General features: G+C 37.9%; 3 protein-coding genes and 1 pseudogene across 3 annotated transcripts; 2 read left to right on the plus strand and 2 right to left on the minus strand.

Annotated features, from left to right (window-relative positions):
* Positions 1–2,733: 2,733 nt before the first annotated feature.
* On the minus strand, positions 2,734–3,679 carry LOC124967989 (olfactory receptor 7E24-like; annotated as a pseudogene).
* A 25,952-nt stretch (positions 3,680–29,631) lies between these two features.
* Positions 29,632–49,696, plus strand: LOC124967990 (olfactory receptor 1D5-like). Its single transcript, XM_047530404.1, has 3 exons — positions 29,632–30,072; positions 45,960–46,370; positions 49,592–49,696. Exons 1-3 carry the CDS (start codon positions 29,632–29,634, stop codon positions 49,694–49,696), a joined length of 957 nt encoding a protein of 318 aa, XP_047386360.1.
* A 3,489-nt stretch (positions 49,697–53,185) lies between these two features.
* Positions 53,186–58,130, plus strand: LOC124968867 (olfactory receptor 7E24-like). Its single transcript, XM_047531708.1, has 2 exons — positions 53,186–53,214; positions 57,188–58,130. The coding sequence occupies exons 1-2, from the start codon at positions 53,186–53,188 to the stop codon at positions 58,128–58,130; spliced, it is 972 nt and encodes a 323-aa protein (XP_047387664.1).
* Positions 58,131–64,999: 6,869 nt separating this feature from the next.
* LOC124968868 (olfactory receptor 7D4-like) lies at positions 65,000–65,935 on the minus strand. Its single transcript, XM_047531709.1, has one exon. It carries the CDS (start codon positions 65,933–65,935, stop codon positions 65,000–65,002), a length of 936 nt encoding a protein of 311 aa, XP_047387665.1.
* Between the last annotated feature and the right edge of the window lie 285 nt (positions 65,936–66,220).

Here is a 66,220-nt window from a genome sequence, read left to right on the forward strand (position 1 = left end):
TTGTATCATACTAAAAAATTACTATATTTACATAAGATCACTTTTAAATTCCTGGAATGCTGAGTTTTCAAAATGGACTTATTTAAAGTGAGAAGAGGAATATCTTTCAACAGGAAACCCTTTGCCTGGTCTCCAACAAAATTAACTACGATAATGACAAAGCCTCAGTAATAAGCACTGTGGCATTTAACCTGCTCCTGTAGGATCTGATCCTTAGAGAGGAACCTGCAGCAAAGTCGGGAAGACAGAGCAACATGGCAGCCCGAGGTCCTCCAGGAACCAACTCCCCAGAGATACACCAATTTGAGCAGTTATTTGCACATGAGTTGCCCTCACTGGAGATGAGGCTGTCAGGTGAGAACATAGGACCATTTTGACCATAGTATGACTCTTAACTACCAAAGGTCTCAAATACTGAGCTGATTTTTTATAGTTAGAGATATTTAAATCCCACACTTTTCTACTCTCTATATTAGCTCGTTCAATCATGGATTGCCACAGCACTCCTAATTTAACTTCCTGAGATATTTCCTATAGTCTTTTCACATATTTAGATTTCTTTGTGTTTTCAGCTCTTGGACATTTTAATGTAGATGTTTCCTGGTTGAAATTTTTCTCATGTATAAAGTAAGATTTATGTGAATAGTGCTCAGTTTCAATCGTGTGTATTCTGTCCATGGAGCTGTGCTATGGAGGTGAGATTTATTTATCCTGTACTTAGATGAAGAATATCATGGTATATCATAATTGGTTGCATATAGAGGAAAGAATATGGTTAGCAGTACTTGCTAACCTGTGAGTGGATAAATTATGTGGGTGTGTGAGGGAGACCAAATAGCAAGTATGGAGAATGAACAGGGATGGAAGAATCAGTGCTGAGTCATTTGGAGTGATTAGGTCATAGCAAAAGTATTTTTATTTGAAAAAATGGCATTGTGGGTGGCAGGGATAACATACAGAGGCTATTGCCAAAGAAGAAAACATTTACAGGGTATGGCATAAAACAAAACAAAAACAAAAACAAAAACAAAGGTAACTATGTTGGCATAATAAAATGTTATATATATTTTGTTTTGATTTTATTCTGCTTCCTTTAATGACTGTCCTGAAGAAAAATTGATCTCAGAAATTCTGGCATTCTTTGAATATTTGATTAAAAAATTGTGTCTTCATTATTTTTAACTTCATTTTTATAGAAAAGATCAAAATCTATTTTCTAATCTGTAACTCTTAAATTTGGGGAAAATAATTCCCTCAAGTTATTTGATAATAAAAATAAAAACTTACACATGTCTTTTCTCAGGAGTTTATGGAGTAGAAGTCAAGTAGTCTGGTGAAGTATGGAAATATTGGATATATACCCATAAACATATCTTCAATATTTCTTGTGAGGTAGTGTGGAATTTAGAGGAATCTTGATGAGTCATGACTACCCAGATATTTGGGTATGTGTGTTTGAAAGCGTTTAATATTTATAAGTTGAGATTAACATTTGAATAGATGGATTGATTAATGCAGATTGCCCTTTTGTATTTGTATGTTTTCTGTTGCTATAACAAAATACCTGAGGTTATGAAACTAGTGAAGAAAAATGTTTATTTAGCTTGTAATTTTGGAGTCAGACATTCAAAAAAACATGGTGCCAAATCCAATGAAGGACTCATGGCAAATGGGTATATTATGATGTTAACACATGTGAGAGGAAGAGAACACAGGGCAAGGCAGGAAGCCACAGAGAAGGGAAGGACCAATTTTAATCTTTCAAGGAAAATATGTAATACAACACCATCCCTGAAATCTCACTCACTTGGACACCATGAACAAGAATTTCATTTATTTCTTTATCACATTTTAAAATATTGCAATTTCAGACAATCCACAACATAACTTTTCCCCATGTTACAATTTATCATTCAGGCTACTATAAAAATAAAAACAAATTTAAATATTTTACTTGAGAGGGAGGGAAAAGGGACTAGTGAAATATACTGGGTTTTCTAGTGAGTGAGAGTAGTGACCATGGTGAAACTTGTGTAGCAACCAAACAATATGGAAAATGCAGAAGTGATTCCAAGAGCCCCCAGTCAGCATGAGGTTATAACTACAGAAGGGTGAGACTGCAGGAGGAAGACATTCACTTTAAACCAGTGCATAAGAAGCTATATGGGGTTGATGGGCAGTGTGTTGAAAGAGGAGATTTGCCTGGTACTCTGATAGGTTTAGCTCTAAGTTACCAATTTGAGTCTGATCCCTTTAAGAACCAACAAATGAACCTTCTTAGAAGGTTCTAAACATTATTACTCAGATCCATATAAAAGGGCATCCATAGGCATGAGACCTAGACAAAAATGTTTTTAACTTCTCAGGTGCTTACAATGAAATCTAAACTGGAGACCCAGTGATCTGGCCCTGAGATGTAGCATGCCTCAATACATATCATAGGTGCAATTCTTAAAGAAAATTCACAAGAACTTTAAAGGACACTGATTTTTAACTACATAAAAATAGAGTTTAGCATTTCACCTGGAGTCCAGTGTACTGCTGAAGTGAGAGGTTGCCAGTCATGATGTTTACAATGAAAAGGGATCTCAGAAAAATCATGAGATTGAATTAAAGACACTGCCATAAAACAGTGTTCAATCATGAAACATGACGTGGAATAAAAACGAAGGCAAAACAAAAATAATGATTCTAAAATGAAGCATCAGAAGTTCTAAATGATTGATTTTCTAATCAACAGTAAGAGAAGGATGGAGAACAATGAGATTAGACCATCCTGCTGTGCAGCCTCCACAGGGCACTTTTAATGTCCCTGTTCCTCATGCTGTAGATGAAGGGGTTCATCATGGGGGTGACCACATTGTACATCACTGAGGCCACCATACCTTTTTTGGGAGAGGATGACACAGCTGAACCAAGGTATACTGCAAGGCCTGTTCCATAAAATAAGCAAACAACTGAGAGGTGAGACCCACAGGTGGAGAAGGCTTTGTACATCCCACCTGAAGATGGAATGTTCAGAATGGAGAAAACAATTTTATAGTAAGAGAAAAGGATCCCTGAGACAGGAAAAAATCCAAAGATGGCACCAGTAAAATACATAACTATCTTATTGGTTAATGTATTAGTACAGGAAAGATCAAGTAACTGAGATGGATCACAGAAGAAATTAGCTATTTCCACATTCCTGAAGTAGATGAATTGTAAAGCAATCAAATTGTGCAGCTGCGAGTCCAAAAGGCTGACCAGAAAACACACATAAACTAAGAAGCCACAGAGGCGAGGGTTCATGATGACCGCATATTGCAAGGGATGACAGATGGCCACATACCTGTCATAGGCCATCGCAGTCAGAAGCATGTCATCCATACATCCAAAAATGCTAAATAGAGACATCTGTGTCAGGTAGCCCACATAAGAGATGACTCTGCTGTGAGTTTGGATGTTTATAAGCATCTTTGGGACTGTGGTAGAAATAAAGCCAGTGTCAGCCAAAGACAGGTTGGAGAGAAAGAAGTACATGGGGGTGAGGAGGTGGGAGTCAGAGTTGACAGCCAGTATGATGAGCAGGTTCCCAAGCACCACAACCAGGTACATGGACAGGAACAGTCCAAAGAGGACAGGCTGCATTTCTGAGTCCTCTAAAGAGTCCCATGAGATGAAACTCTAAGACACCTGTTAGATTTCATTCTTCCATATTCCTTGTACACCTTTGGAACAAGAAAAATGATTGTAGAGAAAACAAAGTTACTCAGAACTCTACCTATTTTCAATTCACCTTTGAAATTTATAAACTCTTAGTAATATTTCTCAGTTGTAATGAACCCAGTCTTTTTAGAACTCTTTCATTATTGGTTTCTGTTTTCTTCACCTCCTTCTGTACAGAACTACTTTAGACATGTTCAACTGAACAGTTTTCAAAGACAAACAATATTAGAGATAACAAATACACATCTCGGTAAAATAAAACCTACTCATTTAAGAAAAAGATAACAATATCTATTTTTTCAGGGGTGGGCTCTGAGGGCCCCAGAACCGCACCGTGGCCTGATCTCTAAGATGGCGCCTGGCAGCTTGCCAGACATAGCTGCACAAATAAACAAGTTTTAGGAAGTAATTCTGGTTGACTGTTGTACATGAGGCAATCCTGGTATCTGCCTGGAGACTGTTCCTTGATAAGCTGACTTTCCTGGTAATCTACTCTCTGATAGGCTGATGTTCTCAATATAAGTCTGAGACTTGTGGAATAAACTCCTTTTTGGTTCCTGTGATCAAGAAGAGCATGCATGTTGTGATTGTCCTCGCGGGTTGTGGGCTGTCATAAGTAGTGCCGAAACCTGGGAACTCGAGTTACAAAGAAGGAAGTGATCAGGTAAATAGAGGGTAAGTAAAGTACAGTCTGGCCAGGTTAAAGTTTGCGGGATAAGCGATGGAGTTAAAGTTCGTGGAATAAGCCACGGAGACTATGTTTGTGTGTGCTTTCACTTTTGTTTTATTAGTTAAAGTGGTCTGCCTTTTGGTTTGTTTAGCAGTAGCTAATGGGCACTGAAATGTCACGAATGCGCATGGAAGGTCCCTTAAAGTGTTTGCCCTACAGACCTAAAAGGTCCCTTACCTCCTGATACTGTTGGAATTTTATTAGGTAGGAGCTCCAGTGCACTCAGGGGATTTAGTTATCCCTGGAGTTATTGACTCTAATTTTACAGGAGAAATTAAGGTTCTTACACATTCTCCTCAAGGAATTATCTCCATATCACCTGGGGACCGCATAGCTCAACTTTTGATTATTCCCAGCCTTCATAATAATTTTCCATCAACCACAGCAACCAGGGGAACTGCAGGTTTGGGATCTTCTCAGGTTGATTTTGCCTGTCTTACCATGGACTTAAAAAATAGGCCAATGCTTAAAATAAAGATTAAAAATAGAGAATTTTTGGGACTCCTCGATACAGGAGCTGATACTAGCATTATTACCCTAAAAGATTGGGCAAAAGAATGGCCTCTACAAGTAGTGGAACAAACCCTGAGGGGAATGGGTGTAGCTACTAGCCCACAAAGGAGTAGTTCTGTATTGATATGGAAAAACGATGAGGGCCAACAGGAAACATTTCAACCTTATGTCTTAGACCATTTACCTGTTAATTTATGGGGCAGAGATATTCCCATGCAAATGGATTTAGTACTCACTACAGAAGGCCATTATAGCCAAAAGGCTCAAAATCTAATGGTAAAACAAGGTCATAAATGGGACAAGGGGATAGGCCACTATGGCCAGGGAAATACTCAGTCAATTAGTGTTAAGGGCAATCCAGGTCGCCAAGGCTTGGGTTTTTCCTTGGGGCCACTGAACAAAAGTATGTAAAAATAACTTGAAATCCAATGCACCAGTGTGGGTCTCTCAGTGGCCCCTGACATTAGAAAAATTTAAAGCGACCCAAGAACTGGTACAACAATTAGAAGCAAATCATATTAGACCTTCAACTTCTCCTTGGAATACCCCTATTTTTAATACTCCAAATATATTATTATGCCACTCTGAGGAAGATATTTTAAAGGATATTTACTCTGAATTAATAGAACAATTCAAATTATGGGGACTCATTATAGTCCCTGAAAAGGTTCAAGTTGGTACTACACAAGAATTCTTAGGAGCCCAATTAATATCTTACAAGGGGATCCCCATCCCACATCTCCCAGAGAGCTCACTCCTGAAGCATGTCTGGTTTTGAATATAATACAAAAAAGAATAGATGAGGCCCAAGTAGATCATATTGATCTCTCTCAGCCTTTACAATTCATTGTTATTCCTAACAAGAAACTACCCACTGGAGTCTTTTAGCAAGAGGGTCCCTTGTTTTGGGTCCATCTAGCCTGTTCACCCAATAAAACTCTCTTACCCTACCCTGAAGCAGTAGCTCAAGTAATCTTAAAGGCACTTAAATCATCTATCACAGTGTTTGGAATTCATCCAGCTACTATCATTATTCCCTATGATAAGCATCAACTTTCTTGGTTATGTAATTTCATGGATTCTTGGACTGTTGTTAGATGCTCCACTCAAGCTAACTTTGATATTCACTATCCTAAACATCCTTATATACAATTTTGTAGTAATAATTCTGTAATATTCCCAAGAGTTACCTGACAACAACCTATTCCTAAGGCTCCTGTGATTTTCACTGATGAATCCAAAACATGGACTGGAGCTATTTGTTATCTAGATAAAGTCCAAACATTCCTTTTCCCTACTTAGATAGTTTATATGTAGTTCAAGTTCTCAGTAACTTAGAATGTGCCGGGCTTATTGCCTCAAACTCTACTATTTTTTTATCCTTTTCGGACTTTACAACAAATGATTTGGGATTGCTATAATTCTTTCTTTATTGGACATATCAGAGCTCATACCAATTTACCTGGACCTTTAGCTCTAGGGAATAATGTAGCAGACATAGCAACTAAGGATTCCCACATTTTTTCTGCGTTTGAGGCAGCAAAAAATTATCATCAACAATTCCATGTTAATTCTACAACATTAAAACTGAAGTTTCCCATTACTAAAGAAACTGCACGTGCTATTGTTAAATCTTTTGGCCAGTGTACAGTCCTCCATCATCCAACTTCTATAGGAGTTAATCCTAAAGGACTGTTACCTAATAATCTATGGCAAATGGATGTTACTAGTCTGCATGGTGGGGAAACGGAGGAAACTTGCAGGAATAGGGCAAGGGAAAATTCAAGATTCACCTCTGGGAATAGGTACGGCAGGAAAAGTAGGAACCTCGCAGGAGTCTCCGGCCAGAGCAGTTTAAGGGCGAGGGATAGTAAAAAGAAATAGGGTCAATCAAAAACTAAAGGTCACAAAAGACACTACAGTTGAAGTGTAAAAATGCGTGTATTTTGTGTTTGTGTGTTTGTCAAATTCAAGAGTCTTGCTCTAAGTAGCGAGGTAAGCTGAGGACCCTGTCTCTTTCTCTGAGGCAGTTAGGTACTCAGGTAAACTGAGGACCCTGCCTCTAGGGCAGTTAACCCCTGTCCTAGGGCAGTTAGGTACTCAGGAAAGCTGAGGGCCCTGTCTTCTAAGGCAGTTAGACACTCAGGATAGCTGGCCAGGTGATGAAATATAAAGAGGATCATAAAGGAGCTCCAGAGTATGTGTATTGAGTGTTATTTGTGTGTTTGTACTGCTGTTAGTGTGGCCTTTGTACAGTGAAGTATGGATTCAGAAATATCATGAAATCGGTCTGAAAGGATAATTCAAAAAGGAGGCATGAAAAATATATTACAAGGAGAAGAAGTGCTGGGAGAGATTAAAGAGGAAGTTAGCTGGGGTAACTAAAAAAAGGAAAGTTTTGGGGAGAAAAGAAACACTGGGGATGAATTAGAAAATAAGGAAACCACTGTATGATCATATGTTCAAACTCTAGTAGAAATAAGCCAAGGTTTATAGAAGAAAAGCTGCTCAGTGTGCCACAGAGGGATCTTCATAAACAGGATCTAATAGCAACAGAAAAGAACTCTTAAAGCGACCAAAGTGAGGAAGGATTGAGTGGTAGTAACCTAGAAAACAATTACTCAGAAAATTTAAGAACAAGGGAAAAAGGAGAGCTAAATCTAATACAAAGAACCCCCAAAAGAAATAACCAAGTGGTAGTGAAAACTTAAGAACAAGGGGAAAAGGTAGTAGAAAGCTAAACCTAATATAAAGAGCTTCAAAATTTGTAGAACCTGCCCGTATTTGAGGACCAAAATAGAGATACCATCAACCATTAGAAAAACTTTAAAGAGGCAGTTAAGACTGATTGGAAACAGGTATGCAGAGCAGTGTTATCTGGAGGACAATGTCTAATTGGAGAGCTCAGTGACAAGAAATAGCTGTTGAAACTGCTTGCAGAAACGTAGTAGCAAGGTTTCCTGGTAGAAATGTTGATATGCTAATAGAAGGCTAATATGATACTCAAAATCAGTATGATCCTGGAGTGTATGCACAGATATACAGCAGCAAAGAGACAATGCCCTAACAAAAGATAAGAGATAACTATAGTAAAATCTGTTACACCTTATGCCCCAGGTCTTTGTCCAAAGTGTAGAAAGGAAAACATTGGGTTAGTGAGTGCAAATTACTGATGTTGAGGGCAAGATGTTACCAAATCATTTAAGAAACAAGGCACAGAGCTCTTCAACTCAAGGTTCACAAAATGGAAGCAGCTGTCATAGCCCTTGTAGAGTTTAAGGAGTAACAGATCTTTTTGCTGATAGTGATTGCATCACTCAGGCTATTCCCAAATTGGAATTGGTTGGCCCCATAGCCCCTCATAAGCTGATTTAGCCACATCGATGATTTTCATCTTTTTCTCAGTAAAGCAAGCTGCTTATTTTCATCCTGTGTAACTTTTTAATTCTTCATGTTGGCACCTCACCTTTAAGGAGGGTTTATAAGTAAAGGGAAGTGCACTGATTAGAAAGTTAATGGAGTTAATATTGAAAAATGTAGAGAGGGTGAAATAGTTTTTTCAGCATAATTTGGCACCAAATTTTGGGGATTTTTTAGGTTTTACACTAATAGGCTTGGGTGTGCTTGTATTAATTCTATTCTGCATCTACAAACGCCTCAAAGCCAGTCAACAGGCTTATAATGTGATCATAAAACAGGCCATGGCCACCCTTGAAGCAGAACAATCTCCCAGTATATGGCTTAGTATGGCTTAGTATGCTGGATCAGTAGTCAAAGATGGGTAAGATTCATGGGGAGCTCATACCAACCTAAGACAGGAAATGAGGGCTACAGCCTCATTATCCAATGATGGGTAAGGATGTTGCTCTGCTGTGGACAACCTAAGACAGACATGATCCCTGCCAGCTTTCTTTTCATTTTATATAAAGAAGGGGGAATTGTTGGGGGCTATGCCATGCGAACTCGCCGAAGATGGCGCCTGGCAGCCAGCCAGAAGCTGTTTTGATCACATTGAAGGTACACGTGCACAGGTGTTCTCAAGTGCTCCTGCTTGCATCTGCTCCTGATTGGGCAGCTGACTCCTCACCTGATCTCAACTGGCGTGGCTCCGCCCTCCTCCTCTTGGAGGGAATATAAGTGGACAGTAGGTAAAAGAGTAAAGAGCAGCAGCAGGCAGAGAAAAGTGACAAGGAGTAAGGAGCGACAGTATGAGGAGCAGCTAGCAGAAAGAAACAGAGAAGCCATTAGCAGAAAGGAAGAAGAAGAAGCGGCAAGCAGATAGAAACAGCGAGTAGGAGCAGTGGTGGAAGGCAGATCGCAGAGCGGAGAACTGAGAACACATCTTTAGGTTGTAGATCACAGATTGCAGTATGTGGGACACATCCCTAAAGTACCTTAGATAGACGGACCCTTAGTTCACAGGATGCAGGATGCACCTTTAAGAAGCAGCAGCAAAACTAAGAAGATAAGATTTCTGAAAGTGTAGTCTCTCTCTCTTAAGCAAAGTCTTTCTCTCTTACGCTAAGCCTCTCTCTCTCTCTTCTCTTAAAGCAAGCAAACCTCAGTTCCTCTATCCTCTATACCCGCGCAAAGTGTTGCTGCAGGTGGTGACAAATTGCCATGGGCGGGGACAGTTACTCACATTCCTGAATTTGGTAACCTTAAACAACATAAAACGGACAATGGCCCTGCTTATACTTCAACCTCTTTTAACCAATTTCTCACTATATTTGAAATAACTCTAACCACAGGTATACCTTATAACCCACAAGGACAAGATATTGTTGTACATGCATATCTCACCTTCAAAAATACTTTTTATAAACAAAAAGGGGGAATAGGGGAGACCTTCAGGTCCCCTAAAGATAAACTTTCTCTTTGCCTCTTTATTTTAATTTTTTTAACTCTGGATAATGAGGGTCACTATGCCACTGAGAGACATGGCAATCATAAACAACATGATAGAGCGACGGTAAAATGGAAGTATGTTCTTACTGGACAATGGAATGGCCCAGACCCGGTGCTTTACTGGAGCTGTGGCTCGGTTTGTGTGTTTCCACAAGATAAAACGTCACCTATCTGGGTTCCTGAATGGCTGACTTGACCAGTGGCAATGCTACCAACAAGTAATTCAGATCAACAAAATGAAGACACCATTGACACTCCTGACGATCATGCTATTGACAGTCTTTCACCCCTTAGCCACTCTTTCTTTTCGCCCAGGTGAAAATGGTTCTACATTTCAAGAATACATAAAAAACTTAACAGGAGATGATGTTTTACTTTCAGGATGGGTACCTCACAGACATAATGCTACAGGAACTACATTCAAAACCCCTAGAATCTTCCCTCCTTCTAATCCTAAACACAGTACACCTCCTATATGGACAGGTTGTCAACATGCAGGACCAGCGATTCCTGTACAAAATTGACTTGCGGAATAAACTCCTTTTTGTTTCCTGTGATCAAGAAGAGCATACACGTTGTGATTGTCCTCGCGGGCAGTGGGCAATCATACTATTTCCATTTAAAAATTCTTTTTTAATAAAGAATATTAAGAAGCACTACAACACCCCTCAAAAGAGGAAATGCAAATGACCAAAAATATCTGAAAACATGTTCAGCATCCCTGATATAACAATCAGGGAAATGCAAAACAAAGCTACATTGAAATTTCACCTCACTGCAGTTAGAATGGATAGTTATCAATAATACAAAAATTAATAAATGCTGGCAAGGATGTGGGGCAAATGTTCCCTCATGTATTGTTGTTGGGACTGCAAATTAGTATAACCACTATGAAAAGTGGGGAGAAAGTTTCCTCTAAAGATTAGACATGAGGCTTGGAAATGGCTTAGTGATAGAGTGCTTGCATAGAATGCACTAAGTCCAGCGTTCAATACCAAGCACCTCAAAACACACACACAAACAAAACGACTAAGAATGAAATCATCATATGACCCAGCTATCCCACTCCTTGGTTCTTCTCAGCCTACTGTCATGTCACAACAGTGTTTAAAGCAGTGCAATTCACAATAGCCAGGTGGTGGAACAAGCCCATCTGTACTACTTAAGGGACCCATTTTCTGCTACTTCAGGTGATATACCTATGGAAAGTAGAAGCAGTTTGGGTGGAAAGCAAATTTTGAATAAGATTTCTGGTACCCCTGCCACAACCAAGAATGTAAACTCCACAGTCTTCATAGCAAAAAATTTACATATTGATAATCTCACCTGACCTGATATCAAAGATTTCAAGATACTGAAGATATCTGGCCAGGTGAGATTAAGGAGTTTGAATTACAAATGGACATGTTTGTACTCATTATGAGGAAACAACACTTCAAGGGTCTTTCCCACAACTGAGAGTTCCTTTTGTATTTTACCTGATTGCTGTGCTTCTCTGTTGGGTCATGACCAAGGAATGCAGATCTGAAGATAGTTCCATGTCCAACAAAGACTCAGACTTTACCCCAGGATAAATATATGTATCCAGCATCTGACAAGCATACAGCATCAGATAGGAGCTTCCTGATGCAGGCCAGCTTCCTGATGCAAATGCGCAGGCGTGGAGCCCTCGATACTGGAGTCATCCAGCTGTGACCAGAGGGACAGGCTGATTCTTGACTATTAAGTGACTGTGGAAGCCCAAAGCATAGGACTCGTAATTTGTCAATTGCTCCATGTTACTCCAATCTCTAAGGACTTCCTAACACTAATGACAGAAGAAGACAAAGAGAAGATTAATGCCCACAGTTCATTTTGAATATATTCTTCAACTTGGTAGGAAATATGTGCATCCTGCTCACTTTTTTCATTTCTGTCTTTTCTGCCATTGTTTAAAAGACATTTGTCTATATTTTAAAAGGAATTCATGTGAGAAACATAGTAAAACATAAAACATAACACTTTATAAATCACTTTATACAATAAACTAGGCCATAAGTCATTTTGCAAGCATGAGGAACTGGGTATAGGAATAACAGTGACTCAAGTACAATAGCTAAGATGAGGTGAAACTGAAGGGTGTAGCTGTATGTAACTATGGTTGGTGATTGTGTGCAGCCTGCTTGATAACTATGGTGATCTGAAACACCATGGCAGACAACCTGTGTCTCTTGACAAGACTGATCAACAAGCAAACTGGGTTACCTTTGCACATCTAGTCAGCTAAAAAGCAAAGATCTCAAGGAATTTTATCTTGAACAAATATAGATGATCATGGAAGTTATCACTCCACTGACTACCTTTCAATATTTGTACATGCATGACACAATGTTAATGTTATGATAATGCACTTTTGTGGAATATAATTTGCAGAATGATCCATCCCCTATTTATTTTCACTATCATGGGAGTAACAGGCTTATGACGGAACCTATCATTTCAACTATTTTAAGTACACATTTCGGTGACATTTTCTTCACATTGTTGTGTAACTGCCACCATTGTCTACTTCAGAAATTCTTCTTCCCAAACCTTCAATATGCACCTATTTAAAAACCCTCTACCTGCTGCACCCCAAGTCCCTCCAACCACCATTCTACTATGACAAGTGAAGAATTAAAGTCTGAATCACCAAGGCAAAGTGGCCAAGGAGGAAGGATTGACAGGTCAGGATGTTTGGTTTTGCTGCATTTTCCAACAAATATTACAAAAGGGATTGATATTTAGTATATAACTCAAAAACTTAACACCATAAAGCAAATAACCCAGTTAATAAATGGATGAGAGAGTAAAACAGATACTTTTCAAAGGAAGAAATACAAATGACCAAGAGGTATATGAAAAAATCTCCAACACCTCTAACAATTAGGAAGACACAAATCAAAATTACCTGAGATTTCACCTTACTCCAGTCAGGAGGGCAATTCTCAAGAATACAAATAATAAGTGCTGGCAAGAATGTGGGGAAAAGTGAGACTTTTTTTTTGGGACTTCAAAACAGTATACCCATTCTGGAATTGAATGTGGAGCTTCTTCAAAAGACTAGGAAAGGAATTATTCCCACTCCTGGGTATTTATCCAAAGAAACTAAAATGATATGCTGAAGTGATACAGGTACATCAAGCACTGCAGTTCACAATAGCCAAGTTATGGAACTAGCCCATGTGCCCATCAACAGATACATGGATAAAGAAAATGTGGTATAAATACATAGTAGAGTTTTAAATAAGTTTATTTCTATCAAAGCCGAGCAATCTCAGTAAAATATCTGGTAAGGAAATCTGTCTTTGGCTTTGTTGATTTTTATTGTGTATTATATGTTGATTGTTGAGACCGTTTTATGGTTTATCTAATCCCAGAACTTCCATTTTATAGTTAAGGACTTTAGCAATGTGGGAGAGTTCTAAAGTCTGGGTTTCAGTTCCAAACTTTGTAATCTTCATTAACAGACTTTCTTGTCAATTCTTTCTGATACATGCATTACAATAAGAGTGTCTTATGTCTGCATGAAGGAAACTCATTCATTATTTCATTAGCTCTCACAAAGATTTAGTTGATAAACAATGCACAGAGAAATAATGCACAAGAGATAGTGTCTAAAACACTCAGGCAGTTTGGACATTTATAATTTGGAGACAAAATTACTTACTGTATATAATAACTTTTTAAGTTTTTAAAATAGTTAAATCTAATAGAATAGTTTGTCCATTTATTAACATCTGTGGATGTTTCAAAATATACCCTGGTCTCAGGAAAAATAAATCAGAATATCTGCAACTGAAATGCTTGGTGGTCTTTGTTGTTGCTGTTTTCATTTATACCTGAGAGTAGAATATATTTTGACATATTATATATACATGGAGGATAGTTCCCATTTTTGTGCTTGTACATGTTGTGGAGTTAGACTGGTCATTTATTCCTGTATGAACATAGGAAGTTTGTGTTTGATTCAACCTACTGTCCTTCCTATTCCTATCCACCTTCCCTCCCTTTATTCCCCTTTATCTAATCCAATGAATTTCTTTCCTCCCCATCCCCTTATTTTGTGTTAGCATTGGCATAGCAGAGAAAACACTTGGCCTTTGGTTTGTGGGATTGGCTTATTTCACTTAGCATGACGGTCTCCAGTACCATTTTGGTGGTCTTTTCTTGACCCAAGTTGAGAACGTCTGCCTTTGATGCCTCCAGATATTTAAAATGGTGCACTAATATTACTTGCTATCAATGTCAATAAAAATACCATTTGAAAAATAAACATTTAATTGAAAAATAAACATTAAATAGCATATGCTTCTTATGTAGCACTCTATCATGGTTTGATTTATGTACAAATTTAAGATATTAATATAGCTAACTGCCTCTCTCTCTCTATCTCTCTCACATAACATACATGCATACACACACACACATACACACACACACACACACACACATGCACAGCACACACAGTTTCAGAATGTCATGAGGGAGCAGATTTCCTCATCATGCCCCCTCAGCCTGGTGTTCTGCCTCACCACAGCGCTGCTGACCATGCACTGAAACCTCTAAGTCTATGAGCCAAAAGAAATACTTCCTCCTTTCAAGCTTTTGAATTGTTCTTCTGGAGTATTTTGTCACAAGGATAGAAAGTAACAGACATAGAGTCATTCACATTTACACAAATATATCTATATTCAGGATAGTTTTGTAGCCTGATATCTTTAATTTCTTCATCATGTTTCAAAATAGGAGGGAGATACCCAGTCAGGGGGGAAAGGAATGGGGAGATTTTGAATGCAGTGCAACTTTTCAGTTCAAGAGGATGAAAGATTTCTGGGGACTGGTGGCATGGCAGATTGCACCACAATGTAAGAACATCATGGAACTGTGCTCACTGAAAATGGTGGAAAGCACACTTTGGGTATATTTTACCACAATGAACAACAGAAGCAAAATGAAAATGGGTATTTCAAAAAATAAAACAAACAAACAAACAAAAAACAAAATCAGACACAGCAAGATTAGTACTGCATAATCTCTCTCATATCTGGAAGATGACCAAAGTCAACCTGCATGTGGAGTAGTGATTGTAGGCACTGGGGAGGGTGCCCGGGCATGGGGAGACCAGGATGATGGTCGGATGAGGATCAACGTGCACTGTGTGCATGGAGGGAAATACTACGCTGTGCTCCAAAAATGTGAATAAAAATGATGTGATATAAGTAAAATTTTACATATAAGTTTACAACTTAGTAGAAGAAGAGACAATACTCTTTAGGGGAAAATCATTTCCTCTATAAATTGTCATATTTAACAGTGTTCAAAATAATGGATTGCTGGCTCTAGCACAGTACTTATAAATAAATATCTTAATGAAGAACGTTTGTGCCAATGTCTGAGAATAAAATTGAGTATATTTAACAACTCCTTAATTTCCATTAATGATATTGTATTTTTTAAATGGTAAGGATGTTCCTTATTTTCTGCTGCCTTTGAAGACAGTGCTGTACTTTGCTGAGACCATGGCCTTATTAGTGTGATGTTCTTGGTCTAACACTGCTCATTTCAGTGCCTCTAAAGGACGTGTGTTTCCAAGGAAGAGAGTAACACAGAAGCCAATCATTCAAGAGTTCTTGGATTGGGTTTGCCACACTAAGAAAAAGTGCTGCAAATGTATTGAATTCAGGTGTGAACCCTTCAACTGTGCTGGGTACCTGATTTTGAGTTACCTTATTCTAAGCCTTTTATTCCCCAAAATGTGTACAAGCAATACTGAACAACACAAGCAAACAGGTGTCACAGAATTCCAACTCAGGGGCCACTGAGAGGATCCAGACCTGCAGCCCATCCTCTTTGGACTGTTCCTGTTCATGTACCTGGCCACAGAGCTTGGGAATCTGCTCATCATGTTGGCTGTAAGCTCTGACTCCCACCTCCACAGCCCCATGTACTTCTTCCTCTCCAACCTGTCCTTGGCTGACGTGGGTTTCATTTCCACCACAGTATCAAAGATGCTTCTGAACATCTAAACTATCAGCAGAGTCATCTCCTACGTGGGCTGACTGACTCAGATGTCTCTTTTGATCATTTTTGTCTTATGGATTGCATGCTTCTGACTGTGATGGCTTATGAAAGGTTTATGGTCACCTGTCACCCACCGCATCACTCAGTCATCACGAGCCCTTGTCTCTGTGACTTCTTAGAATTGGTGTCTTTTTTATTTAGCATTTTGAACTCCCAGATGCACAACTTGATTCTGTTACAATTTACCAACTTTAAAGATGTGGAAGTTTTGAATTTCTTTTGTTACCTTTCTCAATTTATTAACCTTGCCTCTTCTCATACCTTCACCAATATCATAGATATTTATTTTTGGTGCCATATTTGGTATTCTTCTCATCTCAGGGATTCTTTTCTCTTACTGTAAGATTGTTTTCCCCATTCTGAAAGTCCCATCCTCAGGTGGGAAGTACAAAGCCTTCTCCACCTGTGAGTCTCACCTGGCAGGTGTCTGTCTGTTTTAAGCAACAGGCCTTGGAGGATACTTTGGTTCAGCCATGTCACATTCTCCCAGAGACAGTGCATTAGCTCAGTGGTGGTCAGTGTGGTCAGCCCTGTGCTGAACCCCTTCATCTATAGCCTGAGGAACAGGGACAGGAGATGTGCCCTGAGGAGGCTGCACAGCAGAACTGCCTGTTCTCAGTACCCATAGTGTCCATTTGAAAGGTACCTTGGAGAAATCTGCCACACCAAACTTAGAGTTGTGTCCACCTATTTTCTTGCATTTTCTGTGCTTTCATTCTTCATTGTATCAGAGTGGGCTTGGAAACTGATGAGAGATGGCAAAATGAAGACATTTTTAAATGTGCACAAAATTTCAGATTCAGAAGAGGAATATTTAATGCAAATGCATGAGGGTAATGATTCCAAAACAACACAAATGTATTGTCACAGAAAGGTGCACTTAAAAATAGTTAAAGTGGTAAGGTTTTTTCATTCATTATTTTTTTTAACAAAATTAGGAATGAAAATAAAATGAAAGTGATATTTAAAAATTGAATATATGACAGAAGTGAATATTTGTAACACAATTCATAATATACAAGTTGTGGATTAAGCCTAGATATCCCTCAATGCATGAATGGATATGGACAACATGATATACTAACTCATGTACACATAAATAGTGATACATATGCACACACAATGAAGTATAATTCAGTCATAAAGAAGAACAAAATTATGTCATTTGCAGGAAAATGGATGGAACTAGATAGTATCATGTTAAGCAAAAATGTCAGTCAGACACAGAAAAACCAGCATTGTAGGATTTATCTCATATGTGGAAGCAAGAGGGAAAAAGATTAAGTAAGGATGTCATGAAAGAAGAAGGAAAAGCATTAGGGTAATTGAACAGGATCAGGGGAGGTGTGTCAAATGAGGATAAAGGGAGATGATGGGGAGCAGTATTGAGGCAATTTAGTTTTAAGCATTAAGGCATGAAATCCACTGTTCTATACAAATCACATGTACCAATAAACCAAGAAAGAAGTAAAGAGTACACATGATTCTTGCCTACTACTAGAAGAGCCAAAATGCTCTGTGGTCATCTTGTCTTTTCTTTGTCCTCCACTAATTGAGATAACAGGGAACATTTTGGCTAATTATGAGCTCTGTGCAGGGAGCATCCAAGCTCTTAAATAGTCAGTGCCCAGCCTGGTGGTTCAAGTCCACAGGACCATGCATCTGTCTCCTCTCCCATGATTGACTCCATCTCATAACCCTCAGTGTATTCATCTCAGTCCTAAGGACACAGCCTGAGCTTTCTTTAGGCACTGGTTGGTGGGACTGGTGTTTATTCTTAGTCCTTGGTCATGATTTTGCAGAGGCTCAGTGTAATTCAGAAATTTCTGAGGGAGAGGATGTATCAGGGATGGACCGTCAAAAGTTTTGTTTCTTTCCTCCCCATCAGGACAAAATAATACTTGGAACAACATGTTGGAAGGTCACCATTAAGCCAGATTTAAACCATGTGGAATGTGAACATTTTGTACTTTGTTGTGGAAATGTCATTGAAAATTTTGCTTCCCTCCACACTGGATCTGCTTCCCTTAAATTTCATCCATGTTAGGGAAATTTGTGTCCCTCTACCCTGTTTTGTGAGCAATCCAAAAGGTTTGTGATAGTGATGAAAAGAATGAGGAGGGTTGACAGCAAGTACAACATCATGAAGTATTATTCATGGCTTCTCCACAGCAGGAGTGGTGTTGCTGCTTCTTTTTTGGCCAAATTTTAATGATTGTACATAAAAAGAAAGAGGGCAGATTTGCATATTAAGTAAGGTACAGAGGTAGAAAAGACTCAAAATTGGTTTGAGATTTGGTGCTTGAATAGAGACTCCTGGTAGGTCCTCCCCATGAAAATCCAGCCAACCATCTCTTCCCTGTCTTCCCTGAAGGGACCCCTTGCTCTCCATGGTTTTGAGGTTCCCAACAGGTCACAGGAGAGAGCACTGAGAGGCACTTGTGGCCTCTGCTGTGGGAAGGATTCCTACATATGACATGCAAAGATGACAGGAGGGGTAGAGGCACAATAATCCAGCACAGAGCTGTCTCTCTGGCTCCCAATCCAAGGAAGCCTTGTGTTCTGCATCCTCCTCTATTCTTGTAAACGGAGCATTGAAACTGTAAAGGAGAGGCTGATTCCATTCCTGCTCAGGAGTCTGGAAATTGTTATATGGTGTGCCTAGACCTCTCTGTGTCTGAGACCTCAGGACCTCTTCTCAAACCTTCCTGATGGTTAAAATATTCTTTGCATAGAAGAATATTCTTTGCATGCAGATGATGAAAGTTTTATGTGCATCCCTGCTGGATCTACTTACTATTCTAAGACACATGTCAGGTTAGCATCTCTAAGATTCAGCACTGTCCTGTGTTTGATGTGTAATTGATACAACTGCATTGAGTATGGATTGAAAGACAGTAGGTGTGCATTGTGTGATGAAAATGTAAAATAAGGGCACAGTCAGAAATATTGTTAATAACCACAGGACTAAAGATTGTATGATTGACTTAAATATCCTGTGACCGTGTGTTCTGGCTCTGCTAGCTTCCTAGTACAACATTTCATCTTCATCCGCATGAAATAAATACTAAATATTTAGAATGATGAGCCCTTCATTTCAGGCTACCCAGAGCTTATACTTGGCTAGAAGAGGTATAAGAGAAAGCACTCCCTGAAAATGCTGTTAGACTCCTCTTTGGTCACAGAAACAGAACATGAGATACAAGGACCCTGCCTTCCAACATTCATGCCTGTGTCTTCTTCCTTTCCAGAGTTGTCTGAAAGACCCAGATAAAAGGGAAATTAATACCTTCTTGCATCACTGTCTTGTTTACAAGAGACATGCTATTATGGAAAATTACCTATAACATTCAATCATAGAAACATCATGGAAGAAAATTTCATGAATTTAAAAAAAAAGTGATTGCTAGGGTAATCCTTATTACTTGGGTTCAGAAACACTGGATGTATAGATGGATGTATCACAGTGAGTTCCACTTTTATGTCTAATGATAATGCATCTATTAAAAAACAGTAAATAAAGAAAGAATACTATTAGAGGAGAGGAAGAGATCAGGGAAGGGAGTAAGGAAGAGAAGTGGAACTATTGGGGACTGAAATGTAGCAAATTGTGATATATATGTATATATATATGTATGTGTATATATATATATATATATATATTTATGAATATATCCAAATGAGCTGACTCCTGTGTATAACTTTAATGTACTACTAAAAACATGGAAAAGGAAAGTTAAGATTCAAATAGTCTCTTTTGTGTGTCATAGCAAGGACAAAACAAGAAACAAAAAGAGGATCTCATGAAACTAACAAGGAGAATAGTGGAACAGAGAAAGGAGATTCAAGGGAATGGACGGGAGGGAGAGGGAAGTTACTGAGGATTGAAATGGAGCAAATGCTGGTATATGCATAAACCTGCATAAAACACTTCAAAGCCAGTTTTCACGTTATAAGACTTATACTCATTGATGTAGTCTATTAATAATGCCACCTTTACAATTCACAATTTCATATAATAGGTGCATTTAAATCATTTTCATCTCAAACCTTGATATCCACAAATGTCAGGGACAGGACTTACATATTAAATGCTGCTAAAGAAACAAAAACAAAAAGGGGTGCCCACTTAAGTTACAAAGGAGGGCAATCAGAAAACCCTACTACATATATAAACTCACAGTAGGTTCATGTCACATAAAAGTGATTGCTGATCATGAACCTTCAGCTTAGACTGCTTGTTTAGGAAGGCAGTCCACTTACTTATAGAGTGTTCACAATTATTCCAAGAGAAATTTTACCCTTGACTAAAAGTAAAAAAGTATATATTGCTGCCTAAAATGCTTTTACTTTGAATGAATTTTTCCTTAAGTAGGTAATAAAATTTATTTTATGTAATGAATTTTATTTTATTTTATTTATTTTATCTCTTACTTTTAAAAAGGCTGCTTTTCACTGTGATCATGGAATTGTTACCTCTAATACTACGAGTTTTCTACCATTATTCCGATGATGTTTTAACCTAGTTGTGCAGAGATGAGCATGAAAAACGGAAATTATCCAGGAAACAATGCTCAGATGTTTGGGCTTGTCACCATGGGAAAAAATCCTGAGGGTGTATGTAGGTTGGGAGTGGCATCAAAACTAAACCTATAGACCTACAAAACCTACCTCCTTTTTCACGTTATTTTTATAGATTTTACCTTTAATTACTCATAATGTTTAATAGTAGAACAGTCATCTCCATGACTTGGAGGGTTCAGTAATATGGGTATTTTAAATGGATTCCAAGTCTCAATTTGGGAAGATCAATATTTCTGGAAATGGGTGTTGGTGATTGCTGCAGAGCAAGGTGAATGTAATCCACACAAATTGATGGTGCACTTAAAATGGTAAAAATGGTAATTAATGTTAGATATATGTCATGCTAATAAAATGGAAATAAAATAGAAGTGAATCTTAGAAAAGAAAAGAAGGAAACCCAGTCCACAGCAGACAGAACATCCTCCTGAGTAGAGAATGAACCCAAAACTTTGCTGGGCCTTCCTTTCCTCTTCTTTCTTTCTCTGTTAATATTAAGTGAGCTTAGAGATTTGGGTGACCTAGACCAATTTGGTTAATTGTGGCCTGTGTGTGTTGAACCTCCAAGGTCACTGGTAAGTGATAAGGCTGTGCCTGGAGCTTTTAGCTTGAAGGCTCCCACCCAGTGGACCCCATGCCTCTGTCTCCTCCTCCCAGTGCTGTCTGCTGGGGAAGCTAATGTCTGACACTGTATTTATAACAAGGCTGAGGAAAGAGCAGGAGGCTTCAGGGAGTATGAGGAAGGGGAAGTGCAAAGGATCTGCACACCTTGGTCATGACCCAGCAGAGAAACAGCTTAAACCAGTAAGTGACCAGGGAGAAGATGGGAGCAGGAAGGCCCCTCAGAAACACTGTCTTCTCCCTGTCAGGACTGAATGAGGAAGTGGGTAGCAACATGGGGGACAGTGATGGGCAAAAATCCAGCTCTGCAGAGTGTTTGGTTTGTGTGCTGTTGTGTCCTCAGGGTTCCAGGCACCTCATTCAAAGCCTTGTTTTTCTCCCACACTTGTAATACTTGCTGGACACATCGCAACATGAAAGTACTGGTCCCCACTCTGTTGCCTAACTCTGCAAAGTCATCACAAAGACGATGATGGTGAAGACAAGGACCCAGTCACCATGGCATCATCACCCGCGTTTCAAGGATTCCTGTATGATTGCCCACCGCCCGCGAGGACAATCACAACGCGTACGCTCTTCTTCATCACAGGAACCAAAAGGGCTTTATTCCACAAGTCTCAGACTTATATTGAGAACATCAGCCTATCAGAGAGTAGACTACCAGGAATGTCAGCCTATCAAGGAACAGTCTCCAGGCAGATAACAGGATCGCCTCATGTACAACAGCCAACCAGAGTTACTTCCTAAAACTTGTTTATGAGTGCAGCTATGTCTGGCAAGCTGCCAGACGCCATCTTAGAGATGAGGCCACGGTGCGGTTCTGGGGCCCTCAGAGCCCGCCCCTGACATCTCCCCCTTATTCTTTAAATAAAGAAAAGATGACTTGGGACCATGCCTGTCTTAGGTTGTCCATGGCAAATTACATCCTTACCCGTCATTGGAATTCTGACCTCCAGGCGTCAGAACCCTGTCTTAGGTTGGTATGCATTTCTACAGATCTTACCCGTATTTAACTACTGGTCCAGCATGCTTAGCCATACTTGGGGGGATGTGCCTGTCTCAATGGCTGACAAAGTCTGTACTATAGCCCATTGATGACATCGGGCATCTTGGTGAGCTCTGATTTGGCTGCGTATAACATAGGTTATCCCTAAGCAGATAATAATCAGAACAGTTACTATTCCAGCCCACTGTTTAGTCAATCCCAGGGCTTTAGATAACAAAGAGAACATCTTGGATACCGATGCAACTTGAATCCTGGTGGCATTGACTCTGAATATTTCAGCTTATAGCTGACTGGTTAAATTTTCAAACGTAGATGACCAATTACCAGTAAGGTAGACAGAGAGACTTTCAGATAACATAACCACAGAGCTAAGGTTATTATAAGCAATAGGGGTGACACACACTGCTCTTAAAGGATAAACACATCCCAGTCCCAAAAGTTCTTGCAAGATATCCACTTGTTCTTGTAGTAAGTCCACTCTTTGATTTACAAGGAGTATGCCTGCTGTTAGATGTTGGTTTAGGGTCTCTTTAGTCTGTAAGGCTGCAGCTGTATTTTCGACCAAGTGATTGTTGTTGCTGTCTGTATGGTTGTGTCAATGCTGCTGCTGCGGTTGCAGCTGCCACTGCAGAGACTGCCACCGTGGTGACCATGGCCGCTGTGATGCCAACACTGACAATTCCGCATAGGAACACACATTAAGACTGCCAACGGGAACCTAGAAGCATTCCAACATTGAGAGAGATAGCATCCTAAGAGACTAAAAAGAGGATGTAAGTTAGTTCAAGGGGGGCATCAGAAGTATGTTGGTCTGAGTTACTTGTTGGTAGTGTTGGCACTGGTCAAGTTAGTCGCTCAGGAACCCAGATAAGCAATGTTTTATCCTGTGGAAACACACAAACCGAGCCGTGGCTCCAGTAAAGCACCAGGTCCGGGCCATTCCATTGTCCTGTAAGAACATCCTTCCATTTTACCGTTGCTCTATCATGATGTTTATGATTGCCATGTCTCTCAGAGGCACAGCGACCCTCATTATCCAGAGTTAAAAAATTTTAAAATAAAGAGGCAAAGAGAAAGTTTATCTTTAGGGGACCTGAAGGTCTCCCCTATTCCCCCTTTTTTGTTTATAAAGAGTCCTTGTGGGTTATAAGGTATACCTGTGGTTAGAGTTATTTCAAATTTAGTGAGAAATTGGTTCTTACCAAATTCAGTTTTTAAAGAAAAATTTAGACTCTATAACGTAGTACAATACTCTAACAGTTGCTTAACCATAATTGTATGAACCCCTATTTTTAAGACTAATTGTTCTAAAGAATAAAACTTACTAGACACAAAGTTAAGAGTAAATTAGTGTTTCTAAGAAATCCTTGCTATTTTACCATGTCATTTTACCATATAGATTAAACTTTGGTTTATATTAGAACATTAGTATTTCACCTTAGGAAAAACCTTAAATAGCTTTTAAATGTTTCACATACATACAACCAACTTAGTTACATGCAAACTTGTTGAAACTTGCCCTTTACTTACATAGACTTTCTTAGCACTTACTTAGACCCTCATTTATTTCATCACACAAGCACTTTCTTACCCAGAAACATTTCCTTTTCCCTTTTACTAAATATATTTCCATACCCAGAACCTTTATTTCTCTTTCCTATTGACCCCTTTTTGTTCACATTCTGAAACAACTGTTATGAAATTTCTAAATTTAAAAAAATTACTCTATTTTAATAAGATTAAATATTTTCTTGTTTATAGTACTCTAAATGAAACACAGTTGAAACTTTTAGAACCCTTTGTATATAGAATTATACCTATTAGGACATAACTCTTAGTAACCTTGTTTTTAGTTTGTGATGACACAATACGATTTTCTCTACAAACACATTTGAGTAATCCCATGCATGTCAACTCTAATTCACTTATTTTGTAAAAACCAAGATATCAGACAAGTGTCCTGAACAGTATTTGCCAGCTTTTTCTTGGTGGAGGCCTAAAAAAATTGATATTAGACATTTTATAAACATCAACATTTTATTAGTTTGACCACCTAGAGACTTGCGAGTTATTTTCAAGACATTTTACTTCTATTAGTTTACCCAATTTAAATTGAACCTTTTTTAAATCACGTGAATTAAAAGTATTTGGATCCATTTTTAAATTTTAATTTTAGGAGCACTCAGTTTTGATACAGACAAAACATGACATCAGACAGCACCACATACACATAACACAAAATCAAAGGCCTTGAAACTTCTCATGTGAATCTCCATTGCAATGTAACAGATATTCAAAAACTCTAGTTGAATAAAAAAAAAAATAGAACTGATCAAAAGAGTCATGAGCTCAAAAAATATGTAGAATTCAAAAAAAACAAGAGTCCTGGAAAAATGATACGGGAAAAATGATACGGCCGTTAATTACTTTAGTAAACCACCATAAAATTTACTTTTGCTGGAGTTCACGTAAGACTTTTGGCTCTTTTTTTTCTTTTTTTTTTTTGGTGGGGGGGGTTTGAGACAGGTCTCCTACTGAGCCTTCAGGCTTTCTCTATTTACATCTCAATGTAAGCCTTGACTGAGATTTGGATCTGAAAGGGGATAAAATGTTCCAGCAGAAACTTGATGCCTAGGGCATTTTAACCCTTAATCCTGGTTAGTAATCAATTCAGGTTTGGACGCAGAAAATTGTGAAACAATTATCTCCCAATATTTTTGGGAACTGGGGCTACTATATTATACTCCTTACTAGGACATGCCACTGATGGTTGGGCTGGTTATTCCCTACCCACCGGTGTACATGGGACCTCATGGCAGGAGGACTAGGTGGGCTGGACTGGGGAATGGAAGCAGAAACAGCTGAGTCAAAGTTGGAGGAGGAGGAGGGATTAAGAGGGGGGAGAAGAAGTAGACAAGAAAGAAGAGACTTGAAGATAAGGAATCCCTTTCCATCTGCCCGCTCGCTTGCGGAAGCTGTGTGCCCTAAGAGCTGAGAGCGCAGGGTCACCATTTGTGGTGTGTGTTTGCCCCATCTTTTCTTTAGTAGATCCTGTAATAGCAAGATTTTTTGTTTTACATAGTAAATCCTCCTCTTCATCTGAACTATCCTCACACCCAGTTTTATTTTCCTTGTCTGTCTCTGATCTTATTGACGCCCTTTCTGATGCTTTAGACCTTTCCTCTTTTATTTCCTCCAAAACCTCTTCCCCTTGTTTTATGGCCTCTCTGCATTTAGTTCGGGCTGTTTTAGTTTCAAGAGGAATTCCATTGGCCGAAGCAAATCCTTTAAGGGACCTTCCATGCGCATTCGTGACATTTCAGTGCCCATATTTCTCTATTAAACTAACAGAATGCAAAGCACTTTAACTAGCAAAACAAAAGTGAAAGCACTTACAAACACTCAATCTCCGTCGCTTATCCTGCAAACTTTAACTCGTCGCTTATTCCGCGAACTTTAACTTGTCGCTTTTCCCGCAAACTTTAACCTGGCCAGACTGTACTTTACTTTCCCTGTATTTTCCTGATCAGTTCCTTCTTTATAACTCGAGTTCCCGGGTTTCGGCACCACTTATGATCGCCCACCAACTGCGGGGACAATCACAACACGTACGCTCTTCTTCATCACAGGAATTGAAAGGGCTTTATTCCACAAGTCTCAGACTTATATTGAGAACATCAGCCTATCAGAGAGTAGACTACCAGGAAAGTCAGTCTACCAAGGAACAGTCTCCAGGCAGATACCAGGATTGCTCATGTACAACAGCCAACCAGAGTTACTTCCTAAAACTTGTTTATGAGTGCAGCTATGTCTGGCAAGTTGCCAGGTGCCAACTTAGTGATCAGGCCACGGTGCAGCTCTGGGGCCCTCAGAGCATGCCCCTGACATTCCTGCAAGCCAGGCTCTGGGCTACAGGACCAGCGTAGCTTGATTCATTTCATGTCCTCTCAGAGTTTTCCCAAAGCACTAGTGCCTATGTTTTCCAGGGAAGGAAGGAGGACAGCAATGTTTTATAACTATGCCTAGGTAGAGAAGTCAGAAAAATGAGGAGAGTTTGAATGAGTCTGACTGATTACAGACACAAGGCACGTTCCAGGAGGATCCTGGCAAGTGATCCACTATTGAACACGAGAAGAAAATTCACATCCCTGTCTCTCCTTCCTGACTCCCCTCTCAGAGCACCATGTCCTCCACTGGAGCCCTGGCTCAGGGGTGCTTCCACTGTGAGTCCTGGCAGAACAGAGTGGAGAGCTGTGTCTGGTATCTGCCACGCCACGTACAGCAGGGACAGCTCAGGGTCATGGGCAAGGTCCCTGGAGAAGCAGGCATAGAATCACCCAGCACAGATTCCCTCCTGACCACTCCTGGGTCTCCTTGCAGCTCTCTACACCCATGTCCACTCTTGTGTTCTGTCCCCTCAATCACAAAAAGAGAGATACAGTAAGTGCTGGTTTTCTTCCTACTGAGGGCATTTCACAGAGTTTAAATATGTTGCTCAGGTTTCTCTGGGTTTTGGATGTTTGTTTTATCTACTTAAAAATCTAAGATTTGTGGAAGCAATGAAAATTGTCAGTGCAATTAAATTTAAGTTCATTTTGAATCTGTCACTCCAACAGTAGTGTCTGTGGCTCAGGGCAAGGTAGTACTCTCATGCTCAACATTGTCTGCTGCGATAATTTCTTTTTTTTTGCAACTGGATTGAGTAAGTACAAAACAGAAAATAGTGTTCTTTATGTGACTAATGTGTAATGGAAATATAAAATAACAGTGAAACACACCTAGGATTAGTAATGATACAGTTAAACTTACATTCATCAATACCATTCAGCTCAAATGTCCTTTCATTTGAAATCACTGTTTTCCAATTTCTGTAACAGGACATGTTATTTTACCTTTACTTAAACATATGATGTGTATTTGGAGAGGAATGACTAATCATTTTTATTTCCTGATTCCCAGAGCTTGACCCTTGGTTAGGAGACAGGAGGTTTCACAAATTTTAAATATCTCTGTTGAACATTGAATGGACTCTTCCTTGTTTCTAGAGCTTGTCTATAATCAGTGTGGCTTCAACAGGCTTGGTACTCTCCTCTCTGCACTTTTATCCATTTCAGGAATGTCAAAACAAACAGGACACAAGAAACAACAGCTCTTGCTTGAGTTTGTATGATGGTCACACAAATATCTATGTTATTCAGTTATTCAGAAATGATGGCAAAGATGTTGAGGAATAAAGAGATGTGGCCAAGTCAACTTTACTTTCTGATGTACACTTTGGAATCACAGCATTTCAGTATTTGCCAGCCTATTGCAAATATTTTTATCAATAAACTCATTATATCCATAAGGATTGAATTCTTTACATGGAAAAAGAATACAATGGTCAAATGTTTATTAGGACCTGGTTGTATCTTATATGATTTATATGTGGAAGATGTTGGTGCTTTCCTCTCCATTTGCATTAAGCAGTATGCACCCTGGGAGGTGGACAGTTTTGCACACATTCCACTTATACAGGAGGTCAGAGAGCCAGGGCTGTAATGTGGATGTTCTTACTCCTGTCTCAGGGTGCTGTGTCCTCTACTGAAATAAAAATTAAAATATTATTCCCTGTGCAAGATGACATTTCTTGGTCAATCATCACATCAGGATGATTATGAAACATACATCAGCAGTATTATTTTACTTTGTACACATTTTACTTTATACCCTAAAAGTAATAGGTTGCATTTGACTAGAACTGATTTTTATGGAGATACCAAACATAGGTAATAGTAAAATGGAGAACACATCAATTAATGGAATGGAAATAACTCCATGACCACATCACCTGGAGATTTTATTTCTCTGATATGGAAAGAGACAGAAGGACATCAGTTTTGCGTTTTTTTTTTTTTTTTCTTTTTTGCAAAAATTTTTTTGCTGTTCCTTCCTCAGGATATGATATGCATCATCTAAGTCATTTGAAGTAGCTCATGTACTTCACAGGCATACTTAAATATGCATGACTATGTAACTTAGTCCAGTTGAGGGGTATAGGACATCTGTTGTATAAAATTTATATAATTCCGGGGACTTTTTAGGAAAGTCTTAAGGAAAACTGCTTATGGACATACAAATCAGTACTGACATGCATATATCTAATAATAATTATACCCGCATTGGGCTGGGATTTCAGCTCAGTGGGAAGGCATCGAAAGCATGCCTAAGGCTCCAGCTTCTGTCCCCAGTGCTAAAATGAACACAAAAAAAATTTTAAATGTATCTCCTGAACCATTAGAGCTATTTCTTTTGCAGAGCAGGTGAGCATTAGAATAGATTTCTGCAGAGAAAACAAGAAGTGAAATTTTGTAACTGACAATTCAAATTCCTATAAATTACCAGTTCTGTAATCCATATTTCTAAGTGTTGGTTTTTAATACAAAAAGTGGGACTTATTGACAGCAGTAATAGGTAGTATTAATGGAGCCTTTTCTAAGTGCTAGCAAAAATTCTAAGAATCTAAGTCTCAACCCTGGTGTAGAAAAAGATAAAAAATGTTTTAAATATTCACAGTTTTAAATACAGATTTTAATAACAGCATTGTGATAATACCATAAACTAAGAAATTATTGTCTCCAATTTAGACATGAGTAAATGGCCAATCATATTTATCATATTTCTTCTAATTTTCCCTTTTGAATTTTTTTATTATATCATGGTGCTTCCTCAAAAACTAATAACCCTGAATGGCCTTCAAGTAGCTGAGGTAAGAGAGTTGCATCCAAGTACAGAGATATTGATGTGAAAGTCTGTTAAATGGTGTAAGAAGGAAGGACTCACACAGGCTTGGGGTTTTCCCTGGTTCTACAGTCCTCAACTATCTATGGGAGAGTTTAAGGTCAGAAAAACAATGAGGTGTTAATCACAGGACATTAGGAAAGTGATTTTTTTTAAATCAAATACCTGTCTTCCTCACTAGACATTTAATGGGCTTTTCAAGGGACTAATACAAATTACATGCATAAAACATAGAACTCCAAAGTATGTTCCAGCATTTCTGTTTTACCACTGACCTCTGTGGGGCACACAGAGGACACATTTGTGGTCTGTGATGCCAGTACTTGTGTGTGCACTCACAAACTGTGAGATCACTAAAGCTAAGGGTAAAAATAGTGTATGAATAATTTAAAATACACAATTAAAATTTCGGTGAGGAGAATATAACCAGGAAGGCTTATATGAAAAGTCAAGAAGCTAAAAATTTCCTGGGTGGTAGCATGCTTTCTGATATGAACTAACACATTAAGTAAGTATTCAGCTAATAGGGTGCTAGTTCTTACACAGTGTTTTAAACAATTGCAATCAAAGAAATTGGTGTCATTGTGAGTACTTGGCATTTATTTGTTCCCTTTTCTAATCATGTTTTCTTTTTCAAAAGTTGTACAAGCAGAATAGAAGCACCAAATATGACACATGTCTCATGGAACTCTCAGAGGACCCAGACCTGCAGCCCATCCTCCTTGGATTGTTCCTGTCCATGTACCTGGTCACAGTGCTTGGGAACCTGCTCATCATCCTGACTGTCAGCTCTGACTCCCACCTCCACAACCCCATGTACTTCTTCCTCTCCAACCTGTCCTTGACTGACATCTGCTTCATCTCCACCACTGACCCAAAGATGCTGGTGAACATTCAAACTCACAGCAGAGCCATCTCCTATGTGGGCTGCCTGACACAGATGTCACTTTTCATCATTTTTGGATGTATGAATGACATGCTTCTAACTATGATGGCCTATGACTACTTTATGGGCATCTGTCAGCCACTGCATTACCAAGTCATCATGAACCCTCGCCTCTGTGGCCTCCTAGTTTTGGTGTCTTTTTTCTTGGGCTTTTTGGAATCCCTGCTGCACAATTTGGTGGGATTACCATTTACCAATACCAAAAATACAGTCAGGTGTTTTGTTGGTGCCTTCTATGGTTTTCTTCCTCTCTCAGGGATCTGTTTCTCTTATTATAAAATTGTTTCCACCATTCTGAGAATCCCTTCATCAAGTGGGAAGTACAAAACCTTCTCCACATGTGGGTCTCACCTCTCAGTTGTTTGCTTATTTTATAGAACAGGCATTGGATTGTACTTTTCTTCAGATCAGTCATCTTTCACCAGGAAGGGTACAGTGGCCTCAGTGATGAACACTGTGATCACTCCCATGCTGAACCCCTTTGTCTACAGCCTGAGTAACAAGGACATTAAATGTGCCCTGAGAACAGTGTAATCTCAGGTGTGTGGCATACATTTGGAATGTCTTCTGGAAATGCAGCACAAGTAAACATTTAGATATTAAATCCAGCCTCCTTATCACTTTAACTTCAAGGATGATGTCTTTATTTCCTCATCATGTTTTAGAGTGGAAAGGTGGTTCCCAGGAATGGGAGAAGACAGAATGCAGAGCTTTTAATGAATGGTTGCACATTTTTAGTTTAGGAAATTAAAATTCTGGGAGAAGGTAATTAGTTCACTCTGTCTTTACATATGTATATGCTGTGTTTGGACAGGAATAACTAAATCTTCATTTTCTCTTCCCACATTCCAGACCCTATTTCCTATATACTACACCTTGCTTGGCACACAAGAGGCCTAAAAATAAAAACCTAATTTATGCATGGAATAGACACTTAGAAAAATAGGTTTAAAAGAATTGGTTCAATCAATGTACCCTTAACGTAAGTGATATTTTCCTGTGTCCAATGTCATCTATTTCAGAATCATTCAATAGAAAACAAATATAAAGTAGTCCTTGTTTCTGATTATTTTGTGCTCATTAGGGACTTTTAACTCAGCTTTACACAAAACACATTTGATTATTCAAAGATTACAGCCAAATATATTAAGTTCATGGAAAAGAAAAAAGAAATAAGAAGTGTAGAGGTAGAGAAAACTTTTGAATTAAGCTGAGGGATGTTTATAGTTTTACATCATTCCAGATTCCCATGCCTCCTCACAACTGAATTCATCAATAAACTCCCTGTTTGCTAAGGATAGGTTCTCTATTTGGAAAAAATATTATGACTAAATACATATTATATTCCAAGTGACTAGGGGCACACTTATTGAAGAAATGGGTGATACATTTATCTTCCCATGCAGTCTGCATGTAGCTGTGGAGAGATGCACACTTGCTGCATATTGCAAATGTCCAGGGACAGGAGGCTCCAGTGCTCAATTCCTGACCTCCTTCCAGAGCAGTGAATCCTCTTCTGCAGCCTAGTGGAAATATCATTCTCTTGTCAAGGTGAAATTTCTTGATTGGTGATCCTGGAAGAATTATTGCTGAATATACTTCAGAAATGTTTTGAAAGTATGTATGAAGGGCAAGAGGATGGATTTCATAATGAGGCTTTCTTTTATTTGTTGTTTTTAGATATACATGAATGTAGGGTATATTTTGACATATTAAACATACATGGGGTGGAACCCATTATAATTTTGATCCCATTCTCATTGGTGAACATGATGTGGAGTTACATTAGTCATGTATTTATATATGAGCAGAGGAGAGTGATGTCTGATTCATTCTACTTTCTTTTCTATTCCCAAATAGATGAATAAACAGCAAATTAATATTTAACTGAAAAGCAAATATTTAATAGCATGTACTTCATATGTAACATTTTATCATGATTTGAGTTATCTTCAGATTTAATTTCTTGATATTAATAACTGCCTTCACATGCTCTCCTTTCCCTTTCTTACACACACACACACACACACACACACACACAAACACACACACATACAGCTTCAGAAAGTCATAAAAGAGCAGATTTTCGCCCCCATACTTCCTCAGCCTTGGTGATCTTCTTCACCACAGGGTCACTGGTCATGCACTGAAACCTCTATGTGAGCCAAAATAAATATTTCCTCCTTTTAAGCTTTAAATAATTCTCCCTAGGTATTTTGTCAATGGGAAAAAAAGCTAAGATACACAGAGGCATTCATATATACATAAGTATATCTATACTCAGAATAGTTTTGTAGCTTCATAACTGTAATACCTCACCATGTTCCATAGTGGGATGGAGACACCTAGGGTCAGGGAGAAAAAAATGGGGAGATTTTGAATGAAGTGAAATTTTCAGTTCAGGTGGATGAAAAATTTCTGGGGACTGGTGGCACGGCAGATTGTGCCACAATGTGAATGTCAGAACGTCATGGAACTGTGCTCACTGAAAATGGTGGAAAGCACACTTTGGGCAAATTTTGCCTCAATGAGCAATGGAAGCAAAATGAAAAATTTATTTCAAAAATAAACCAATAAAATAAAAAATAAAAACATAGACACAGCAAGGTCAGTACTGCACATTCTCTCTCACACCTGGAAAGTGAGCAAAGTCAACCTGCATGTAGAGTAGTGATTTCTAGGAAGTGGGGAAGGTGCACGGGCATGGGGAGACTAGAATGATGGTTGGATGGGGATCAACATGCACTGTGTGCATGGAGGGAAATACCACACTGAACCCTAATAATGAGTAGGTTAATAGATGGCAATAAAAATGACAGGAAATAAGTAAATATTGCCCATGATTTCCAGCTTAAAGGAAAAGACAATACTCCTTAGTGGACATTCAATTCCTTCACTTGTTGTTCCTCTGCTAATGTTAGAAGAAGATGAAGTTAGAAGTTAGATGAAGAATGAGACCCAGCCTGGCTAATTGTGAGCTCTATTCATGGAGACTCCAAGGTCACAGAACAGTCAGCACACATCCTCTGCCTCCAGCTCTCCAACTTGACTCAGTGCAGTGGGACCCGCATATGCATCTCGTTCCTCCATGGCTGTCTGAATTGGGAAGTTTCTGCCTCTCAAGGTATTCATCTCAATCCTGAGGACTCAGACCAAACCTCAACTAAAGATTCAGCAGAGGGGAAGCATCAGATCTCAGTCCTTGGTCCTGACCCAGCGGAGGCCCAGTGCTACCTAGTCAGTGCCAAGGGAGGTGGTGAAGGGAGGAGGGGAAGTCTGGATTCCTCATCGTTGTTGCAGCCAGAGGAGAGGACACCAAGGTGCCATAGTTCAGCTGTGGGGACTGTACATTCTCTGCTCTTGGTGGTGGTGAGTCTCAGAGCTCTTATTTGCTGCTTTTCTTTCCTCCCACAATGGTTCCACTTCCCATAGACAGCTCACCCCTGAGAGGAGACAGTGGGTCCTTCCACCCTGGTCTATAGCACCACAGAAGATTAGGAGGGAGACAACGGGAATGAGGAGGAGGAAGACACCAACTACAACAATACGAAGCTCTCTGAGAGCTTTTTAAATCCCAAGTACTCACTGTGTGTTCTCTGTAGCTGTTTAGGATTGATCTGTATTGCTTTTCTGTTGCTAAAAGTGTCTACATTATAATGATTTCAAATGAAAAGGAAGAGATAACATTTTTAGTAACTTTCATGAGGCTATTAGGTAGGAAAGAGTGAGTTCTGTTTTTGCCAGCCTGTCTGATTACAGACAAGGGCTTCTTGCTGTGCAAACCTGGCAGGGAGTCCCCTTGACAACCCAAAAGTCCTTTTCATTTCCTGTCACTATGGGAAGAGACCCCTTGCTTAGTGTCCTGTTCCTTTTGTGAGCTCCTGCTATATCACAGAGCAGAGCAGTGGGTGACATTGCTCAATTAAAATATCCTTTGATCGGAAGCATAATTTCTCCTATTTCTTAAGTAGAACATTTAATTTTTCTTTGACAATAAAAATAAATTATATATTTGAAAAGAATGACTAATTCATTTCTAATTGCCCAGAGTCTATATCTTGGAGGCCCAGAAGAGACATCAAAAGTAATATCTCTCTAGATATTGAATCTAATATTTTTGGTCCACAAATCTTTCCATAATCAGTGTGGCTTCATTAACGTTGATGTTTTTCTCTCTGTAATTTTCACCCTTTCAGGAATGTCTTGTAGAGCTAGAGACCAGGTAACACAGCTGTTGTTTGCATCTATGTCATGGACATATGGGTCTTACAATCCTTGAAGCACATCTACATAATCAGTCCTTCAAAATCGTAGCAGAGGCTTTAATGGGTTAAAAAGAGCCAATAGGTGAAGACATTGGGTAAATCTTACAGCTTGGAATGAGACAAATTACAGTTTCACATTGTTCCAGACCTAGGTGCTCTTTAGCAAATATTTGTGTTGCTCAAAAGATCACTATTCCGTGACATCAAATTCTGTCTTTTTAAAAAAGTGACTGCAATGACCAATTATTTCCAGGTTTAAACTCCACTCATGTGCCAAGCATGTTGTGGAGCTGGTAACAAGTTAAGTTCAGAGAGGAGGAGAGATACATACATGTTTTTGTACAACAGCTGGTCAGTGACTCTGGACTGAAAGGGTGATTTTCTGACTGCCGTTGCAGGACACAGTTTCCCCTGCTGGCACCCAATAGCAATTGATTGACTGGAGGAGATGACATTTTTTGTTTAGGTGTCATGGAAGGATTATTAATAGACAGACTATGAGAATACATTGAGGGTGTTTATAAGGACAAAGGGATGTATTGATGACTGACTTTTTACTGGGACAACAAATGAGAATAATTGGTAGTAAAACTGAATGTGCATCAATTGTTGGAATTCAAAAAACTACCCAGTGCCCAAGTAGAGCATGGGGTTTTTTTAGTGATATGATATGGATAAAAGCATAAGAATTTTGAAAGTATTGTCTTTATAATGAACTCATAAATAATGTGTAATCATCAGGTAATTCTTTCCATTACTTGCTGGTACATCACAGAGAGTGTTAAAACCACCTCTATGTAAACTAGAATATTTCAGGGAAAAGACTTTTTTTTTGATACATATGGCTTTGATAAACATTAGTTGTTTTTAGGCAAGTTTTTTTTTTATTTTAACCAAAAGTTTTATAATCCATTTCATAAACCAAAACTGACATGGAAGTATTGACAGGAAAATCTGTCTACCAAATCCTGACAGAATTTACCGTTGGGAGACAGGAATCCTTCAGAAGAATGGAATCATACAGAGCTATCAATTATTCAAATTTTGCAAGTCATAATTCAAATGTGTATAAAATATCAGTTTGGAGCACACATTACTAAATGTTTGTATTTTAATGAATGCAGAGGGTGCTACTGCCTGGAATTACAGGTAATATTAAAGGATCATTTTCTGAAGTCCAGATAATATTCTAGGATGGTGGTTCTCAACCACATTGTAGTTCACATACATATAATGAGATGTCATTAGTTTGGGTGAAGGCAGAGAATCCATATATATTAAAATATCCACGGTAAATATATTGATAAATGAATCAGGTAACCACAAGTTGACACAGTTTCAAATCTTTCTGACAACGTTGAAGGGAGACCAATAGGGAAGGGGAAGGGAGTGGGGGAGGTAGGGGAGGAGGGAAAATGCCGGTATTGGGAAGGCGATTGTCACGTGATGTCAGAGGTTGCCTCACTGTGCCACAGTGAAAGTGAGATTCAGTGTAACCACGTGCACCAGGAACAGTAACTAGAACTCTGCTTTGAAATATGCTCATCCTGTTGCCCTTATAATGGTAGCTGAAAGGACTCTTTTTAATAGAATTCATCTTCTTGTGTTTGACATTTATTTTGTTATTTTAATCTGCATTGAATTTGATCCGTAATATAAAAAGTCTTTCTCTCAAAAACCTTTGCTAGGTACATAATGCTTATCTCCATTATATAGAGGAGGTGTGTTTAACTTATTTCCTGTCCTTTTCTCTTTTGTATTTTATAGAATGGAATCACAGTGTCAGCTGACAATGGTAATGTACCCAGGTGGTCTTCACGCAGCTGAAGTTGGGGAGCCGCAGTCCACCATTCAGGCAGGATGAACAAGAAACCTCTTAACTAGGCACAGGGAGGTTCCAACTCACAATTTACACTTACCTTATAGATGCCTGTGCTCCATGCTGAGGTCCTCAAGTGAAAATTAAAGGATTAACATCAGCCACCAGAATGGGATCCTAACTGGAATAAGTTATATTCCATGAATGTAGAATATATTTAAATGTGCCCTACTGTCATGTATACCTAAAGAGAACAAGCACAAAGAAGTATCATAACCATGAAGCAGAACTAGAAGGCCATTGTAGAGTACAGAACTGAGGAATAAGAGAACTCATGGAGATGTCCTCCTACAAAACACACTACTGAGATAGTATCATTGGACAAAGAAACTGCTAAATAATTTAAAAAGTTTTAAAAGAATTTCAGAATATTAAATTATAATTTAAACCTTGGATGAAAGATGCATTGTGCACTAATGCCACATTTGTGGTTAGTAATGTCACAGATTTTGTGTATTTAACAAAATCATATGTGTCAGAATTTGAAATTCTTCAGAGTAGTTTAGGAGTGACATATTCATAGTTTTGTGTTTGAAACTGGGTATTAACATCAGTCTTGTGCCTGCCAGGTAAGAGATCTGCCATCGTGCTAAATCCCCAGATGTTTTAGAATTTTAAGAGCAGAGTTCATTAATTTACCCAGATTGTCCTCAAGCTTGAGATCTGACTGACTCAGTCTTCCGAGGACCTGTGAATGTATTTGGGGACAATTGCTACTTCCTGCTTGTTAGACAATTTTTAAAAGGCAAACAGAAGTTGGGTGGAATCTATATTCATAAATGGGGATGATCATGACATATGAGAATATTGAAAAACTTCACTTTAATCTGTCATAGGATGCTTTTGTCTATAAACTGTCAAATTTAATTTAGTATTCAAATAATGGAGTGCCTACTTTAGTACAGTACTTATAAATATCCTAATGAAGAAAGTTTGTGCCATTGTCTTAGAATAAAACTAGGCATATTTGACAGTTTTTAAATTTTCTTTAATGACACTGAATTTTTTAAGTGGGAAGGATGTTCTTTATTCTCTGCTGCCCTTGAAGAGAGAGCTGCACTTTGCCGTGACTATGGCCTTGTTAGTGTGATGTTCTTGGTCTAACATTGCTCATTTCAGTGTCACTTAAGGATGTGTGTTTCCAAGGAAGAGAATAACACAGACGCCAATCATGCAAGAGTTCTAGGATTGTGTCTTTCACACTGAGAAAAGTGCTGAAGGAGTATCGAATTCAGGTGGGAACACTTCCCTTCTGCTTGGTACCTGGTTTTTAGTTACCTTATTCTAAGCTTTTTACCCCCCAAAATGTGCAAGCATTACTGAACTACACAATCATTTTGAACTCCCAGATATACAACTCTAATTTCGTTATAATTTACCAACTTTAAAGATATGGAAATTTTGAAGTTCTTCTGTTCCCCTTCTCAATTTATTAACCTTGATAATATGATATTGGTGATACTTTCACCAATATCATAGTTATTTATGTTTTAGTGACATATTTGGTATTCTTCCCATCTCAGGGATTCTTTTCTCTTACTGTAAGATTCCTCCATTCTGAAACTTCCATCCTCAGGTGGGAAGTACAAAGCCTTCTCCACCTGTGGGTCTCACCTGGCAGGTGTCTGTCTGTTTTAAGCAACAGGCCTTGGAGGGTACTTTGGTTCAGCCATGTCACATTCTTCCAGAAACAGTGCAGTAGCTTCAGTGATGGTCACTGTGGTCAGCCCTGTGCTTTACCCCTTCATCTACAGCCTGAAGAACAGGGACAGGAGATGTGCCCTGAGGAAGCTGCACAGCAGAACTGCCTGTTGTCAGTACCCATAAGTGTCCATTTGAAATGTACCTTGGAGAAGTCTGCCACACCAAACTTACAGAGTTGTGTCTACCTGTTGTTTTGCAGTTTCTGTGCTTTCATTCTTCACTGTAGTAGAGTGAGATTGGAAACTGAGCATTGTGAGGTCAAAACCAGTCTCAGCAACAGCAAGGTGCGAAGCAACACAGTGAGACACTGTCTGTAAATAAAATACAAAAATAGGACTGGGATGCTGCTTTATTTTTTGTGTGCCCCTGAGTTTAATCCCCAGTACCAAAAAACAAGAAAGTTAAAGTTCTAAGTTCTTTTTTTCATTCATTATTTTTTACCCAAATAAGGAATGAAAATAAAATGCAAGCGGTTCCTTATAAATTACCTACATGAATCAAATACACGAGGCTTACAGAACTCCAAATGTACAAGATTAGAGCAGACCCACACCAAGACAAATTTTAATGAAAATGACTAAAATACAGAATAAGGATAACAGCTTAAAGGCCTTGAGAGAAAAAAACCAAATTATGTATAGGGGAACACCAATTCACACCTCTACTATTACCCACCCAGACTCTCAAAATGAGGAAGTCATAGAAAAACATGTAATGATGAATGGACAGTAGAAGAAATCAAGGAGGAAATAAAAAAATACTTAAAGGTAAATAAGAACACCAACACAACATACCAAATTCTCTAGAACACTATGAAGGAAGTACTAAGAGGAAAGTACCTAGCATTGTACTTATTTCTTAAAAGAATAAAAAGTCAACAAATAAATGACCTAATATTACATCTCAAAGTCCTAGAAAAAGAGGAACAAATCAACACCCAAAGTACTAGAAGACAGGAAATAATTAAAATTAGAGCTGAAATCAATGAGAATGAAACAAAAAAACAATTGAAAAAATTGACAAAACAGAAAGTTGGTTCCTCGAAAAAAATCAATAAAATTGATAAACCCTTAGCCACATTAACAAAGAGAAAAAGAGAGAAAACTAAAATTACTAAAACAAATGATGAAAAAGGAAATATCACAATGGACACAACTGAAATATAGAAGATAATTAGAAACTATTATGAAAATTTGTACTCCAATAAAATAGAAAGCATTGAAGACAATGACAAATTTCTAGAGACATAGGATCTACCTAAACTGAATCAGGAAGTCATGTATGATTTCAACAGAATAATTTCAAGTAATGAAATAGAAAGCACAATTAAAAGCCTACCAATAAATAAAAGTGCAAGACCAGATGGATTCTTAGCTGAGTTCTACAAGACCTTCAAAGAAGAATTAACACCAATACTTCTCAAATTATTCCATGACTAGAAGAGGAGGGAACCCTTCCAAACTCATTATATGAGTTTGGCTTTGATATCAAAACCAGACAAAGACACAACAAGGACAGAAAATTTCAGACTCATATCCCTAATGAATATTCATGCTAAAATTCTCAATAACATTCTGGCAAGTTGCATACAAAAATATTTTAAAAAGATAGTGCATGACAATCAAGTGGGGTTCATCTCAGGGATGCAGGGTTGGTTCAACCTACAAAAATCAATAAACATAATTCATCACATCAAATAGACTTAAAAACAAGAATCATACGATCATCTCAATCGATGCAGAAAAAGCATTTGACAAAATGCCGCACCAATATATGTTCAAAAAAATTAGAAAATCTAGGGATAATTGGAACATACCTCAATATCATAAAAGCCATGTATGCTAAACACGAGGTCAACATAATACTAAATGGAGAAAAATTGAAAGCATTCTCTCAAAAATATGGAACAAGACAAATATGCTCTCTTTTACCACTTTTATTCAACATTGTCCTTGAAACTCTAGTATAGCAATTAGAAGAAGAAAATTAAAGGTATACAAATAGGTAAAGAAGTACTGGAACTATCAGTATTTGTTGATGACATGATTCTATATTTAGAAGATCCAAAGAGTTCCACCAAAAATCTTCTAGAATAATAAATGAATTTGTCAAAGTAGCAAGATATAATATCAATACCCATAAATCAAACACATTCCTATACATCAGTAATGAATCCACTGAAATAGAAATAAAGAACATTATCCCATTCACAATCAACTCAAAAAATTAAAATATTTGATAATCAATATAAGAAAAGAGTTGAAAACTACAGAACACTAAAGGAAGGAATTGAAATCTTAGAAGATAGAAAGATCTCCCATGCTCTTGGATAGGCAGAACTGATATTGTCAAAAGGCCATATTATTGTCCTTGAAACTCTAGCCAGAGCAATTAGACAGACCAAGGAAATTAAAGGGATGTGAATAGGAAAAGAAGAACTCAAATTACCCCTATTTGCTCATGACATGATTATATATTTAGAGGAACCAGGAAATTCCACCAGAAAACTTTTAGAACTCATAAGTGAATTCAGTAAAGTAGCAGGATATAAGATCAATGCACATAAATCTAATGCATTTTTATACGTAAGTGATGAATCTTCAGAAAGAGGAGTTAGAAAACTATCCCATTCACAATAGCATCGAAAAAAATAAAATACTTGGGAATCAATCTCACAAAAGAGGTGAAAGACCTCTACAATGAGAACAACAGAACACTAAAGAAAGAAATTAAAGAAAACCTGAGAAGATGGAAAGATCTCCCATGTTCTTCGATAGGCAGAATTAAGATTATCAAAAGGGCCATACTACCAAAAGTGCTATATAGATTCAATGCAATTCCAATTAAAATCCCAATGATGTAACTTACAGAAATAGAGCAAGAAATTATGAAATTCATCTGGAAGAATAAGAAACCCAGAATAGCTAAAGTAATCCTTAGCAGGAAGAATGAAACAGGGGTATCACAATACCAGAACTTCAACTATTCTACAAAGCAATAGTAACAAAAATGGCATGGTACTGGCACCAAAACAGACATATAGACCAATGGTACAGAATAGAAATCATAGAAGCAAACCCACATGAATAAAGATATCTCATACTAAACAAAGGTGCCAAAACATTCACTGGAGGAAAGAACTTATTCAACAAATGGTGTTGGGAAAAATGGAAAGACACATGTAACAAAATGAAATTAAACCCTTATCTTTCACCATGCATGAAACTCAGTTCACTGTGGATCAAAGACTTAGGCAGTAGAACAGAGACCCTGAGACTACTAGAAGAAAAAGTAGGCCCAAATCTTCATCATGTCAGCCTAGAATCTGACTTCATTAACAAGATCCCCAAAGCACAAGAAGTTAAATCATGAATCAATAAATAGGATGGACTCAAATGAAAAGCTTTTCAGCAAAAGGAACAATCAATAATGTGAAAAGAGTCTACAGACTGGGAGAAAATTTCTACCATATGAACCTCAGATAAACTATTAATCTTTAGGATATATAAAGAACTCAAAAAACTTAACACCAAGAATACAAAGAACCCAATCAATAAATGGGCTAAGGAACTGAACAGACTCTTCTCAGAAGAAGATGCATAATCAATCAATAAAAGTATAAAAAAAGTTCAATATCTTTAGCAATTAGAGAAATGTAAATCCAAACAACTCTAAGATTTCATATCAGTCCAATCATAATGGAAATTATCAAGAATAGAAGCAAAAATAAATGTTGGCAAGGATGTGGGAGGAAAAGTTACACTCATACATTGCTGGTGGGAATGCAAATTGGTGCAGCCACTCTGGAAAGAAGTATGGAGATTCCTAAGAAAACTTGGAATGCAACCATCATTTGAACCAGTTATCTCACTCATCCATTTATACCCAAAGGATTTAAAATCAGCATATTACAGTGATACAGTCACATCAATGTTTGAAGCAGATCAATTCACAATAGTTAAGCTGTGGAACCAACCTAGATGCCCTTCAACAGATGAATGGATAAAGAAAATGTGGTATGTATATATATATATATATATATATATATATATATATATATATTTATGGTGGTGTATATCAAATTTATATATAATGGAAAATTACTCAGGTGCAGAAGAGAATGAAATTCTACCATTTTCTGGTAAATGGATTAAGGTAGAGACTATCATGTTAAGTGAAATAAGCCCAAAAAACATTCTCTGATATGCGGATGCTAATTCACAATAAGGCCAGGGGAATAGAGGAGAATAGAATTACTTTATATCAGTTACAGGCAAGTGAAGGGAGGGGAAGAGTTATAGGCTAGGAATAATAGTAGAGTGAAACAGACATTATTACCTTATGTACATATATGACTGCATGACCGATGTGTTCCTACAATTTGTATAATCAGAAATATAAGATATTACACTTCATTTATGTATGATGTATTTAAATATATAAATGCATTCTACTGTCATGTACAACTAATTAGAACAAAAAAATTTTAAATTAAGTACATGAAAGAAGTGAATATTTGTAGCATAATTCATAATATCCAAGTTATGGAATAAGCCTAGATGGCCCTCAACATATGAATGGATACAGAAAATATGATATATATAAATATGTACACATATATAGTGATAAATGTGCATATAATACATACATACATATGTTTGCATACACAGATTAAAGTTGCATTCACTCATAAAGAAGAATGAAAATATGTCATTTGCAGAAAAGTGGATGGAACTAGGTAGTATCATATTTTTAAAAAAATTTTGTTTATTTTTATTTTTACAGACTGTAGTTTGATTCATTGTACACAAATGAGATACAACTTTTGATTTCTATGGTTGTACATGATGTAGATTCACACCATTTATGTAAACATACATGTACGTAGGTTAATGATATTTGTCTCATTTCACTATCTTTCCTTTCCCTGCTTCCTCCCCCCTCATTTCCCTCTACCCAATCCAGATTTTCTCCATTCTCTTATCCCCACACCTGTGAATCAGCATCCACTTATCAGAGAAAACATTCAGCCTTTGGGTTCTGGGGATCGGCTTATTTCAATTAGCATGATATTCTTCAACTCTATCCATTTACCTGCAAATACCATAATTTTATTCTTCTTTGTGGCTGAATAATATTCCATTGTGTATGTATACCAAGAGTTTCTTTATCCATTCATCTACCAAAGGGCATCTAGGTTGGTTTCACAATCTAGCTATTGTGAATTGAGCTGCTGTAAACATTGATGTAGCTCTGTCACTGTAGTATGCTGATTTTAAGTCCTTTGGGTATAAACTAAGGAGTGCGATAACTGGGTCAAATGGTTCCACTCCAAGTTTTCTGGGGAATCTCCACACTGCTTTCCAGAGTGGCTGCACCAATTTGCCACTCCACCAGCAATGTACGAGTGTGCCTTTTTCTCTACATCCATGCCAACACCTATTTCTAGAAAATAACCATTCTAATTGTAGTGAGATGAAATCTTAGCATGGTTTTGGTTTGCATTTCTCTAACTTGTTAGAGTGAAGATTTTTTCCATACATTTGTTGACTCATAGATCCTCTTCTGTGAGGTGTCTGTTCAGTTCCTTGGCCCATTTATTGGTTAGGTTCTTTGTATTTTTGGTGTTGAGTTTTTGAGTTCTTTACAAATTTTAGAGATTAGTTCTCTTTCTGATGTACGTGTGGAAAAGATTTTCTCCCACTCTATAGGCTCTCACTTCACATTATTGACTATTTCCTTTGCTGAGAAAAAGTTTTTTGGTTTGAATCCATCTCAGTTAATGATTCTTGCTTTAATTTCTTGTGCTCTGGGAGTCTAGTTAAGGAAGTCTTGTCCAACCTGAGGAAGTTTTGATCCTACTTTTCCTTCAATTGGTGCAGGGTCTCTGGTCTAATCCCTAGGTCCTTGATTCACTTTGAGTTGAGTTTTGTGCAGGGTGAGAGATAGGGATTTAATTTCATTTTGCTTCATATGGATTTCCAGTTTTCCCAGCACCATTTGTTGAAGAGGCTATCTTTTCTCCAGCGAATGTTTTTGGCATCTTTGCATTTCTACTCATAAATGATGAATCCTCTGTAAGAGAAGTTAGGGAAACCACTCCATTTAGAATTGCCTCAAAAATATATAAAATACTTGGGAATCAACCTAACAAAAGAGGTTAAAGACCTCTGAATGAAAACTACAGAACATTAAAGAAAGAAATTAAAGAAAATCTTAGAAGATGGAAAGATCTTTCCTGTTTTTATATAGGCAGAATTAATATTATCAAAATGGCCATACTACCAAAGGTGGTATGGAGATTCAATGTAATTCCAATTAAAATTCCAATGACATTCCCCATAGAAATAGAGAAAGCAATCATGAAATTCATCTGGAAGTATATGAGACCCAGAATAGCCAAAACAATCCTGAGCAGAAAGAGTGAAGCAGGAGATATCACAATACCAGACCTTCAACTATACCACAAAGCAAAAGTAGCAAAACAGCATGGTATTGGCACCAAAATAGACAGGTATACCAATGGCACAGAATAGAAGACACAGAGACAAACCCACATAAATATAGTTATATCTTAGAAGATAGTATCATGTTAAGCAAAATAAGCCAGACAGAAAAATATAGGATTTCTCTCATATGTAGAATCAAGAGGGCAAAAGATGAAGAAAGGATATCATTAACATAGAAGGAAAAGCATTAAGGTAGACAAACAGGATCAGGGAAGGTGTGTCAAGAGCAGATGAAGGCACAATCTGGGGAATAGTATTGACCAAATTAACTTTTGTGCATTAAGGTATGAAACCCACTGTTCTGTGTAATGAATATGCACAATAAACCAAGAAAGAATTAAAGAAGTAAAGAGTACACTTGATTCTTTCTTACTACTAGAAGAACCAAAAGAGTCTGGGCACATTCCTGTCTTTTCTTTGTCCTCCACTCATATGAGGACATTCCTAGTGATTGAGATAACAGGGAACATTTTGGCTAATTATGAGCTCTGTGCAGGGAGCCTCCAAGGGTTTACATAGTCAGTGTTCAGCCTGGTGGTTCAAGTTCACAGGATCATGCATCTGTCTCCTTCTTATTTTCCAAATTAACTCATGGTATGAGCTGCCAAAATAATAAATATGAAGTGTCATAATGACCAGAAGTGAAAGAATTACAACCCATGTATCTGGAAAAATCCACCTGAAATTCAGTTAACTGGTTTTGAGAAAGATAGGACTCAGAATGCATTTTGTGATTTTTACCCTGTTACACAAGTCTTTCAGTTTAAATAAAATGACTTATGTTGTTCAAAAACCAATTTAGCTGTATGACTAGGCCATTGTAGAATTCAAAGTCAAGAGGAAATAAATGTCTTCCACACATGTTTTATGAGGAATAAATAGGGTTGATACACATAAACCTAAAAAAAATAAAAAATATTCTCTCACTTTTCAACATTTGATATCCATTGATGGGTGCAGAAGACATTAATGCCATATTTGTAAGGTCAGTGATGTCATTTACTAATATGTGCATTTACCTACAACATTTGATATCAAAATTAGGTGTCAACCACTTGTCAGAATGAGACATATATATTAAACAATTTTTTAGAAAACAACAAACAAAAGGTGAATGACATTTATAAAGACAAAGGAGGGTAATGGAAAACCCAAGAAAAATGGAAAATTTCTGGGTGGTTATTGGAACAGAGCAATGCTTTCTGATTATGAAATATCATTTTTAATTTATTGTCTAGGTAATGCAGTCCTAGCTCTTATGAAGTGTTTATAAACATTCTAAGTCAAGGAAAATTGTTGCATCTTCTTAAAATAAAATAAGGAATATTTACTGCTTTAATGACCTTCAATTAAAATGATCTTTTTCTTAAAAGGGGAAGGATATTTCTTATTCCTATGTTCTCTTAAAGAATAGATTGTCTTTCACTATGATCATGGACAACTTATCTCTAATATCTTAGCTTTCTAACATTGCTCAGCTGGGCCTCTGTAAGGTAGATGTGCATAGAAGGAGGTAAAAAACAGATATCAACCAGAAAAGAGTGCTAAGAGCTTCTGGTTCATCACAAACAAGAAAACAGCTGAAGGCATAGGGAACTCAGGTGAGAAAACTGTACTTGGGAAATGCTGGATTAAAAATACAAACGTAGTGTCATTGGCCTATTTGTATCACGTTTCCAAACCTTTAATTTTTTTCCAATTCAAAAGGTGCTCAAGCAATATAGAACTCAAAAACCTTACATCTATATTGGAATTCTATCTCATGGGACTCTCAGAGGACCAGACCTGCAACCCATATTCTTTGGACTGTTCCTGTCCATGTTCCTGGTTACAGGACTTGGGAACCTGCTCATCATCCTGGCTGGCAGCTCTGACTTCCACCTCCACACTCCCATGTACTTCTTCCTCTCCAACTTGTCCTTGACTGACCTCTATTTCATTGCTACCACAGTACCAAACATGATGATGGACATCCAAACTCACAGCAGTGCCATCTTCTATGAGGGCTGCCTGACAGAGATGTCTTTTTTCATCCTATTTGGAAATATGGATAATATGCTTCTGACTATGATGGCCTATGACCAGTTTGTGATCATCTGTCACCCCCTGCATTACCCAGTAAGTATGAACCTTGTCTCTGTGGCTTCTTGGTTTTGATGGGTTTTTTGTTTAGTCTTTTGGAATCCCAGCTGCAAAACTTGATTGTCTTACAATTTAACTACTTCAGGGATGTGGAAATTGCTAACGTCTTCTGTGACCCTTCTCGACTCCTTAGTCTTGCCTGTTCTGGTACCTTTTCTAATGATTTAGCCATGTACTTTATTGGTACCATATTTGGGAATTTTTCCATCCCCAGGATCCTTTTATCTTACTATAAAACTATTTCCTCTATTCTTAGAAATCCATCCAATGGTAGAAAGCATAAAACCTTCTCCAATTCTGGTTCTCACCTGTCAGTTGTTTGTCTACTTTATGGAACAGGGCTTGGTGTGTACCTTGGTTCATCTGCGTCCCATTCCCCTAGAAAGGGTACAGTGACCTTAGTGATGTACACTGTGGTCACCCCCATGTTGAATCCCTTCATCTACAGCCTGAGGAACAGGGACTTTAAATGGGCCCTGAGGAGGCTGCACATAAGAAGAGTCTAATCTAATCCTAGGACCTGTGACATACGTTTGCAATTGAGGTTGGAAAAGTCAATGAAACTAAACATGTCAACTGGAAATCTCACATTCTTCTTTTCTCTCATTTTTGTTGTAGTTTTCTGACTTTGTTTCCTTGTCATATTTCCTAGTATTATCATCATTGTAAGAATTGGGAGGGGAAGTAATTTGGAGTTTTTAAAAATAGGTATAGTCTCAGTTCGTAAAGATGAATTATTTCTGGAAATGGGTGTTAGTGATAGCTGCACAATAAGGTGAGTGTAATTAATATTCCAAATAGTGTGCATAAAATGGTGAAAATGATAATTTTTGTTGGAAATATCTCACCACAATAAACAAATATTTGTTATTAAGGCACACTTTTACATTGCTGGTGGAGTTGCAAATTGGTGTAGCCGCTCTGGAAAGCAGACCTTTTGATCCAGTTATCCCACTCCTTGGTTTATACCCAAAGGATTTAAGATCAACATACTACAGTAACACAGCCACATCAATGTTTATAGCAGCTCAGTTCACAATAACTAGATTGTGGAACCAACCTAGATGCCCTTCAACACATGAATGAATTAAAAAACCTGTGGTATATATACACAATATATACAATGTATACATATATATATATATATATATATATATATATATAATGAAATATTATTCAGCCATAAAGAATAATAATAGTATGGCATTTGCAAATAAATGGATGGAAGTGGAGAATATCATGCTACGTGAAACAAGCCATTCCCAAAAAACCAAAGGCCAAATGTTTTTTCTGATAAGTGGAGAATGATATATAATGAGAGTGGGGGTGTGGGGAGTGAGAGAAGAATGGGGGAGCTTTAGATTATGTAGAAGGAAATGAGAGGGAGGGGGTATGAACAATGGGGGAATGAGACAGACATCATTACCCTATGTACATGCATGATTACATGAATGATATGAATCTACATCATGTACAACCATAGAAACAAAATGATGTACCCCATTTGTGTACAATGAATCAAAATGCAGTCTGTAAAAAATAAATAAATAATTTAAAAAGTAATAAAAAGGAACCTGCATAAACTATTAGAATTCAAATATTTATCTCACATGCACATATTACCTGAAATTTTTCAGATATTTGCATGATGTGGAAAGAGACACAAGGATTTTGAAAAGATTTTCTAACCATACACTCTCTAATTTAATTATATTTCTCCCCCAGGATTCACTATGCATCAAGTAAATCATTTGAAGTAGCTGCATGTGCTTCACACAGAGACTTAAATCTACATGCCTATGTAAACTACTTCATTTGGGGGGAAATAGGTGTAGTTAGATAAGTCTTAAGTTGTGTTTTGGTAAGTCTCAAAGGAAAATGATTATAGATACATGAATCAGTATGGACATATATGTATCTATGTAAAAATAAGCGTGCTCTGGGGTGGGGAGCAACTCTGTGGAGAAGAACTTGCATAGAAGGCACAGAACCTTAGGTTTAATCCCCACATGTGTAATGAGTATTGTTGACAAAACTAGCAGGTAATATTAATGGATCATTTTCCAAGTGCCCTGTAGGAACCTGGGGCAGTGAATGGATCTCAACTCTGATGTAGAAAAAACACCAAGAGTATCCCATGAGGATTCTCTGATTAAGTTGGTTTGGGTCTAATACAAAGTATCTTGATACTTTTAAATTGTTTTAGTCATCTTTTCATGACTGACAAGAAGACCTGATAAGAATGACTTAGAGGAGGAAACCTTTATTTTGGTTCATGGTTTCAATGGTTCAGTTCATGGTGGGCTGACTCCCTTTCTCTGGAACCAAGGTGAGACAAAAGTGTATGGCAAAAGGGCATGGCAGAGGAAAGCACCTCAGGATATGACAGCCAGGAGACAGAAAGAGGTCCACTCACTGGGGATGAAATACACATACCAAATCATGTCCCTAGTGATGTACTTCTTCCAGCCACACCCCACCTGCCTACAGATACTACACAGTTAATCCATTTACATGGATTAATCCACCAATTTGGCTTCATCTTTCATAATCTAATCATCTTTCTGCTGCAGCGACCAAAATCTCATGCCCATTTCACAAAGCAAAATACATTTAGTCTATTTCTAGTCTATAGTCTTAACTGTTTCAGCATTGCCCAAAAGTCCAAGTCCAAAATCTTACCTGAGACTCAAGACCAGTTCTTAGCTCTGAGCCCCTGTAATGATCAAAAGCGAGTTACAAATATCCAATGTACAGTGGCCTAGAGTAAACATTTCCTTTGCAAAAGGCAGAAGGGAGGGCACAGAAGGAAGGGATGAGACCAAAGTAAGACTGAAACCCAGCAGGACAACAAGTCCTGTAGCTCCATGCCCAGTGTCTGCAGCACAAGGCATCATGTTTTATCCAAAAGACTTGTGTATCTCCACCTGTATGGCCTTGCTGGTTGAGCCTACGTGGCTTCTCTTGATTTGTCTCTGCCTAATTTCTACAGCTTTTCTGAGCAGATATTCTGTTACTGGCATCTCTTAATCCTCTTGAGCTTTGACTTCCTTCTCACTTCTTCACTTATTGCCCTCTCACTGGCTGCCTGCAGGAATTCTAGCCCTGCTACACTCTGTCTAGCCTTCAAGTCCTTCCTTTGAAATTTTGGTGGAAGCCTTGGTGACCCCAAATGCCAGTCTACTGCATTCCTGCAGAACCAGGAAAATGGAGATGACACAAAGTTCTGCTGCCATTTTCAGGCAGTGGTCAGACCTCCTGGAACCATGACTGCAGCAGCTTCTGAGAGCCTGTGTGGTTGAGAATGGTGAAATGATTTCCCAGTACCCCCCCCTCTATAAGCAAGGTACCTTCATGGTCTTTTAACAAAGAAAATTTTACTTCTACATCCATGAGGTTGAGATTGGTATGGTCTGGCCGATTTCTGAGATGCCCTCAAAGTCATCTTATCTAATGTCTTTATGTAAAGTACTTAGCATCTCTTTAATGACCATAATGTTTTAAATAACAACTTTCTTGGCCCTAGTTTTAAATGTACTTTTCTAGCCAAATTAAAAGTTTTTCAAATCTTTCCATTCTGCTTTCTACTCCTGATTATCACAGTAAATTTGGTTGAAAACTGATGGCAATATCCATGCCACAGCATGAATGCTGTACTTCCTTGAAATTTTCTCTGCCAGATTATTTAGTCCACCACCTCTAAATTCAGTCTCATATAAAGTGTCAGAACATGGATAAAATAGAGACAGATTCTTTGCCAGAATGTAACAGGAATGGCCTCTAGTCAAATTTCCAATAGTCTTCTTTCTCCTCTGAAACCTCATAAGCTTAGTCTTCCCTATTGACATTCTGATCTCTGAGCTCCCACTATAATTTCCCATTAAACTCTGTTTATAAGATTCCATTCTGCATCTCCAAGCTTTTCCAAACTCTTTCCACAAATCAATTCCAAATACTTCTGAACCACATGGTCAGGTGAGTCACAGCAACAAACCCATTTGTCAGTATCCATTTCTGCTTTAGTCAGGTTTTTATCACCGTGACAAAAAGACCTGACAAGAACAATGTAAAAGAGGAAAAGTTTATTTTGCACCCTAGTTTTAGAGATTCATTCAACAGTCAGATGATTCCATTTTTCTGGGCCCGAGTTTAAGCAGAAGAGAAAGGCAGAAGGATGTGGCAGAGGAAAGCAGCTCAAGACATGGCAACCAGGAAGCAGAGAGAGGTCTGCTCACCAGAGACAAAACATACACCCAAAGTCAACCTGCTGTGATCTACTTTCTCCAGCCACAACCTACCTGCCAACAGTTACTACAAAGGTATTCCATTCAAGTGGATTAACCCACTGATTCATTTACAGCTCTCATAATCTAATTATTTCACCTCTGAAGATTCTTGTATTGTCTCACACATGAGTTTTGGGGGGAATACCACATATCGAAACCATAGCAAAAATATTAACAGGTAAACATATACATAAAGGAGAATTACATACTATATGTAATTACAGCAAAAAAATTAAAACTGTTTTATAATAGCACTATAAACTGTTATCATGTCCATTTTAGATATGAGCAAAAGTCCCAAGTTTATATGTATTATTTCCTCTACTTTTCTCTTTTATTTTTTTTCTGAATTATCTCATAGCATGTATTCAAAAATAATAACCTAGTAGCCTTCATGTAGCTGAGATAAGAAAATTGAAATTTAAGTGCTAGAAAGTATCAATGTGAAAATATACTAATTGGCATAAAATGGGTGGGACTTGAGAATCAGTTTTGGGGACTTTTCTGGTGCTAACTTCCTCAAATATACATGAGAGGGTTTTTGATCAGAAAAAGATGAAGCATTTTTCCAAAGCCATAGAGAAGAAAAAATGGAAAAATCATAAAAAGCAAGTGAGTTTCTAACTACATATATAATTTACTAGGATTGTATTGGGTTCCTACAAATACACCTGCATAAAACATAAATATTTTTCCATGAACTGGTCCCAGTGTTTGGGAAACTGAATGTCAACTTTGAACACTCCACTTTGAGATACTTGAATACAAAATGTGCATACCATTCTGGGTGGTTTATTTTTATTTTTGTTTTTTCATTTTCCTACCAACTTTACTGTTTTGGAAAGTTGTCAAGGCTATGAGAACTACAATGTTCTCATGCTTCAGAATCTCTTTCAGAAGATCCAGAACTAGAGATCGTCTTTTTTTTTTTTTTAACTGTTCCTACCCTCGCATCTGGTCAGGTGCTCAGGAACCTGCTCTTCATCCTGGTCGTGAGTTCTGACTCTGTCCTCCACGCCCCATGTGCTTCTTCCTCTCCAGTCTGTCCTTGGCTGACATTTGCTTCATCCCCACCAGTCTCAAGGATGACTGTGGACGCCCTAACTCAGCAGAGTCCTCTCCTGTGAGGGCTGCCTCACACAGATGCCTCTCCTCTGACTGTGATGGACTGTGACTGTTTTGTGACCTTCTGTCCCCTCTGCATTATTCAGTCGTCATGAACCCTTGCCTCTGTGGCTTCTTAGATTTGATGATTTTGTGGTCTGTCCTTGGATTTCCAGCTGCACAATTTGATTTTCTTAAAATTCATATTTTTTAAGGATACCAAAACTTCTAATTTCTTCCATGTCCCCCTCAACTTTTTAATCTTGTCTGATCTCACATCTTCTCCCATAACATAATCAGGCATTTTGTTGTTTCCATCTTCAGTTTTCTTCCTTTCTGAAGGAATATATAAAGAAATATATATAAACTATAAAGAAAATAGTACAAGAAATAATAAAGAAATTTTGGAGAATCTCACCACCGGTGGAAAGATAAAGCCGTTTCTACCTATGAGTCTCACCGGTCACTTGTTTGCCTATCTATTGGAACAGCTCATGGAGTTCAGCTGTGTCACTTTCTCTGTGACACCAAGTAGTGGCCTCAGTGATGGACACTACCATCACCTTCTCACTGAACCCTTCACATGTTCAATGACAGAGGCATTGAAATATCCTCAGGAGGCTGCACAGAACCATCTAATCTCAGAAAACAAAGCTTCCACTTGGAGGGCAGACTGGGAAAGGGAGCAAAACCACTTAGCTTTGAATGCCTGCTCCTTGGACACATTACTTTTCAATTTTATGGCTTTAATTACTCTTTATGTTTTGTAGGTGAATAGGCCAGAGATGTGAGATACAAGGAAGGGGAGGTTATTTAAAGGGGTGCAAATGTTCATTATACTCAGATGGAAAGTAACTGGAGATGAATCTTGGCGATGGTTAAATAGCAATATGAATGAAGTCAAGGCCAATTATCTGTGATTTAACAGCAATTAAAATGGTAAATTTTTGCTAGGTATATTTTTGCACAATAATCAACTGAATTAAACAGTAATTGAATCTTGAAAAAAAAAAGGGTAGGGAGAAACCTGTGAAGAGAACACACAAGCTTCCTCCTGAGGACAGCCCTAAACCTGTGGACATTTTTTTCTCTTCTCCTACTTCCTCCACTAACATGAGGAAGTCCTTGGAGGTTTGGCCATCAAGGACCAATTGGGCTAATTATGAGCTCTGGGCTTGGAGCCTCCAAGGTCATATAATAATCAATAACCATCCTGTGCCTCCAGCCCTTCAGTCGATGCCTCCAGTCCAGTTGGCCCCACACCTTCATCTGCCTGTCCCATGCTTTTCTGCCTCAGGAAGCTCCTGTCTGTCACCTTACTCATATCAATTCTGAGTGCAGAGCCTGAGACCTGAGTGGACACCAGGCAGAGGAGGGGCATTAGGTCCTCAGCTCTTGGTCATGACCCAGGAAAGAGGCAACTTTTCACAGTAAGTGCTGAGGGAGAGGAGAGATGATGGAAGGACTGGTGGAAGCATGGTTTCCTCATCAGCAGGATGCACAGGACAGTCTGTGGAGGTCAAGAGGATGCAAATATACAGAATATCAGCTGCTGTAACTTTGAAGCTTATGTGCTTGTTGATAGTGGAGATGCCAAACATCTATATCAAAAGTTTCATTTTCCTTAATAGAGAAGACCAATAGAGTAATGAAGGGGATTATGAGGGAGTTAGTAGGGGAGGAAATAGGGGAACAAAATCTATCAAATTATACTATGTCTTGTGTGAATACACCACAATGACTTCTGCTTATATATTATTATAATGAACCAATTAAAGTAATAATAATAATAATAATAATAAAAAGGGAGATCAATAGGCTAGAATAAAAAGAGGAAAGGAAATGGAAAGGTACTGGGGAATGAAATTGATCAGATAATCTTATTCAGATTTATGAATATGGCATAAATATTCCCACTATTATGTATAGTTACAATGCACCAAAAATTAAAAATGGATTTAAAAGAAAAAAAGATAAACAAGAGCATCCCAGAAACTTGGGAGGCTGAGGCAAAAGGATTGTAAATTCAAGGGTAGCCACAGCAACTTCGTGAGGCCCTGAGCACCTTAGAAAGACCCTGTCTCAAAATAAGAAATAAAAGGGGCTGGGATGTGACTCAGTGGTGGAGCACCCCTGGGTTCAATCCCTATTACTGCCCAAAAAGTGACCAAAGATAGAAAGCATAAGAATTTGATGTTAGGGAGTAGCCGTGAGAATCCTGAGAGGAGGATCCATTTAGAGTAATTTTGTAGCTTACTGTAGAGATGTGTGATGCAGGAGAGGGAAATGCAAATAATTCCAGTTCCAACTTGAATTAGGTAGATGGTCAAGTGACAAATGTAAAGTGAATAGGAATTGAAGTGCAGTAGGAATCACAAAATAACCACGGGCCTAGACAATTTAAAAGTACATTATTCAGGCAATTGGAAATATGCCATTATCCCATGAAAAAATTTAAGAAAATAATCAAATCAGTTATCTTTTTAGGGGGCTCTTATTACAGGGCCAATATGGTATGGGATTTTGTTATCATGCTGTTATAATGTAAGGTAATAGCAAACACACTTTTAAATTTTGTTTATTTTTTAGAACTATGTGACAGATTTGGAACTGTATTGACAATTACTGAATTAAATGAGTTTTCCTCCCGTCCGTAAAAACAACCTTCCTTTCTTCCCACCCTGGTTCCACTTCCCTAAGACGTCTCATCCACAGCAGCAGAGAATGGGTCCCTGCGAGCCAGCAGCGAGCACTCGCAAAGGTCCACAAAGCGTCCAGGATGAGCAGGGGAGTCTCCAGGACGCCAGACCCTTCTGAGGGTTTCCCTGGCGAGGTCTAATCCTTGGCTTGGAGAGCTCGCGTGGTTGCACGTGCACAGTGTGCCCTTGGTTGTGAGCTCCCAGGATATTTACTGAAACAGAATGAATACCTTTTTATGTAACTCATGCTAAGTTGTTAGTTTGAAAAGAGAAAAGACCTGACTGAAATGAATTCTCTGAATTCATGTTGCCAGAAGAATCCTGGCCGGGGTCCCTTGCACCACCCATAACCCACCCGGTCATTTCGATCCTCGTCACCTCAGAAAAGAGCCCTTGCTCACTGAGCTCCTCCCGCCCATGCTTCAGGTGGGTCACTGAGCAGAGTAGTGGGTGGTGCCTGCTGCTCCGTCTCTAGATAGGAGGAATGGCCGCAGACCCCAGACAGTCCCCCAGGAAGAAAAGGCACTAACAGCACAGCACGCCCTGCCCTCTTGCCCCCCGACAGGACGTGCTTGCCACTGACCACCTTCCTCCCCATTCCTAACAATCTGCTCAATCATTCTCAAAAGCAGAGATAGTCTGGTGTTGCTTTCATTCCTACTCAGGACAGGTGCAGCGTATCCTAATGCCACCTATGTGATCAGGGATGATATTTGTTTTCTGCATGCAACTCTAAAGTACTTACCAAACTTTGAAGTCCACCAAAGCTACAGGCCTATACTGATAATTTCTTTATCTTATCTTATTTTTTACAGACTGCATTTTGATTCATTGTACACAAACAGGGTACATCTTTTCATTTCTATGGTTTTGCACAATGTAGATTCACACCATTCGTGTAATCATACACGTACATAGGGTAATGATGTCTGTCTTGTTTCACCATTTTTTCATACTCCCTCCCTCTCATTTCCCTCTACTTAAAGTTTCTCCATCCTTACCCCCTACTCCCCCACACCCATTATATATCATTATCCACTTATCAGGGAAAACATTCCACCTTTGATTTTTGGGATTGGCTTAAGTCACTCTGGAAAGCAGTATGGAGAGTACTCAAAAAACTTGAAATGGACCTACCTTTTGACCCAGTTATCCCACTCATTGTTTTATACTCAAAGAACTTAAAATTAGCATACTATGGTAATGCAGCCATATCAGTGTTTATAGCAGCTCAATTCACAGTAGTTAGATTGTGGAAAAAACCTAGATGCCCTTCAATAGATGAATGGATTAAGAAACTGTGGTGTATATACACAATGGAATATTATTTAGTCATAAGGAAGAATAATATTATGGTATCTGCAGATAAATTAAGGGAATTGAAGAATATTATGCTGATAATTTCTGAATATAAAAATTTGTGAGCTAGGATTTCACTCACAAGAAAGTGAAATCAGAAACATGGGAAGTAGAAAAAACCTGGTAGAAAACAGGAGCATTATGTTTTCAGAGATGCATTATCAACTATTTTCACTTGGTGCTTTGTGGATTAACGTAAAGGTGGAATACACTTTTGTATTTTCAGTTTATGAATATGTATCTACATAGCATAGCTGGTCAAATTCATTCTGCAGTTCCTCCATTTTTCCAGCTCCCTTTCCTCCCACTCAGTTCTCTTCCTCTACTCCATTGATCTCCCTTCTATTTCCAAGGAATCCCTCTGGTGGTTTTTTTTTTTTTTCCTCACCCTTATTTTGCTCTAGTTTCTGCATATGAGAGAAAATATTTGACTCTTGACTTTCTGAGTCTGGCTCATTTCACCTAGCATAATGTTCTCTGTTTCCATCCATGAAGCAGCAAAGATCATAATTTCATTCTTCTTTATGGCTGAGTAAAACTGCTTTGTGTATATATACCACATTGTCTTTACCCATTTATCTGTTAATGGGCACCCGGACTGGTTCTTAGCTTGGCTGTTGTGAATTGCTGTAAAGATTGATGTGACTGTTTCACTACAATGTGTTGATTTTAGATTTTTGGATAAAAACCAAGAAATGGAATAGCTGAGTCCTATGGTGATTCAATTTCTAGTCTTTTGAGGAACTCCATACCACTTTTCAGAGTGGTTGTACTAATTTTCAGTCCCACCAACATAGAAGTGAGCCATTTGACCCATATCCTTGCCAGCATTTATTTATTAATTTTATGTTTGGTTGATGGCTGCCATTCTAACTGGGGTAAGATGAAATCTCAATGTAGTTTTGATTTACATTTCCCTGATTGCTAGGGATGTTGAACATGTTTTCATATTTCTTTTCCCATTTGTATTTCTTCTTTTGAGAAGTGTCCATGTGCATTTTAATTTTCTTTTTTTAAAAAATACTTTTTTGGGTTAAAAGTGAGAAATATTTTTCTCTTTTTCTTTAATGAGTAAGTTTTATTTCACTGAGATATGTATTTTTATCTTTAAAATACATTTATTTTTATTTTTATCTTTAAAACCTGTGTAGTTGAGCATTTACAAAGTAGGTCTGTATAGAAAGAGGTGAATAGCACTGAAACCAATAATGAAAGAGAAGTAAGAAGACTGGGTTTATTACAACTGAGAAATATTGCTAATGGTTTATGGATTTCAAGGGTGAATCAAAATATATAGAGTTCTGAGTAACCGTTTTCTTTTTCAATCATTTTTCTTTCACCAAAGGTGTACAAGGAATATGGAAGAACAAAATCTAACAGGTGTCTCAGAATTTCATCTCATGAGGCTCTCAGAGGACCCCGACTTGCAGCCCATCCTCTTTGGACTGTTCCTGTCCATGTACCTGGTCACAGTGCTTGGGAACCTGCTCATCATCCTGGCTGTCAGCTCTGACTCCCACCTCCACACCCCCATGTACTTCTTCCTCTCCAACCTGTCCTTGGCTGACATTGGGTTTATCTCCACCACAGTCCCCAAAGTGATTGTGAACATCCAAACTCACAGCAGAATCATCTCCTATGTGGGCTGCCTGACACAGATGTCTCTTTTTGCCATTTTTGGATGTATGGATGACATGCTTCTGACTGTGATGGCCTATGACCAGTATGTGGCCATCTGTCACCCCCTACACTACTCAGCCATTATGAACTCTCACCTCTGTATCTTCTCAGTTTGTCTGTCTCTTTTGTTCAGCCTTTTAGAGTCCCAGTTGCACGTTTTGATTGTCTTATATTTTACCTATTTCAGGGATATGGAAATCACTAATTTCTTCTGTGAACCTTCTCAAGTTCTGGAGCTTACCTGTATTGATACCTTTACCAAAAATATGTTTGTGTATACTGTTGGTGCCATTTATGGTTTTTTTCCTCTAACAGGGATAATTTTCTCTTATTATAAAATTGTTTCTTCCATTCTGAGGATCCCATCTACAGGTGGGAAGTACAAAGCCTTCTCCACCTGTGGGTCTCACCTCTCAGTTGTTTGCTTATTTTATGGAATAGCCATTGGAGTGTACTTTACTTCAGCAGTGTCAAATTCTCCTGGAAAGATCACTGTGTTCTCTGTGATGTACACTGTGGTCATCCCTATGCTGAATCCCTTCATCTACAGCCTGAGGAACAGGGACATTAAAATTGCCCTGAAGAAGCTGCAGAGCCGAGTAATATAATCTCATTATCTCTCCCCTCATTTTCATAGTTTCTATTGGAAGAATCAGTAGTCTAGATCTGGAAATCTTAGCCTCTTGGTCAAATTACTCTTTTAACTGCAAGACTCTCATTTCACTCCATATTTTATAAAGGAATACCACTTCCTTTGGTTCATATATAATTGTATTGTACAAGTGTTCATAATTCTTTGTCATATAATCATCATAAATAAATAAATATATCTCAGCAGTCTCTGTCATCTCTGAACAATGATCCTATCCTCCAGGCCAAATTCTAAATATGCTTTTAAATTACATTCTTTTTCAGAATTCATATATATTCTCTTTAAAATTTGCACCCAACATATTTATTTTGGCACGTTTTATGTAGGAGTTGTCTTACTAGTCCTCAGTGTTGACTTTGCAGATATAAACTGGGGACATAAAAATCTGATAACTCATTTTAGGTCTGATTTATTTAGATAAGGTATGAGGGTTTTATAAAGTTCCAGGAAAGACCCAGATGATCATTCCCTTAAAAAAATCAAGTTCAAATGGGTAAGTTACAAATGTACTTGTTTGAGCAAGACCAAGGTTGTTTTGCAAATATCTTCATATGTATTGGCCTTCAACACCAGATTGTCTTTAGGTTGGACTTAGGGGATTTTCTTTTTGCTGTAATCTTACCTGTCCATAGGGATCTTGTGATACTGAGTGGAGACTTGAAATCACTACTCTAGTGTCCACCTGAATGTGATGTCATACTCTTTCATTCATGGTCACCAATTCGCTACCTTGAAAACTCAGTATATTCCACTATTGCTTTCACACCCCAAAAACTTCAGTGTTTTAGAGACTACCTTCATGTGTAACGAGGTCCCTTTTTACCTTTGTACTGCAGTATACTGCAGTATAAATTCAAAAGATTCTCTGCATTCTACTAATTCTCCACTAAAATATATATCTTTCTTTTTAATTTATTAAAGAAACTCTAAATCATAAATCCCAGTAGAGGAAAGGTATATTGTGAGTTTCTGTAGTTGTGATATTTCAACATGGGCTCAAGAAATAAGAGTGGGTTTAAATGTGTGGCTTTGTTCAGCTGTCCAAGTGAGGAATCAGTGGTAGCCTTGGATTACAGTTGCTGTGTGGCTCTGTGGTATTGAATAGTATGTCAACTATTTCATTTCAAATGAATTGAACTTTGGCTTCCTTTACTTTTTTGTATGATTTCCAAGTTCTGTAACTCCAGCTATAGGTAGCTGAAGAACTTGATAAGTGAGATAATAATTTTGACTCATGTCCCACAGTACACTCTTCCTGCAGGTATGCTTTGGGTTTTCCTCTATTATTTAATGATCAAGAAGAATGTCATGATGCAGTAACACCTTTCATGGGAAAAGTTTATAAAGTTTTCAATGGATGTCTAAAACTGGTATGAAATTTTTTTATTAACATACATAATAGAAAGAATTTGGGGATTATAGACACTTCATCACACTTCATCACTCCTATATTGGCTTATAAACACGACAATTTTGGCAGCTTCCAGCTTCTTTCTGAGCCTCAGATTCCTCAGCAGCAAATTAACAGCAACAGTGTTTTCTTCCAAAACCATGCAATGATTATACATAAGTATGTCATGAGCACCCTAAATGACGATTCCCTGTCAATGATAGCTCCTGTTATTACATTAGAGGATGTGGTTTAAAGGTGCATTCCCAGAATTCATAAGTATCATGATATTATAAACTGTGATGTACAGCAAGAGACAAATCATGTTTTGTTTAATTCCCAAGTCTATAGGGTTTTGATAACTAAAGCATTTCATTGAAAGGCTTGATCAGGAGATATAATCAACCAGACCTATTAGAACAGTATTTAGTTCATATTTATGGATAATAAAGCAAAGATCTCATTATCAACATATTATAGACCAAGGAATTATTGAAAATATGGATTTTTCAGGTCAAATATGATTTTCAACATGAGCTGAAAATTATTAGCTGAGTGGACTGGGGCACATTCTGGAGCTATCATGGCCTCAAATTGCTCACTTTTAATGGTACTTAGGTGAAGGAAATCAAAGATGAAACAGATAATGTACATGCCTGTAAGAAATTGTTTACTGTCTTACAAAAAAAAATTGGAAAAGGGAATTTGACATTCATATACCCAGTAACTTCTTTCTTCACTAGAAACTGGAAACGTCTAAGAAGATCTCCAAGCAGTTCTTAGAGATTAAATATAAAATTTGTCTATAAATTGTCATGACTGTTTAATAGGATCTAGACTTCTTAATCAGTGCTTACAAGGTAAAGAATCCTAGAATGGTGGGTGAGGTTTGAAAAATTCTACAAATAAAAAAGGAATGAAACACTGATGATAGACATTTGTCGTACACACCAAAAAAATGTCAGAATTTAGAATTGTCCTGTTTCCATTAAAGACATTCATCATGTGAGGAAAGATTAGGAAAAGTACTAAGCAACTGACTCATTTTACTGCACAAACGTAGCTCTCCTGACTTTCATTCAACGTATGTTTACTCTACCCTATGGTGGAGAGTCTAGAGTCTAATCCTCTCTATTCACTGTGGAAAGACGGCAGTTTTGAATTAACTTTTGCTGCCTCCCATACACAGCAAAATGCCTCAACATCAAATGACCCCTATCCAGTGCAGTTCCACGCTCATGCTTCTGTGGTTCTTTGGTCCTGTCAAATTCACCTCAACATGTGTGCACACACAGCAGCAGATAGATACTTTTCTTCCATGCATATACAACTGATTAGGATTATATAATAATGCTTCATAACATGGATCAGAGAAGGATTAATGCATGAGTTTGTCACAATGAGCCACAAGAGTCTGTGATGGATGAAATGTGGAATGTTTCCAAGGACCATAACTCTCAAGGTTGTATGAGAATTTATTTTATCAACTTCAATAAAGACAAGTCAAAAATACATTTTCTTAAATACTTCATTAGGTGATATACACACATAAAATCTAACAATAATACACTTGGAGCGAGAGAAGCACTTTTCCTGATGAGTGAAAAATCAGAAACCATCTTATACACATGTATTTGGGCTCAGGATGACTGCAGCTTAATATGCTATTACAGTTAGGAGAGAACCAAGGTGGTTTTTTTCCACTGTAGGTCAAGGAACTTCATATTTGCATCTGTGGATTTTTTTTCCAGTTTGGTTGAAGGGAATTCTTTTCTGACACAGTGGTGTCTTGATGAGTGGGAGACCTTCCTGAAAAGCATAGGGACATAACTATAGTAACAGTGTGCTTACAGACCAATGTCTTGGTAATAGGGCTTGTTCTATTACCTCCTGCTCACACTGATGGAAGCCAGCTGCTATAGCCATAAGACACCCTCATGAGAGTCCCTTGTGCTTAAAACTAAGAAAGGCCTCTGGCTACCATCCTGCAAGAACCTGAATCCTGCCCACATTCAAATGAGATAATTTGTGAGCATGTCACCTTTAATGAAGTCATGAGATCAATGGAAACTCGGAAAGCACTATTACTGCATATTTGTTAGACACCCTGAAACATCATAGGAGAGCAGAAATTTACCAAGTAATTTTGTAAAGACCAGTAGTTTTTAATATACAAGTATATATGAAATTAACAGAAAAATTAGAATTGTGATCTTATCCATGTTAGCATAAAACTTACAAAACAAGGAATAGGAACGACAGATCAGTAGTATAGAAGGAATACAGAATATTCTCCTTAGAGACATGAATCTGAATTGCAGAAAATGAAAATTGTATCAGATTCTTGTTATAGAACAAATTCTCCCTTAAGTGCATGCTTCAATCCATCTGCAGAAGAAAATGGCAAAAACTGAGTTTTTAAATATTACAAAAAAATTTAGAAATTATTTTAAAAATGTTCAAAAAATGATGTTTCAGGACTTAGATATGGTTAACCTGATTTGAACATTACACAATGGATATACGTATATGAAAAACACCACATAATAATCCAACAGTACATACAATTTTTGTGTCAGTTTAAAAAAAATAATTGGCCACATATATTACCATTCCTGAAACCTGTCAGTGAGAATGTAAAGTACAGTCAAGCTTTGTGGTGAGAAAAGAAACCCTGACATTTCAAAGGACATTTGCTTTTATTTCCTTCTACTTCTGTGAATCTTAAAGCATCTTAATCCCTAATTTAAAGATAGAGATTGACCAAAAGAACTAGAGAGTAGGACTACAGGAAGAAAACAATGAGAAATGTTCAATGGCATTGACCAGGGAAATGATGGCTTGTATATCAATTCCAGAAAAAGCATTGGCAACAAAAGCAAAATTAAAAAAAAAAAGTATATCAAACTTAAAGTCCTCCATGTAGCAAAAGAAGCATTGGAGAGATAGAAGAATAATCTACAAGGATGGAGAATATACTTTTAATTCATATATTGGATAAGAGGAAAATATCTAAAACAAATGGAAATCAAACAAAGTAATAGTAAAAAATAAATAAATAACTCAATAATGAATTGGCAAATTACCTGCATAGACATTTCTAAAAAGAAGACTTACAAATTTCTGATAGGTATGTGAAATTATATTCAACACCACTAATCCAAAGGGTAATGCAAATAGGAATCACAATGAGATATCACATCACACTTGTTAGAATGTGATTCATCTGTTATCCAAAAGATGAATGCTGACAGGCATTATGGAGGATTTGGAAACAAGAGACTATTGAACACTATTAGTGAGAATATAAATTGATGCAGACATTGGAGAAAAAATTACAGAGTTTCCTTTAAAAATTAAAGGAACTACTAGATGATCCAGCAATCCCTCTATTACACATATATCTAAAACACCTGAAATCAGTATGTCAAGATGTTTGTGCATTCCCATTATCATGGCATGATTAGCAATAGCCAAGATATGGAACAAAGTGAACTGCTTACAATCAGATGATTAGATACTAAATGTGAGCAAACTCACAGGAACCTTATTCAGGCATAAAAAGAAGGAAACCCTGTCCTTTCAGGCAGCATGAATGAACCTATGAGGCATTCTGTTAAGAGAAATGAGCCCATAACAAAAACACAACACCACATGGACTCACAGGTAACCTAAAAGAGTCAAACTCAAGGAAACAAAGAGTAAAATGTTGGCTGCCAGAGGCTGTGGGCGGGGATTTAGTAGGTGTTGGTAGAAGGACACAAAAATTCACCTCAGAGAAATAACTTCAAAGTATCTATTGTATATCATGGTGAATATAGTAAAAAATGTTAAATTGTATACTTGAAATAAAGGGAAACACAATATAGAAAGGGAACACATATTTGCAAAACTGGTCAAGTACCGATAGCATATTAAGAAATCTTACAGCGTAGAAGCAAAAGTATACACACCTCCATTGCAAAATGAGCACAGAGTTGAAATGAATTTCTGCAGAGAAGACATACAAAATACCAATAAGCCCCCCAGAGCAAGCTCAGAGAGTCATAGGGAAATACAAATCAAAAGCAAAATAAGGTAGTTCTCCACATCCAATAAAGAGCTATACTTTGAAAATTTTTGAAAATAACAAGTATTGGCAAGGATATGAATACATTAGAAACTGTATAAATTAGAATGAAAAGTTTATTTGGCTACTCTTCAAAGAATTAGCCACACAATGACTGTATGACACAGGGGTTCCATTCTGAGATTATGAAGATAATAATTGAAAACAAGTTTAGTCATTTGCTGCTTAACAGCCAGTGTAGGATTTAAGAATAGCTTTGTTAGTTGATTTTGCCATTGTACAAATATTACAGAGGATACTCCACAAACTGAGATGGCCAGGACTTCATGAATAAATCCAATGGGATGTAACAACCATAGTGTATGCGGTTTCTCATCAGCTAAATGGCTGTACCCAAACTGATAAACATGCAAACATATCAACAGAAGTCCTCATCCACAATTGTCCAAAGATGGTAAATACCCAAATGGCCATCAATGGGTAAAAGGAAAAAGAGCTGGCATTCTGTGTATATTCACACAGTAGAATATTATTCAGCTATAAAAAGGAGCAGAGTAAGTGACCATTTCACATTAGCACAACAGTCAAAATGAAGGAGAGAAGGCGAAGGAGAGAATGAGGGAGGAAGGAATGAACAAAAGAAGACAGAAAGGGATGTAAGGAGAAAATCCAGGACAACAAACAATGTAGCAACATGGGAGTATTCCCAGGCATTGTATCACAAGAGCCAAATCAGAATACACACATTCAAAGCTAGACTCCGGTGACATGTTGAAAATCCAATCATTGTTCTTAAAAAATGTAGGAAAGCAAAGAGAGGGTCATGGGCTCAGCGTCTGGTTCCAGGTAAGCAAGAACCCCATTCTCAGGCTCTTTCTTATGGAAAATGGGTGAATTAGAGAAAATACAGATAAGAAGTGACTTCAGGACTAAATGAAGTAGTGCATGCAAAAAGAAAAACACATGTCTAATGAGGTAAACACTTTGCATTGATGGTTTTCATTTCATTCCTTCCAGGGGAAACAAGAAAGCAAACTAAAGTGAAGAACATTAAGTTTTAAGCACTATTTTTTTAGAAAATATGTCAGTAGTTAGTGCAGGTGATTTCCATCATGTTGGAAGTCTCAGGAATATCTGTAAGAAAAGTTACCAAACTTGATACGTTATGGACCATGGATAGGGAAGAAATGTTAAAATAGAACTACAGAGGAAACTTTTAAGGAAAAACATTAGCAAGGGATAGGTGATTCTGGAGAGCAAAAATTCAGCCTGGCCTTTGTGGGAGAAAATGAGCCAAGATGTTGAAATTCACAACACTTGCTTTTAGAGCACACAACTTCCACTTAGTTCTGAGGTCAGTGATCCATCAGGGACAAGAGGCTGCCCTGCTGAGGAGTCTCCACAGGGCCCACTTCACATCCTTGTTCCGCAGGCTGTAGATGAAGGGGTTTAGCATGGGGGTGACCACAGTGTACATCACTGAGGAAATAGAGATTTTCTGGGGAGAGTGAGTCACAGGAGAACTGAGGTAAACTCCAAGTCCTGTTCCATAAAACAAGGAGACCACACAGAGGTGAGACCCACAGGTGGAGAATGCTTTATACTTGCTTACAGAGGACATCTTCATTAAGGAGGAAACAATCTGAGAGTAAGAGAACAGAATTCCAGTAACAGAAAACATGCCCAGCACAACAGCCACCACAAACATAAAGATGTTATTGACAAGAGTATCAGAGCTGGCCACCTTGAGAAGCTGAGCCACTTCACAAAAGAAATGTGGGATTTCAGTGCCTTTGGAGAAGGTCAGCTGCTTCATCAATAGAATATGAATCAGGGACACCCAGCATATAATAAGCCAAGAAATCAGAACCAGAAGGCCACAATGTCGGGGGTTCATGATGACTATATAGTTCAGGGGGTGGCAGATGGCTGCAAATCTGTCATATGCCATTATGGTCAGCAGTAAAACATCTATTCCAACAAAAACCATACAATAATATGCCTGAGTGAGGCACTCTATGTAGGAAATATCTTTGCTATGTGCATGGATGTTCACCAGCATCTTGGGGACTGTGGTGGTGGTGAAACAGATGTCAGTGATGGACAGGTTGGAGAGGAAGAAGTACATGGGAGTGTGGAGGTGGGAGTCAGAGCAGATGGCCAGGATGATGAGCAGGTTCCCAAGCACTGTGACCAGGTACATGGACAGGAACAGGCCAAAGAGGAAGGACTGCAGTTCAGGATCCTCTGAGAGACCCAAGAGGAGAAATTGTGATAAGCCTGTGTGGTTCTCTCCTTCCATGTAGCTGGTGTATCTTCTAGAGAAGGAGGCAAAGGCAATATTCAATAAACAGCCAAGTTTTTCCCAAATTACAGCATCATCTTGGATGGACTTCCTTCTTTTTTTTATATTTGTTTTTCAACAAACACAAATGTTAGTTTTGTAATGAATAATGAGATCAAATGTCTACCATATAATAAATGAGAAAATTTCAAGCTTAGCTCTTGCCTGAATATAGACATAAAATTAAGTAGTAAGGTGACATATAATGCATTGATATTTATTTTAGAAGAATAATACATGATG

This window comes from Sciurus carolinensis, chromosome 17 (genome assembly GCF_902686445.1).
Source record: "Sciurus carolinensis chromosome 17, mSciCar1.2, whole genome shotgun sequence".
Taxonomy (NCBI): Eukaryota; Metazoa; Chordata; class Mammalia; order Rodentia; family Sciuridae; genus Sciurus; species Sciurus carolinensis.

What these genes read in the sequence shown, in the direction of transcription:
- LOC124967990 (XM_047530404.1), top strand. Translation starts at nt 29,632, where the DNA reads ATGGAACTCTCAGAGGACCCAGACCTGCAGCCCATCCTCCTTGGATTG. An exon ending in AATCCCTGCTGCACAATTTG is followed by an intron (nt 30,073 to 45,959) that starts GTGGGATTACCA and finishes CCAATTCAAAAG; the next exon opens with GTGCTCAAGCAATATAGAAC. An exon ending in GTCACCCCCTGCATTACCCA is followed by an intron (nt 46,371 to 49,591) that starts GTAAGTATGAAC and finishes GCATTCCTGCAG; the next exon opens with AACCAGGAAAATGGAGATGA.
- LOC124968868 (XM_047531709.1), bottom strand. Translation starts at nt 65,935, where the DNA reads ATGGAAGGAGAGAACCACACAGGCTTATCACAATTTCTCCTCTTGGGT.
- LOC124968867 (XM_047531708.1), top strand. Translation starts at nt 53,186, where the DNA reads ATGACCCAGGAAAGAGGCAACTTTTCACA. An exon ending in GAAAGAGGCAACTTTTCACA is followed by an intron (nt 53,215 to 57,187) that starts GTAAGTGCTGAG and finishes CTTTCACCAAAG; the next exon opens with GTGTACAAGGAATATGGAAG.